Source organism: Dreissena polymorpha, chromosome 2, assembly GCF_020536995.1.
Source record: "Dreissena polymorpha isolate Duluth1 chromosome 2, UMN_Dpol_1.0, whole genome shotgun sequence".
Lineage (NCBI taxonomy): Eukaryota > Metazoa > Mollusca > Bivalvia > Myida > Dreissenidae > Dreissena > Dreissena polymorpha.
Window position 1 is genome coordinate 63,945,273 of NC_068356.1, and position 72,089 is coordinate 64,017,361.

At 33.8% G+C, this 72,089-nt stretch overlaps 5 protein-coding genes and 2 long non-coding RNA genes across 17 annotated transcripts in view; 5 read left to right on the top strand and 2 right to left on the bottom strand.

Moving 5' to 3' along the window:
* Window positions 1-2,560, top strand: part of LOC127867332 (uncharacterized) — a 38,548-nt gene extending 35,988 nt beyond the window's left edge. For all 5 annotated transcript variants that reach the window (XM_052408414.1, XM_052408413.1, XM_052408416.1 and 2 more), the window contains 2 exons: window positions 206-394; window positions 576-2,560. In XM_052408414.1, coding sequence (XP_052264374.1) covers window positions 206-394; window positions 576-620 — 234 coding nt within the window. In that variant the 3' untranslated portion in view covers window positions 621-2,560. The remainder of the gene's footprint in view (window positions 1-205; window positions 395-575) is intronic.
* Window positions 2,561-11,867: 9,307 nt separating this feature from the next.
* On the top strand, window positions 11,868-29,246 carry LOC127867343 (uncharacterized). 6 transcript variants are annotated; one of them, XR_008043446.1, is made up of 9 exons: window positions 11,872-12,015; window positions 15,689-15,825; window positions 17,603-17,688; window positions 17,961-18,012; window positions 18,379-18,579; window positions 19,697-19,855; window positions 20,485-20,613; window positions 20,786-20,849; window positions 21,779-21,998. XR_008043446.1 is itself a non-coding variant. In XM_052408437.1 (8 exons), the coding sequence occupies exons 3-7, from the start codon at window positions 17,964-17,966 to the stop codon at window positions 20,830-20,832; spliced, it is 585 nt and encodes a 194-aa protein (XP_052264397.1). In that variant the 5' UTR covers window positions 11,872-12,015; window positions 15,689-15,825; window positions 17,961-17,963; the 3' UTR covers window positions 20,833-20,849; window positions 28,981-29,246. The 6 variants fall into 6 exon arrangements, 4 of the variants coding, with proteins under 4 accessions (XP_052264396.1, XP_052264397.1, XP_052264394.1 ...); XR_008043447.1 differs by lacking the exon at window positions 17,603-17,688 and having other exon boundaries at window positions 19,763-19,855; XM_052408437.1 differs by lacking the exons at window positions 17,603-17,688; window positions 21,779-21,998 and adding an exon at window positions 28,981-29,246.
* A 609-nt stretch (window positions 29,247-29,855) lies between these two features.
* On the bottom strand, window positions 29,856-31,967 carry LOC127869769 (uncharacterized). The gene is made up of 2 exons (XM_052412430.1): window positions 31,790-31,967; window positions 29,856-31,594 (listed from the first exon to the last, which is right to left on the bottom strand). Exons 1-2 carry the CDS (start codon window positions 31,965-31,967, stop codon window positions 29,856-29,858), a joined length of 1,917 nt encoding a protein of 638 aa, XP_052268390.1.
* A 2,415-nt stretch (window positions 31,968-34,382) lies between these two features.
* On the top strand, window positions 34,383-37,224 carry LOC127867361 (uncharacterized). Its single transcript, XR_008043461.1, has 3 exons — window positions 34,383-34,515; window positions 36,381-36,746; window positions 37,113-37,224. It is a non-coding gene; the product is annotated as an uncharacterized LOC127867361 (long non-coding RNA).
* A 656-nt stretch (window positions 37,225-37,880) lies between these two features.
* On the top strand, window positions 37,881-38,815 carry LOC127867360 (uncharacterized). Its single transcript, XR_008043460.1, has 3 exons — window positions 37,881-37,944; window positions 38,189-38,488; window positions 38,695-38,815. It is a non-coding gene; the product is annotated as an uncharacterized LOC127867360 (long non-coding RNA).
* Window positions 38,816-38,949: 134 nt separating this feature from the next.
* Window positions 38,950-43,030, top strand: LOC127869770 (uncharacterized). Its single transcript, XM_052412431.1, has 5 exons — window positions 38,950-38,964; window positions 39,757-39,919; window positions 40,128-40,268; window positions 40,457-40,484; window positions 40,815-43,030. Exons 1-5 carry the CDS (start codon window positions 38,950-38,952, stop codon window positions 40,894-40,896), a joined length of 429 nt encoding a protein of 142 aa, XP_052268391.1. The 3' UTR covers window positions 40,897-43,030.
* A 2,302-nt stretch (window positions 43,031-45,332) lies between these two features.
* LOC127867339 (uncharacterized) lies at window positions 45,333-58,740 on the bottom strand. Of its 2 annotated transcripts, none has more exons than XM_052408426.1 (9): window positions 58,604-58,740; window positions 51,490-51,548; window positions 50,771-51,103; window positions 50,332-50,478; window positions 49,305-49,573; window positions 48,800-48,872; window positions 47,260-47,372; window positions 46,842-46,902; window positions 45,333-45,686 (listed from the first exon to the last, which is right to left on the bottom strand). In XM_052408426.1, the coding sequence occupies exons 2-9, from the start codon at window positions 51,527-51,529 to the stop codon at window positions 45,631-45,633; spliced, it is 1,092 nt and encodes a 363-aa protein (XP_052264386.1). In that variant the 5' UTR covers window positions 51,530-51,548; window positions 58,604-58,740; the 3' UTR covers window positions 45,333-45,630. The 2 variants fall into 2 exon arrangements, with proteins under 2 accessions (XP_052264386.1, XP_052264385.1); XM_052408425.1 differs by having other exon boundaries at window positions 50,771-51,106.
* Window positions 58,741-72,089: the final 13,349 nt, after the last annotated feature.

Here is a 72,089-nt window from a genome sequence, read left to right on the forward strand (position 1 = left end):
AAACAATTTACGAATGTTTCACGTATGTTAATTGTCACGTATTATGTATGATTGAAATAGAATTAACCATGATAATCACGGTTTAAATAAACCTCTCAATCTATGACCCTTTAAAAAATGCATTTATAGAAACCACATATTAATAAGTATATATCATAATAATTAGATACATTCAATCATATAAATGTATCATTTTCAATTTTAGTGTAACACAACAAGCCTGTTTCCTTCTTGCTCATTTGGGACCACAAGTTATCGGCCGTTATGGTGGGATCTTCCTTCACCAATACATCTAATACAGCTGTTTGAAATACCCGGAGTTTTTCGTTGGTTTTGCATTATCGCTCTGGTTATTGGGATTGTTTTTATGTTACGATTCGTACAAAAGAAACGGGTATGATCAATTACTGTATCCAACTAGTTCAAAGCGAAAATGACATAAGTTTTTTAAAACAATAATAAAACTCAATAAAAATACTACTAATAATAATGATAATAGTAAAAGTGGTTTGTATATTTGCAGTTTATTTATATTCCTTCAGCACGTGTGTTCTAACAACAAAACATTTTTTAAGGCGCGGCCTCCCGAAAGAAGATTGCTCTTTAAATCTCCAAAGTAGGAGTACAACATCTGAAAAGGATTTGATGATCCATCACTGTGGTTCGTGTCGAAAATATTAAGAGTTTGATATCTTAACTTGTTACATTAATGTTGAGGAAAGAAACTTTTTACCATATTTAACTTAAAAGTCATAACATTTGTATCGATAAACAACTTTTTTAACAGTATCCTTTAACATTATCACATATAATCAAAGTATATATAATGTGTACATATACGAATTTATTTTGTTATCGATGTCATTGAGAATAATAAATGATGTTGTATTTTATTCTACAGACATTTAAATTGTTCTAGTACTAGCATCTCATAAATAGTTATATCATGTTTTGTCAACACAATAGACATATTAACATGGTTGAACACTCATAATTATAATCATATTAACCCTTTTATAAACCTAACTTTCTGCTGTTTACACGGATCATAAGGATCAGGCTTAAAGGTTTCTAAAAATCTCATTTGCAATTATCTTTGAAAATGGCGCCCTCAGATGTATTCACTTAAGTTAAAATATATGTGCCCGTATGATGTGTAACACTCTTAGGCAATGGATTTACTAAAAAAACATATCTTTTTTAAGAACCATGTGCCATGTTATGATTTATTTTATTCAGATCTCAGCTGAGATTTTACTGTTGTATATTTTTTATTGTTTCATGGCGGTTGTATTTTGTATTTATTGAATACGTTTACTGGAAGTTATGTCGATTCATCGTAGAGTTTGAATCGATGAATTGTATTCACATCCTTTTCAGTATGCACGATTTTTATATGCGTTAAGTTGTAATATATTTATAAAAATATGTTACAATAACACAAAATAGGCAAGAACAATTATACATTGAAGACGCATTTCATAAAATGCAGCAATTAGAAAGACAAATTAGCGCCCCGAGCCGATTGTGACTAAGATAGTTCCTACATATTTACCTACAATAACCGAAGCTTTCTTTTTATTATGAGGATCGGAGGTAGTGTTCGTGTGTCGTACGAATAGATATCGTTGCACGAAATCAAAATGATCCGTCAAACTAAATTAAGATTCACATCGTACATGCATGATAAACATGCTGGCGAATTCGACTGTACAGACATTTTCGATTTCAGAATAAATTATCCGGCTTATTTCGCATTTTTCGACACATGTTCTTCTTACTTTTTATTTTAATTTATATTGAAAAATATGAATTATAAGTTGTGTACACATGTTATATAAATTCATAAAGATTTGAAAAAATCGAGCATACTCTCTTAAAGGTAACTTAATATTAGATCTATCTTGCAATTGCATATCGGGCTAAGTAGGGAAAGGTCCATGACACTGTTTCTTAAAATAGTAACTTTACTTCCAATTAATTAAGTGACGATTAAGTTATTGCTATGACCATATTTGTGTCAGTTGATGACATGTATATAAGCTTAGAATTGATTGCATAAAAATCAGTTTGTGCTCAATAATAGATATGATGTTGAGATCGTGTTTGCAGGTTACGTTAAGGCATAAACAGTTTTGGGTTCCGTTTGGAAGAATTTTGGTCAAGGTCACAGTTACATAATATAACAACATTTAGTTGTCTCATCGGCTTAATATTATTGGGCGGGTATTGCTTAAATAAATTAACTTGGTCACGCACATGCTTAAATTGAAGTTTAGGATTGTAGTTGTGGGTTAGTGGGATCAATAGTCAATTAAAAAAAAAAGAAAATCAAGAGTTTCTGCAAAAAAAACTTGAGTTTGAATTTGCGCTGCGTTACTATTTTGTTTTGGTAGCTTACCTGCAAACCTAATTTCAGATTGCATAATTATTTAAACGAAATGAAATAATATATAAAACGTTGAAGAACTGGTTTCAAAGCATGGTAATGTTTCTCTAGTATCTATTTTTCCTGTACCATTACTCGTCAATCAAATTTATAAGTCCTTCACATGTTAATGTTGTCGTTTTTGTATCAATTTTAAAGCATATATTGTATATATATATATATATATATATATATATATATATATATATATATATATATATATATATATATATATATATATATATATATTGTAATGTGATATATTTTTTATTCAAACATATGCAATGTATCCTTACTGAGGACTATCTAATTTAATATATGAATGTTATGTTTAAGGCAATGTATACAACTATTAACGTGAGTTATTAATTTCCTGTATTTCATTTTGAAGATAAAATATTTGGTAATATAATTATAACATGAACAGCATTATAACCGTCTTATTGTAATGCACTTATTCACAAGTATAATTAAAGAATGATAGTTCAACGTTTAGTAGGTGTTGTTCAAGAAAGGATGTCAACTGTTTCCATATAGGTTGGATGATTTTGCATTCCCAAAATATATGTTACATTGTTTAGATATTTTCAGCACAGAAGTCACATAATTATGTTAAAGTTATATAATTTTCGTTTAACAATATATTTATTGTCCGCAATCAATCTATGTATTATTTGTATTGGACGTTCCTTAGTGTGACGTCGATTTATGTTTTGTTAGACATAGTTAATATGTCTTTCCAATTTAGTTTATGTTTTTGGAATACATTTTGTCATTTAATTTGGGAGTTGAATGCTATTGCTTATTTGTATTTTGTTTACTAGCCTGTTTGTATTATTTGTGAGTTTTTGCAGAAATTGTGTGCGTATGGTTTGCGTGCTATTTGTGTTTATAATGTATTTAATATGTGATGGTATACTTTTTATTATTAACACATGAGAATATTTATTGTAGGTTTTAATACAATTAGCATATGTTATCGATGGAATAAACGTCGTTTATTCGGTTATCGAACAGTTGATCTACATACTTAATGTTTTGCTCATACCACTTTTTATAAAAAGGTAATTTATTTGTGGTTATGGTTTTATTATTATTGTTTTTGTTGTTTTACTATTATTATTTTATTCTAACCTGTTTGTGATTTGACTCCAATCGGAGTGAATATTTTATATAAACATATATCGGTTTATGTGTGTCTGTATCAAATAGAAGAGAACCACTAATGTTTCATTCACAGATTTAAGAGCCGCCATGTGTGCTTACTTGTTATGACAAAACAATTTCCAAATAACTTATTTGTAGCGCATAATAAACGTTGACCGCACAGGATTTGATTGAATTAATTAACGAATACATGTCAGTCAGTTGGGTATACCAAAGTTCATCAGGTTGTATTAATTGTTTTCGTTTTATTTTGTCTGGTTTGCCAACCCATAAGAACACAACATAGCAATTTTTATGGAATCAATCGTTCATTATCTGGCTTTGGAAGAACGGGTAGTGCTTATATCAATGTTTGCAATGTTAATGATTTTGATACATTTGGTTTTCCAACAAAGGTCAATTTTCTGTGTTGCCATGTTTTTAGACAGATTTTAATTTCCTGTTGTTCGGGTAATTTGTTGTTCAAAGTTGTTTCATTTTCATTGTTCTTGAATGTTAAGCCTTATGTTGATGCTTAATGTGATGTCCACTAGAAGTTCATTTTTTAGATGAATATGTGTATGCATATAATTACCTTCTTTTAGAACAGTACATTTAGATATGTGATTAATTTTCAAACAGAATAAGTTATTATGTCGAGTTGTTTAAGGAGCAAGGAGTATTACTACAGAAATTGGTTGCGTGATCCGACAAGTTTGATTGTTTGATTTCGACGCCTTGTTTAATAACTATATCATTTATATTTGGATTAGACTATAAGAAGGTAACACTTCTAGACATATTATAATAACGACGATTAGAGTGTATATCTTTATATTACACCACTTTCGATATTTAAACTATAAGAAAATAACCCATTGTTTATAGTTAGACCACTTATGTCAGTAAACAAAAGTGTCACCCATTTTATCAAATTTTCTGCAAAGTTCATTTTATTTTAACACGAGAACATGAAGGAATGATCTAGTGAGTCGAATGCATTTTCAAATCAGCGAATATCATAAAACGCAATTCGTATGTGTTATTAAAATAATTAATGCAATCTTGTTTCAATCGCACATTTTCGCCGGTAAAGCGCCCTTTGATTAAATTGAATTGTAACTTGAAATAATGTAAAATAACATTTGTTTAATTCTATTAACGATACTTTTTGTTTCAATTTTGTAGGCTTTGTTTAATGAGCTGATAGTGCACCTTAAGGATAAAGTTTATAGGTTTTACCGGATATAAGTGATAAAATACCTTGTTTAACAGGACAGTTAGATTTTCATTAATGATATAGTGATTCAGAGAATTAATTAAACATGTTTTAGTTTAAACCTATTAATTTTAGTTCAATTGGATCGAAAGTCTCAGGCTTGAAGAAACGCTCTCGAGTCCGTTTCATGGGCCTATAACAAGTACTTGGTGTCTTTGGGGTAAGATCTAGAGAACGCTCCGCGTGTGGTGATCGAACCCGTGACCTCCCAATCGCCAGGCGAATCCTTATCCATTACGCCACGGCGAACTTATAATCATGCTTAAACATCAATCTTAAATATGTTGTTGAATTTAATTGTGATACAATCTGACCTTATTTTGTGCATTTCTTTAAGTGCGTTCCCATATTCGTATTCTAAACGGAGTCCTTCATTATCATTTAAAGTAGAATGAGGAGTAATGAAATTCGAGTTGATTGCAAATCGCTTCCGTTTTAAGAAGTGCTCATAACATAAAAGTTGCTCTTCTGGAATGCATGTTCTGTTTGTTACTTTAATACTTTTTAGGACTAGTTTGTGAATGTTTATTTGTTCATTTTTCACCTTTTTTTATTCTATTAAAATGATATTGGTTAATATTAATTCCCACGTCTGTAGATGATTTCACAATCAGTAGTGGTATTATTAATGGTATTTCAGTTATATAATTGTCTTGCTAAAGTGTCTATATCATTCAGATTTTTTCTTTAAGTTTGCGTGTTTGCTTTTTTGTTTAAATGAGGTGTATCTTATTGTTGTATTGCGTACGTTACCTTTTATAATATCCAATAAAGTATTTATATTTGCATCTGTGTTGTTGTTTTTTACTGCATTTCCTGTTTTATTTAGGCTTGATATTGCGCCTCAAATGATATACTATTATTTTATTTGAAATAACCCGTCCCTTGCTTATATTGAATGTTGTAAGGTTTAAGTGCAACATGTGAATATTCGGTCATGAAAACTGGGTTGATGCTACAGTTGTCAATAAAATTGCACAATGATTCTGATATAATGAAGTTAGTTAGTTTGGTGTTTGGATCCCATATTATTTTGTACTCTGATGGTTTAAATGCATGTTCACATATCTGACAGGCAGGTTATAGTTTTCAATTAAATTATTCCATAATGTCCTATTTTCATGGCCATGTTTGTCGTAAATTTGATTTATCACGGCCGTGATGACTCCGCCAATTATTATATCTTACGTTCATAGATTTGTTTGAATTATATCGATAATATTAAACATATTAAGGTATTAGTACTAATGGGACATATTGATTTTCTCTTCTTTCTTCGCATATTTGTTGGTGTTGTGGTATTCTGCATTGATCATTAAAATTTAAATACAATTCACCGTACAATTTTTTTTTTGACATTTACAGTTTTGAACCCCTCAATTTTTATTCCCCATTTTTTCTGAACCATGTATTTACAAAATTCACTCTCATTAATCCAAATATTGAACGAACAACACTTTTTTAGTGTGTATTAATAGATAAATGCATAATATATACAAATATGATAGTTTTTAACATGTGAGAAAAGGAAAAAAAAATATATACAAACAAGTGATGTCATCATCCTTCGGAAAACGAGAAAAATTGCAATCTCTAGTCACGAGTCTTTTTTTAAATAAATTGTCAAACAAAATGGCAAAAGGAAATTACAATCTTCGAACATAGGAATCATCTACAATGTATGCTTAAATGAAAAATAAAGAAAAAATGTGGTCACCAGTGAAAACGAAAAGTTCCTGCTTTACAATCATAGGTACCCCCCTTTTCCAGAAACGCCATACATGTACTGAATTTTAGATTTTTATATGTGAGCATAAAGATGAGCTTAATGTTCAAAAATTATTATAAATAGATAAAAAAATGAGGAAAGGCCTATAATAAACTCATAAACATATTAACATACATACTCATCTCATATATCATTTGTGACATGAAACCTACTCAGTGCAGTAAGATTTGCTAACCTAGTTTGAAATTGCACGTGAAATGCGTTCTTCTATAAATAAGACTTGAAAATGTAACAGGGAAATAAGAACATTAATAATTACGTAACAGGGCACATTTAATCATTCAATCATACACGTTTAAAGGAAAATAGATTTATCAATGTATTAATGAGTAATGACACTAGTGATAACATTAAACTTATTATGACAAACAAAACAAATACATATACATGAGTGTCATGGTAGTTTTTTGAAGAACTTCGACAGGTTGGAATAAGTGTCTCCAAAAGACGCTTGACATTGGTGACCCTGGACTGACCGCCAGAGTTATTCATTATGAAAATGTTCTTGAGACCATCACGTTCAAAGATCATTTTATGATGCATAAGGTTGTGTCCAGAGCCAGCTATAATATTTATGTTGTTGCAGCATTGAACACATGACCGTAAACAAGAACACTTAGTGACTGCAAGTTCCTAGCTTGTTTCTTGGTTGAATATGAGTCCATAATCTGTCTGGTTTCATTTTCCTCCTGCACAGGTAATCAGCATATCACCGAAAAGATAACACAATTGTTCCTTTGATGTGGATATTTGCCTAGTAGTTATATTCAGGCAGGTTCATAAGAACTTTAGTAAGGTTCAGTCGAAGAAAATTATGCATAATTGCAAATTGTGTAAATAGTATGAATAATTTTTAAAAATATTTGGTCTTTTCTTTTTTATTTGGCTTCAATACGCCTTATCAAAGTTGTTTCTATTAATTGACAACAATTTTTTCATGTTAGTTAACAAAACAATCATATACAGACTTCAAATACACAAGCACTTGTATAGGAGTAAGAACTGACATAAGTGTTTCATGGGAAGTGTAACATAATCTATTATGATATGCGTCATCGTATTTATTTATTCAGACATTCACGACATTGCAATATTTTCATTACTAGTATTGTATATGATAAGTTCATTTATAAACATTCTTCATTCAACTGTTAATACCAAATACATGTATTATCCCTACTGGATATGAAACTGACTATTAACGTTACATTTTATTTATTACTTAAAACATTGTTTCTACATTAACAATCACATAAATCAGTGAAATACCTACTTCATTTCCATCATATTAAAAGGAGATAGTTGGCACTTCATGAATGGTCCTATCCGCATGTATTTCCATTTTCTGTAAGTTCAACTGATCATTGGAACATTCAGTGTTGACAAAAAGTAATTAACCCTTCCTGGACCACCATTGTTGTTGATCATTGCTGAAAAGATAATAAATATGCAGCATTTTAATATGGATAACCATAATACATAATTTAGGAGATCACACAAGTAGCAGTCATTGGCATATCATTTTCAGAATAGTAATTTTAGTATTTGGGACATAATATAATTGTGTTGTTTGTTTAAGGAAAACATCATTACTTGGTCATAAAATTCAAATATGCTGTCCTTGATTTTCATGCATTTACAACATCAATTTTTCCTTACATGGTATATTTTCTTTTACAAAATGAAAACAAATATTCCTGCCTAATTATGTGGTAAAATCACTGACAGGGTCTACTTTCCCTTCAAGATCACTTTACTCCAATTATGACTAATTTAACTGTTATACTTATAAAAAAAAAATTGCGTATCCATGTACCTTACTGTTCCAAGCTTTGTGTTGATAGCAAAACAAGGCATTCCTTTCTTGAAACGTTGAAGACTCTTCTTTACGTGATGGGTTTTGTCGTACGAAGGATACACCGTTCACATGGCTACAGTCAACATACTGGCATCGCACAAGCATAAATTCACTTTATCCCCCTTAAATGCTCAGCAACAATATTAATTTTGTAATTGACACTAGTTCTAACCGTTATTCTTGATAGTAGTCGAAATTGTCAAGCGTTTGACATTCGCATTTCAAAGGAATCGTTTTCTTCATAATTATCAACACTACCATGCAATAGTTGACGTTATTGATTAACTCCAGTCACATTAATATGAACAGCAATAACACTTTTATGAATCTTTCTCTTTCGATATAGCAAATTGCTTTTTCTTTAAACGACCCAATCTGTCACGTACAATGTCGGCCATATTTGTTGTCATTTTATTTAGCTTGCGGATCCTACATTTAGTATTTCATAGCGTATGTATATAATATTCGAATATTTCCGCACATACCCGGATAACGTTCGGATATGTAAGAAATAAGGCGATATTGCACGAAGTTCATTAGAGTGCTAATACCTTAATACAAATACAATATCACGATATACATAATTTTACATCCATCTTTTTAGATACAGTAAAAATTGACCTAACGGTCACTTGATAATAACGGTCAATTGCCGACAACGGTCAGTCTGGATTCCCTCCGACGAAAATCACTATATATTACACTTCAGAATAACGGTCGATTATCCATAAAGGCCAACGGCCAGTATAGTTCACTTCATAAGTCATATTTGAACTGAAAACAACGGTCACGCGTAAGTCGTTTTAAGTCACGAAATTAAGAACATAAACGAAACAGGTGCACGTAACAATAAGAATGTGTATTTGAATCATTTATTGGTTGCATTGATGACTAAGCATGAGCGCGTGACAAAGTCAAAAGATCTGTATAGCTGATAAGTCGTTTAAAACAACATTAAGCTGGCGATTGTTGTTATAAAAAGGCGATACAATGATAAGTGATCGTCTGTCAGGAAACTTATACATTGCAATTCATTTTTTATAACAAACAAACTAAATATTTTGACAAGATTTTGGCATTATTTTCTTTGAATTAGAACGATACAGTTAACGTATTTGCGATTTACGACAGCGAATCCGCTTTTATTTTTGTTCTTACGTGACGTCAATGACACGTGACAATCTTTACTTAAAATACATCCCAATAAATGTAAAACGAACTCTCGGCTTTACTGAATAAACGAGATGCATGAGTAAACAGCAATTCTAATCTTGATAAAGTCATAAATTCGGTTTAAAAATAGTTATGAAATAAAATCAATTTATAAGACATTATTCGGTATTATTTTACAAACAAATAGGTATGCTATTATCATTAGGCCTACTTATCGGCCATGAGCCTTTGTTTTATGCTGTGGTCGAATGACTGGGTGGATTAACGAAGTGGCAATATTACCAACTGACAAACAATCTAAAACATGTTGATCCGAGATTAGCGGTCACTCGTCGTCTGTAAGCCAATAGTCCGAAAACCGACTCGTATCCCCTAAATTGACTTGCAAATCATTTTAAATACAGCGTGTGTTATCAGTTTTAACATAAGGATCCACATATCATACTTTTTTACAGAGCATTCTAAGTTGAATACATTTAACAAATACAAAAGTGTTATAATATTTTAAATGAAACTCGCTCGTATAAAAGTTCTCTGTTGTTGTTTTTTTCAACGAATTTGTCCGGCTACTTATTAGTTGTTTCTCGCAAGTTTTCCGCTGTGGTATCCAACCTGAAAACATAAGTACAATTTATTATGTGAACAACATACGCGGTCCGCGCGGTCCATTTAAAAAGAATAATAACATTACAACAGTCATGGACTGAAAACGTGTCTTATCTCAATCATTTAGGTTAGTGCAACACACATTAGCAACGATTTAGAACCAAGCAAGATTCTTATGGTAATACTGGTTTCACAAAACATTTCCCAAATACTTCATGGTATAAATGGGTGCTTGTAACAGTCTTGACACAGTTTAAGAAGCTTTTGAGTCTCTCGAAAAAAAGCAAACAAATGTTGGGTGACATGTTTCAACATTAGTTTACGACCATTCCGAACGGAGGAAATTCTGGAATTCAGTATGGACGTATGTTTTTCTGTCTGTCAGTCGATCTGTTCGTCTGTAAGTCCGTCCGTCTGTCTATGGAAACAAATTTGTCTATATGAGGTTTTCAGCACTTTTCTATGTACAATATTCGAACAAACAGGCATGACTCCATATGGTATAAAGTTGTGCATGTGCGATTGGTATCCTTCAATTAACATTCCAAAAGCTAGGCTCTTTTTCCACTTTCGACATTATATATACGATATACACTTGAATCAACATGTACACACGGTCAACCGGTGTTATACCTGATAAGAAATACTTGCAACAGCATGGAGACACAACGCTTACACATACTAGGCTCAGAGATTACATATGTATTGTTCTATTCAACATTAATTCGAATCATGCATCTTAAGTCAAAACTGATCATACCCCTATATCAAAATACTATGTTTGGGAACACAGAAAAATCAAAGTTTGGAATGATGTACGGGCCAAAAACTGGATTTAGAAAGAATGACAACTCTTCGAGAGTATAAACATGATCTAATACATGTGCGTATTGTTTCTTAGTTAATTAGATTGAAGTTAATTAAAGCCATTTTAAACCAAATTAATTGTTAATGTTAGTGTTAGGTGTAATTATATATATAACATGTAAGTAGCAAATTCCATATTATATGACATAATATAATATGAAAATTCGAACACGGATATACATGCCGCATGGATCGTGCTTAAACACATCATGAATACAGATGCAATATAAATAAATGCGACAGCCATATGGGTAATTTATGTTCAAACAAACCCACAATACACGTATGTACGCATTGCTCTACAATTTTGCATTGATGCATTTGCGTATCCATCGATTGAAATGAAACATATAATAATGCAATCAAATAGAGTCGACCAACAGATTCCTCTTGGAAATACTGAAGTTCGTCAGTAATATTGACTGCGTTTTAATTATTCTAGTTCATGTCGCTGTATAAATAAAAACAAATACCTTCACACTTATTTCCGCATTACCTTAAATACTGCATACTAAGTTCAGAATGTAATATGTGCCAATCTTAGCATTTCGATAAACATTTAACGATCACTATTAATCAATTGAACCTTTCTGTATTATTCCGTCAAGGTGCGTGCAGAACATATCATTCTCATAAGTTCACCTTGAAATTACACATTGATTTCAGCGATAAATCACATCTTGTAGGTTTATTTATGCTATATTTAGTGATTGCATCAAGTGATTGATACATTGCTGGAATCCCATTTAGAAATAAGCAGTTTCTCTTTCGTTGAATTTTAAGAGTATCGCCGGTCTTGATTTTTCAACTTTCAGTAAGATCATTCTGAGTTTTGCCATTGGAGATACATTGTTTTATATCACAGAAAGGTTTGTAATTGTTTGTTTTTTTAGGAAGACATGTTCTAGCAATTTTAGTTTAATTGTTTTGCATAAATGAACGCGCCGAATACGGTGTCCACAACCGTTTTACCTAGGACGAATAACTTGTTTGTATATTGTTATTCGTTTTACCTACGATGAATAACTTGTTTGTACTTCGACGTACAAATATGTATTTCGAAGTGTATTTCATATTTGTACTCCGACGTACAAGTTTGTACTTCGACGTACATATTGTAAGTCGAAGTACATTTCTCTTTTTTCTTAGCGGATTTTGTAGACTTTCGACACAAATGGTACGCCATATAATTGTAGCTATTTTAGTAAATTGGGAAACCATGAAAATCATGTAGTAAAGTTTAGTTTACGTTTATGTGAGCTATGATAAAGATGTTGTATAGGATGTTATAGATGTGTGAAATATTGTGTGTTAGATACAAATAGGTATAGTGTGTATCCTGCTTTACCATATAAATGCTAAAAATAAAGGTATAATTACAAACAAACAAAAACTTGTTTGTATAATTTTAGTCGATTGTCTAAGTTTTCTCTGTCATTCAATCTATACGCACTTAAGCTCTCGATTTAATGTTAACTGTGGCCACAAGCGGTTAGGATGTTTGTATGTCTCTTCCGTTTAGCATGGTTATCGTTTATGTTATTTATCTGTTCGGTGTTAAGGTTTGTTTATTTCTAGATCATTTTCAATGAAAGAATGTTCGCTTCGTTGCACGTTCTTGCTACTTGAACAAAAATTGACTTGTTCACAGATTGTGTGTGTTTAAAAGTCTGTCATTACATGCTTTAAATTTATAAATATTAACACTAAAGAGCTCCAGTATGAAACAAAAATTAAATAAAACAAAGAAAAAAGTATCCTCGCATGGACTCGAACCACTGAACCTTGGAGTAAAAGTCTAGCGATTAAACCACACGGCCATCCGTGCTGTTGTTGTGCATGATTGTTATTTTTTATAACCTATATAAGCAATCCTCGCAATGTCACAAAATATATTCAAGGTTAACAACGGAACTTTCCAAATTATACAATCGTTTCGAGTTTGGAACGCTTTATTACTGTAAGATTAAAAAAAAATGTATATTATGGATATGTTAGAGCACGGATAATGGTTAATGTTGAAGATCACATTTTCCATGCCAAAAAAATATAACTAAAACGAAAATTTGCAAATTTAAAACATGTTTGTCAATTTATCAAAACGTGAACAAGTTCCTGTAAAAAAGTTCGTCATAAAACTAGAATATTGCATACATGTATAATATCATCTTGGAATCCCAGTTATTCGAGTTTAATGTAAAACAATGGCGAAAATCTGATCATAGATAAATAACGACACATCTGTTTAATTCAAACAGATAATGTAAACTTGTAGACACGACTATATCTCGTTAAGATGTAAAATAAGAAAAATGTATGACCGAGGAAATTTGAGTAGTTCATTTAACGATAACATACCTTTGATGCTGCACATACATCAAGAGGAAACCCCAAGGTAAAAAATAAAGTTTAGGGATAACCCATCGTGCATTTGTCCGTAACAGTTCTAAATATAGTACTCATAAAACTCCATGGATGTTATTAAACAAAGTAAGTAGTGTTACAAACACCAAGTCAGCAAAACAAGTGATAACATTTGGCTTTGTTTCCTTGACTTGGCCTACTCGAAGTTATTTTATACAAACAACTTTTCGTTTTCATTTCCCAATTTGAGCTAAGATCGGCAGTGTCTAAATTTAGACTTATGAAAAGAAATAAGACCAAGGTTTTTTGTGTTTTTTTTCCGATGTAAAACACCTATATATAAGTAAAGGTTACAAATAGTGTATACATTATTGTGAGCATTTGGAGCATTTAACGGTATTAGTTTGCTAACACCGTTGACAACTGGTATGTAAATACGTCACATTATTGAATGGCTAATAATTACCTGTTAATATACAACATTCGTTAGGTGTTTTAAACAGTACAAAAAGAACACGCACCCTCGACGATCCTTTACACGATACAAATAATACTCTTAATTGCGGTGCCATTTTTCCTAAGCGAATGAAAATCCTGCTATATGTAACAGGTTGCAATTGTATACCACACATACAATTAAAATATAAAGCTAACGCGTAAATTTTTTATTTGTTTTCGTGATCTTGAAAAATCCAAATGAATGACGGCGTTTATATTGCATATACTAAATAATCATCATTTTACCAATATATCAGGACATGATTTGTGAACACTATTTTGAAAACATATAAAGTTATGTAGACACTTTGGGTAAGCAGAAACAAATATACAGAAACAGGTATCATTCGTTCATTCAATTTGTATGCGATACCTTTAAGTTATTTATTTGTTTATGGATACCGGTGCGAAATTACCCGTCATTATTCCATTATGTTACACTGTTTATCCACTAAGCATATGCATTACTTATTAACTTTTAAAGCATTATTTGATCACAATATTGACATATATTCACATTTATATTAACGTACGTTATGGACATAAGATTAAGATTAGTAGCTTTGGAACAATTGACAGCAACACACTTAATCAGTCATCGAATTTAAACCGATTACTATATTGTTGTTACCCGTTGTTGCTTTGCATTTTGCGTTATAAAATGCACATTAAAATTTTACGAAAGTTTCGTTCTTTCAGTATGTTAATAACTTAAAATATTGAAAAGAGCAAGCATATTAACGTGTACGAATACACCCACAAAGAAGTTCATCTTACCATTGATATCTACTTGCAAACGCAAATGAGTCTGGGATGCATAATTTCCTTAAAGGGATCTTTTCACGCTTTGGTAAATTGACAAAATTAAAAAAAGTTGTTTCAGATTCGTAAGTTTTCGTTTTAGTTATGATATTTGTGAGGAAACAGTAATACTGAACATTAACCATGCTCTAATATAGCCATTATATGCATCTTTTGACGATTTTAAAACCTAAAAATTATAAAGCGTTGCAACGCGAAACGATTGAATAATTTGGAGAGTTCTGTTTTTGTCGTTAAATTTTGTGAAACTACGAAGATTGCTTATATAAGGTATAAAATACGTCAAGATTGTGTACTCGGCGGAATAGCTCAGTAGGCTAAAGCGTTTTTACTTCAGAACTCTGGCAGGACTCCAGGGGTCACTGGTTCGAAACCTGCTCCGGGCAATGTTCTTTTCCTTTTTTAATTTTTTTTCTTGATTTTTTACTGGAGCTTTTATGATCCAATGTTTACATTTATCAATATAAAGCATTTAATGAATAAGTTAAAAAAATGCCAAAATCTGTGAAAAGGCCCCTTTAAATATTGGACCATTTAGTTTAAGTATGATATTATTAAGCGTTATATCATGTTTATAAGCGAAAATGCATACAACAAGCGCATGCTTTGTTGATGCGTATTCAAGCTTTCAAATATAAAGCCCTGAACATGTTTTTAAGGTCCCAAAAGTCCATATTACGGTGTCAAACTCTACTAATAGTTTTCTTTCCTTTGCTTCTTTAGTAACTCTTGTTTTTTCACCATGAGTGTGCACAACTATACCATGTTTTGTCTATACATTTATTAACGAAAATCAGGTAATATGTTATACAATAATTCATACAATATGTTTTAACAAGTCATAAAGTATGTTTTTAGCCTTTCGTGCAGGGAAAACAATATTTTCCATATTCAGAACACGCTTTTGTTTACCACATGTACGACCCCCTCCAACTGACCCATAACAGTGTCAAATTAATAAAAAAAGATTTACAACTGGAAACTGTAAAGCATGTGTAAGTTATTATTTGAATTTCGATAATGCTTTGTCTATTATAAACATTAAATTATAGGTGTTTATAGGTTTTATTTCAGAATACATTAGGCTTTAAGCCCATGAGTACACAAACATATAATACACAATGTAGTAAACCGTGGTCAATGACATACAGGTATATATATATATATATACTATTTTAGGCAATATAAGTTAACAATTTGTAACGAAAGAATTGGCAACTCTAAAGACATTCATATTCAAAATAAACAAATATTTTGAACATTTATATATTAAGGTAATTATATAATATGCATATTGTAAAGTCTTATCGTATTCAAAATAAACTTGAATGTTCTAACAATGTGAAAACATATATTTTTTATTGATTGACAACACATAGACAGTAATATGTGGAGAGATGCTATTGATAATATAATTCAGTTCTCAATTTAGCTGCGTTAAAATAAATGTTGCAAGATTTTTAATTGTTTTAGCGTTGTCAGTTTGTAAAAGTTCAATAAATTGTATCATATTTGTGCGATTCCAATAATATCTACGTATATATTGTTTTCTAAGACTATTAAAAACTGGACATTCGAGTAAGAAATGGAACTCATCTTCAAGAACGTTACAGTGTTTACATTTTCTGTTTTCATACAGTGTCTTTTCAGGCTTGTGCCATCGCCCTGCTTCGACTTCAAGTCTGTGAGCAGATACTCGTAAACGCGTAAATTCGAATCTTAATTTTGAAATATTTACAACATTGAGATAAGGCTGAAATCTAAAAATTCCGTAAATGCAATAATTTTTACCCCTTGTCGTTTGTTGTAACTCGGTTGTCCAATTCTGAACGTATATATCAGATGTGCGTTGTTTAACAATGGATATAAAACAATTAACGTCTCCAACTCCCTGAAAAAAACATGCATCATTAATATGGTTGCATTACCTCATAATATTGAGTCTGTTTTCTTTATATTGTATTGACAACATTGAAAGTGTCTCAATACATTAGTATCCAACTTTAGTTGTTATATATTGATGTTGAATTATCTGTGTATTACTTATACACAAACACAATACAAAGTAATTATAAAATTTTAAGCAGCAATAATGTATTGCTAAGCGAATATTGATTAACATACAATTTAATAAAAAAAAGTATTCATGTATTATTTAATGTTTCACTTTAATAAGCGTTATTTACAATCACATTATTGGATGACATAGACGCGATATATTTATAGAACAATCCATTCGAGATGTTGCATTTGTATACTTATATATAAATACGAATGCGAATACTTTGTTAAACGAAACTCAGAACAATGTATTATACTGGCATGCACTCCTGGAATAAATATTACATTTTTTACTTAATTATACAATGCATTGACAAATACATGCAAGTCATACAAACGCTAATATTGAAACAAATGTTTACATACAATGAAATCTGTCGCTTTGGTTATTAATTTTTAATTTATTTTTTTCTTTTCAAACATGCATTGCTAATACTACATTATAAACGTATTTATAGGTTATTAGTATACTAAACGCACGTTTTGGACATTCAATTGTTCATTTACGAACTCAAATTAAACACCGCAAACTTGACTGATATTATTTTCAACGGAAAACTTGTTATTTTAACTTCCTTATTTACATGTTATCACTATATAATAAACATATGTTGAGAATTGTGTAATATACAAATACTGGATTTCAAAGTACTAAACACAAAATAGTGGCTTTCAAAGCGCTTTGTGGTAAATATCAGAGGGTCGTTTCAGGTTATCCAGTACAGGTATACTGAAAACGAGTACACCAGAAGTTACTGGCATGCATTGAACATGATTTCAGATGAGAATTTTCTCCTGTGAGTCCCTGCAAAATACATTTTACTACTTTAAGATTTATTACACATTTGGATCAAGGGAATCAGACATTTTCATATTTGCATAATTTGTAGATAGCACACTCACCAATTACAAAATTCGGAAATTCTTACATCGGTATTGAATGGTCAAGAATCAGAAACTATGGCAAGTCTTTAAATTTTCCAAGCAAACAAGCACAAGCACTGTGTTAAAATGTTTAAGGGGTAATCATACGAAAAACATTTATCGTAAACGACTATATTTGTTACAGAAAATGCAGTCGTTATCGAAAAGAGTTGACATTGCAGTTGTTATGCTATCCAGTAAGTATGTTCTTGTAAATCACATTTACCTTACTTCAGATTGATCTACCGTTTTCATCAAATTCAATTGTTTAAGAGCTCGTGCACTTAGGATTGCTGACATGTTCGGTTGATTAAAACTAATTTTTGTTTCTATACATAAACACACCATGCATTTTTTTATTATGATAAGATAATATCATTACACAATATGCTAACTGGAATCATACAAATGTTGCTAAAATGTATTTTATTCCTTCTTTCTACCTCTAAACAATAATTAACCATTCGCTGAGTTTTAATTGCTAGCTGACCAATCTCCGCGCTCTATAAATCATGCTTAAAGGCTTCGCTTTCTTGAAAGGATTACTGTTTTGTGTGTTACAGTGAACGTCATTTGTCATGGATCTTTTCATCTAATCTGTTCACGACTTATCGACAAGAGTGAATCGATTAATATTCTAATCGAAACAGAGGGGGAGGATTTTACTTGCAAATATCGAGATGGCGCGTCCAATACAACATACGGAATAGGGGAGTGTATATATTCGGTTTCAACGTGTTTCCCTCCTAATGAACCAGTGTCAGGTGTGTTTATTTATCGTGGTACTGAATGAAGTGAAATATATAGAATAACATGTTAATGCCTGATTTTTTTGTAGTATATCAGGCAAGGCTAAGAATAATATAACGGCGAGGCTTGCCGAGCCGTTATTGTATTCGTGCCAAGCCTGATATATTACACAAATATCAGACAGTAACATGTTTTTTCTGTTTATCATACCTCTACGACCCCGATTCTTACGAAATAATGAAAAAATCGTCAAAAAGCTGCAGTTTTAGCGGGAAAGAATATGACTTGTGTCGTTTGACGTGTTAATAATGACGTCATGATCACACGCGCTTAATATTTGTAAAAAATGTTGTTTGCTGTTTGTGTTGCGTTTTGTATTTAAAATATATTACGTCTTGGTATCAAATTGTTTGTTTTGTTTATTCTGATTCGATTTTACTAAAATTGATTACTTTATAGTCGATTCCGAGTAATATGACCATCCTCCACACATGACTGATTTAAGAACTTCCTGTTGACCATGATATATAAAAACTATATCAGGCAACGTTATATCGGGTAGATATAAATACGGTGGTATGATAAAATAATAAAGGTGATTTCAGATTTCTGAGAACATCGGCGTCTATTTCGTGCAAAATTATGCATTGTATTAGTTTGTGTGTCGAATACTCATAATTTCAGATTAAACATTGAGTCCTGGGTAATGGTTCATGTTTATGAGCAAGACATATATGTGTTGAAACTTGCTTTCATAATTGTCAATTTATTTATACGAACTGTTTGTTTTTATTTTGAAAACAAATACCAAACAACCACACTAAATGCATGGCGTATTAAGGTAACATCATTATAAGAATGCCGTTGCATTGGCGTTTCATATGTATCTAAGAAATAATTAAATAAAGCTAAGCTTATATTATTTGTTTTAATTCTTGAGAATGTGGTACACACATGTAATGTATGTAGCCGGATAGTTCTTTAATATAACAAAGGCATAGTAAATCGCTATGTCATAGTTGTATTAATGTTAAACGTTCAAATACCCACATGTAAGCATATTGATTGAAATGTTTCACTAGTTAACGCCTGTTTTAACACTATCCCAAACACTGACGTTTTGTATTTCAGGACTGACATTTGATTATAGCGCTACTCTGACTAGTGGAATTCTTACTGTCTTAAATGTTAATAAAGCTATACATGGAACAATTTGCTGCTACAAGACATACAACGTGCTGATAAATGCCTCATTAGAGTTTACAGACGATTGCACAATACCAAACAACGGTAAATAGTTTTAATTTTAGAAATTACAATTGTTTATTTTACGTTTATTTGTTTACGATCTCAAAATTAGAAGCATTTGCACAGAAAAAAGGTATTAAATGAACCTCATTTCAAAATCTCTTGCATGGGCACATAATATTTGTTTTCTTATCCGCGCCTGCAGTTACATGAGTCATTCAATATATAGACGCATCAAGACCAATTACTACGCCGTCAAGTGTTTATAGATACAAAATTTATAGATACAAAATGCCGTCTTATTTATTTATGCCATTTGTACTAAATGTTATGCTATCATTTTATGCAGCACACAAACATCCAACGGCGTTTATGAGTAGTGTAAACAAAGATTTACAATAAATCTTTTTATGTTGTTTCTTATTTAAAATGTGTGTGGTATTTTCTGAACTACACTCAAGCCATTTAGGACTCAACGATAAGTAAATAAAAATCAATCCGTGGTATTTTTACTGCAATTTTAGAAGTAACTTTTCGTACTACAATACTTTATACAGCTTATGCTTCAACTTTAATAGTGTCGTAACAGCTTTGTGTAGAGTTTTGTTAAATGTCCATACCAACTTATTTATAAGGAAAGTATTTTGCTATTATAGACGGCTATATTGCAGGCACTTCTTCTGTAGACAACACGTCAGAAAGCAAGCTGGCCATCATTCTCGGTCCTATTTTGGGGGGAGCAAGCGTATTGATACCGATTGTCATCGCGTGTATGTGCTGTAGAAGAAAATATGAAACTGGTACTTCCGATCTTAGTTTAAATCTTCATCGTAATGTACAGAATGCAAATTAAACGCATATAGGCTATTGACAAATTGAGTGTTCTTGGTTCTTACCTCCTGAACACTTCTGAACTAGTAAGCATCATTTACAATTATCTATGTATTTCTATTGAACTCATACTCATTTCAGATTATCAAGCGAATACAATGATCACAATGGAAGATTTAGACAGATAGTCCCCTCACAAAGCAAGGTAAATATTCAATGAATTATGTATACATTTTATCTGTGCCTTCATTGCTCTTTGATTTCAAATGTGAATATAAAAAATTACTTTGTAAACAAGAAGTGTTTTCAATTTTTCGGTTTAAGCGTTTGTTTGTCGTGATTAGCAATAAAAGTTTGACAGGATTCACATTTACAGAAGTAATTTTTAAACCAACGTTGCATGCGCTCAAATCAATTACAGGTAGTAAATATATACTTTCAAACATTGAGCTTTGACAGCTATTATGGTATTTCAATATAATTATTAATTGAATGTTACTTTAGTTTTACTAACACAATGTTAAAGATAATTAAACATACTTATTTTATGCTTTCCGGTGGTTTATAGAGAAATATCAGTGAATTAAAACTGATAATTTCACTCATTCAATTTGTTGGATTCGGTGGAATATCGATTTTAATTCACTCGTGATCATATAAAATATATATATTATAATCCACAGAATCCAACAAATATCCTCTATTTATTGCAAAATAAATATATTTAAACATACAATTGTTATATTGCGCCAAGTATTGCTAATTTAGTGAAAAAAATCTTTGTTCCCCACTTGATAGATTCTTTGAAGGTTGTATGTTGGCATATTTAAAACCATTTGTCGATGGTGAACAGTCTGTGATTGTTGCAGATTTAAAATTACTGCGAATGCGTAATTGAGCAATTATAAAGATATGTGCTTAACAAATCGAATTATATACAGAAAGAAACAGATTGAAAGGTTGGATACTCAACTGGAACTTAAATATTTAAAACGGAATTACAAGAAAGGCAAGTACTTACTTGAAGGGTCACAACAGCTGTTTATTTGCCACCAAACAACACATACACATATAACACAAATGTAGTTTGTTTTTGTATAAAGACGTTAATTACAATTATATACTTTTTTAAAGTGGTAGGCGACAATTGTTACCGCGGGCTACGTTTTTAAATGGCAAAACTGAAACACAGGATTTGTAACGCCTTCGGCTGAGGAATAGCAGTAATAATTCGTCAAATTATATGCAATATTGGGATATATAGACAACTGTTCTTGGATGATGGTTTATCTGACAACATGACGAGATTATATTATGCAAAATGAAAAACAATAAATGAATGGATTTCAACGTGTATTGTGCATTTGTGTTAATATGATTAATGTGTTTATACAATTTATGTGTTTTTGTGCAATAATTTATGTAACGTCACATAACGCAGATATGTATTGTATTAGTTGTATGAGCAATATACAAATACTTCTATTAATATCTCCGATTTAACTTCGCATATAGTGCTAATATAACTAGAATGAAGTGCAATTTTTTTAACCATAACAAACATTTTGTGGAAAAGAAATCTGACCATTGAGCTATTTAACTGATCCAATAAATCTAAGCATTCGATTCAGGATAGTGTTTGTAAACTAATGCTCATAAATTAAACACAATAATTAATAAAATAAAACCTTTGTTTTATTAACTTTTGCCATTCATACCAAATGTTTGCTCTGGCGGCAATGGGCTATTTTTTTTTTTGGGGGGGGGGGGGTCAACATGTTTTAAAATGACTCAGTCACAGTTGTTAACAAAGCCGAAAATTGGTTTCTAGAGTCAATTTTTAACTTGATTTGAGATTTTTGAATGTACGGTCAGATTTGTGCATGATTTTGTTTCGTTTATAACGTATTATTGAGACAAACTATTTGTAAAGTGATTATGGTTAGCTATTGTTATAACCGTTTGTTCGTCGTCATAAAGCGTGCAAATGTAAAGCCTGTTACCATTCTAGATATCACATTGTTCATCCAATCTTGATGAAACATGGTCGAACTGTTTATCTTCACACTATCGATGGCAAATTCAAATCAGTTTAACTTTAACATGCTTTTAAAAAGGTTACCAGGTTAAAGTTTAAACAAATGTCACAACTTTAGAGACAACCTTTATGATTTATCTTTGACAATATCTATATCGAGTTCGAATTAAGGTCGAGTAATTTAAATGTATTGCATGATAATTGTATAACACAATTCCATAGTTAATAATAGTAATTTCAAATTCATGGGCTTAGCAATTAATCTTTATGTTCTGATACAAGCTATCCTTCCAATCGAGCTGAACTGAACGTTGACAAAAACAGTCATCTTCTTATATTATTATGGTTGCTCATAGTTTTGTGCCTACAACGAACCTATGCCACTCTTGTGTATAAGAACCGCGTGACCAACAACAATTGCACGTGTCTCAATCGCTTAATTATGTAACCGTAATTATACTGTTATATCAAATTTTCATAGATACACATATATACCATATAATTTGAATGTCAATATTGGTTACAAATTGATTATTGATGCAATACCAATTGTGGTCCTAACACTCCATCAGAAGATTTAATAAAACTTATGCATAACAGATATTGCACTTTGTTACGAGGTCGGTCAATTTCATAATCAAAGTGTTTTGGTTGAACTCAGAATTAATTTTAACACTATCAATAGATTTCATTATCAAAGTTGATACACAAACAAACGTGACTTCGATCACTTTGCTAAATGTTTCTGATAGTATTTTCCCGTTACGTTACACTTTTTTTTTAATTCAATACTTGGTACACTCAAAGTACTTCCAAATAGTTAAAGCACATACATGTAGTACGTAGATCCTTTTTTCATAACGTACGCATTTGATTCGTATACACGTTACAGTATAATGTAACTGAACACACAGATTGTTGATCTCGCACGAAACATACTAAAATTAGGAAACAGGAATAATGCGTATTAAAACGGATCAACATTCTGTATTACGAGCAATCGATGAATACTCGTTAAAAAGGAAACTCATGATTTATAATGGAGATTTGTCAGTCGTGAAATTGTGCATGTTTATCATAGCATATTACATATGAAGTTGAATTCTATAGAAGACAAAACACTCAAATATATGTTCTTGTAAATGGCCATATATTGCGTATTAATTGATTGGAGTTGCAATTACGAATAGTTTTATGTAATTCACAAGTCCTTATTTTATTATATTCGAATAACCGACCTGTGTATATTGTGATATTTGTTAAGACAGTTAGAGGTTGTAACTGCTTTCACTTGAGTAAATAACTGTTGCACGTAATCTGTTAATTGAATCTGTATCAATAAAAATACGTTATGTTATTAATCAGATATTTGATGAAATTAATCAGTTGTTTAACTGTGTTGTTACATTATTTGAAATTCGATTATTGAAATTCCTGACAGCAAATTGTAATATTCGCTATTTCTACTTAAATCTTATTTTATAACAAGGTTTCATTCTTTCTAGTTTATCTTAATATCCTTTTCGTGTATTTTTAATTTATAAAAGGCAGGGAATCAAATTATTCGGTAATTTCCGTAAAACGGTTGGATTTGTCCGTAAAACCATCCCCTTTAGCAAGTGATACTTTAGAATCTAAAACGACACTCGCCTGAGTTTCTCTAGACATATAACAAAATCAAGTGTAACTTTTTTGAAAAGCAAAATTCTTTGACAATATTTCTGATTGTTTCCCTAAAAGTGTTCTGCATAATGCGCGTGTTTAAATGCGACGTATCAGAATAGTTTGCAAGTGCATTATTTCAAAAACATTTCTAAACATATACCTAGACATAACTGAACTTTTAAAGGGTGTTTTGAACATTGTATTTTCATTTTAACCAGTGTTTTTTTTTTGATAATTCTTGTTTATATATTGGGTTATGGCGGTCCATCGGGTATACGTTTGGGCCAGAGGTCGACATGCCTCCAGGTTAATGCCTTTAGTTTGCACAAACTTATCTTGATGATACTTTGGATATAGCAAGCCTTCGTTGATATCTATCTCACGAATGTTTCAATAACCATTGCAATATTACTAAATCTAAAGATATAATTTCCGCTACATAACAATTTTGCAAATTTCCGTGTAGTTAGTATATATGCAGACAAAGCTTGGGATAACATTTAGAGTCGTTTAAATAAGGTCAATGTCACTGTTACTAAAATAAGACACACACATATATATATATATATATATATATATATATATATATATATATATATATATATATATATATATATATATATATATGTGTGTGTGTGAGTGTTGATAGAGGTATTGTAATGAGAATTATTGAGTATGACGTTTCTATGCACACAGAGCTTTAGGTACATTTGGGACCGAAAGTGTCAAAATCACTATTATAAAAATATATATCAGGTGTCCACTTATTACTTCAATTGATACTAGGAAATGTTTGTATGAACATTTTTCTGTAATTTCAAGCAATTTTTTAGTATAATAACACGTTATTATTAAAGAATAAATTTAAGTCATTGTTATTTAAAAAGCTGTTTTATAGTTATGACTTCATAATATAAATAAATATTCATGGGCGCATTATTCTGGTATAGTTTGAGCTATCTTTTTTGCTGACAACTAAATGCACATTTTGTGTAGAAGAACCTTATTGAGTTATATGTTATTTGAGAAAATAGAAAAAAAATCAACCTTATTCGAATAAATATTGTCATGAGTGAATCTCACATAACTCCGACTTTAGTTAAATACTTGGTGAAAATCCGCTAGTTTTAGAGCTGTGTCAGTTGAAAACACACACACTTTTTTGATGTCGAGTATACAAGAGAAAAACCATTCTTTTAATGACCCTTAAACCCCTTTATTTATGGAATTTAGTGCATGTACAAATGTTTTCGTTCCTCACTTTGATTAAATGACGGTGTTATTAGCGAGAACGAATATGACAATTTCGGGAATTGTATACATTCCGACCTACTTCAAACTGGTAGTAACGTAGGTTTGTCCAGTGTTCATTCACCCGCAATAACGAACCGGCTAAATAGGGCTTATGATGCGAAATTTCGCGCAAATTTCTTCACAAAAATGGATGAAAATGGAAAATGAAAGTGATTATGAAGAAATTTATGTTGAACCGTACATATATGAGACGGAATTTAGTGCTTGTCAGTCAGACTTTTCTGAATCTGGGCAGCGAGGAATCTTTTGCCGATACTCAAGGAGACCATCGTGTTGGAAATACGGATTGGTAAAAATATAAATGTATTTTTTGTTTGTTAAATGCGCATTCCGGGAACAAATCAAAATTTTAATTTTGATATCGTGTATTGCAATTCTACAGTACGATCGCGTTGAATATGACTACGTTGTACGGTTCATTATTATCGACACAGGACGGATACTTGCAAGAATTCGGAATGAATTTATTCAAACTTCCGTTATAATAATGTGATAAAATCAAAACAAGGACATGTGTAGGTAAAAGTGGGCAAGGTAGGACCTTAGTGCGACAGGTTTCTGCACCACTGCGTTAGGACGTAGTCTGATAGCGATCAATGTTAATCATACCAGTTAATTTAATTGGGGGAGGTCTAATATCATAACTAATACATCACTGTGTCTTCCATAATCGAAATGAGATGTATCCGCTGATGAGACACATTTAAGCATTCACATAACAATAAGCGACATTACACCATCTGTAAGGAATAATACACAGCGCTCGGAACTTGTGTCAATTTAAGATCTTCCTTCGCTGGAATTTTGCGCAAGTTAAGAAAATAAGAAAGCAATCCTTTTCTTGTGACCGTAAATTTAATCCAGATAATTGTGATTACTGAGAAATGAAAATGTAAATGAAAGCAATACTAATAATTATGATTCATGCACAAAACTCTTAGCATGTTATATCTGATTGTGAATATTCACTATAACATACTAAATGATGTTAGCAAACAATATTAATGTTATTGATATTATAAATGCATTGTCTGTTACTAGTCTGTGAAGTAAACAGTAAGTAAATTATATGGGTGAAATATCAGTATAAGTATGTCTACATAGTTATTTTTTATTCTCTAATAATTTCTTCTCAGTTGAGGGAATATTATTAATAAGCGCATATAATATTTTTGACACATTCACTATTTTTTGGCGACCCAGACCATAACTTGAGTTATTTATAAGTTGAAATGCATTTGTCCTTTTTTAACTATTCTGCTGATTCACCTATTAGTTCTAAATAATAAGCGAAGGATTCAAATACATTTTTGTTGCTAAACCATTCACGCGTACATGCTTATAAAAAGTAGTGGCATTTTGAATAATCCGTAATCGTAATCTACAATAAGGCATACAAATAATGCGTTTCCGTGTTTCTAGTTATACTAATACAATAAGAATAGTGTTGCAAAATTTCAGAAAATATATAAAGCATTTTCAGTTATTAAACCCGGTATTTGTATTTCGAAGTTTTTTTCCGGACGCTCTTTGCACCCGTAGTCAACACACTTAACCATGTCGAATATCGTGTGTCATTCAAATGACTAATTGCAACACACGCTTTTAATAAAACTTAATGATAAAGTAACACAATAACTTATTGATTTTCAAAGTTGACGGTAAGCACGAAATGTTCTGATGTACGGAATACGGTTAGTGCCATCGTGGTTACACATCAAAATCCAGAGGGCGACAATGCGATAGTGCGATAGTACGTTGGCGACAATGCGATAATACGATGGCGACAATGCGACAGTACGATGGCGACAATGCGATAGTACGATGGCGACAACGCGATAGTACGATGACGAATTTTTCAATGGTGTGCAAACAGAAATATATAAACTATTGGTTTTTGCAAGCTTCAGCCCAATAATCTAGTTAGTATGCAAATGTTTAGCTAAAATAGAAACTCCGTTGTGTACGGCGAATAGCACCTAATGTGTACGGCGTATAGCAAAATAAAATTAAATTGTGTTGTACGGCGAATAGTTTTGAGTTTAGTAACCCACAACGCAGAAGAGAGGATCTCTGAACGGTATTGTTTTTATCTGTGACATTTTCCCCTATTTGAGATATGTTTGTATCCTAATTGGGTGCAATTCGTCTATTTTGGAACAAGTGGAAATGCAGAAACAAATGAAGCACATTAAAATGATCATGTTTATGGGGTTCCGTTTGACTGTCATGTGCACAAAGATGCAAAACACGTGTGTATACAAACATACTGACGTTAACAAAAACACCTCATTCAAAAACCGTTTAATTTTCACGCTCTTTTGGAGAAAAAATGACGTTCATTCATTCTAAAATCATCGATTGATAGCAGAAAGTTTGTCATTGCAATTTAATTTAATAAATAAATAAATTTAACTAAAAAACAAAGTTTAATTTCATCGTTCTTGGTATAATAATGGTTTATTTAATGCTTTCCGGTGGTTTATAGAGAAATATCAGTGAATTAAAACTGATAATTTCACTGTTTCAAACAGTGAAAATTATCAGTGAGAATTATCAATAATTTTCATTGTTTACTGTGAAATGACGTCATTTTTTGACGAAATGACGTCATTATCCCAGCAAAATTCGTTAGTTAAACTCTTGAACAATGTAAATAAACTGTGAAAAATGCATTAAATAAAAAGAAAATTTGTTGGATTCGGTGGATTATCGATTTTAATTCACTCTGCGCCACTCGTGAAAATATTATTTTCTATGATCACTCGTGAATTAAAATCGATAATCCACCGGATCCAACAAATATCCTCTATATCTTTATTCATTCTTAACTTTTTATATGAGAACAGACTGCTTGGCGTTGCAATATTATCAATGCGTCTTTGTTGCTTGCTAATTCACGTGCTCCCCAATGAATTGCACGCAAGTCGACTTAAACGTAACCCCTGCGTAAAAAAACGTGGTTTTCTTGGAGGATTTGATTTTCCAATTGATATATAAAATAAGAAATGCTCGAAACAAAAATGGACAGTTAACAATTTTATGTTCAAAAATTAAAATTTCGAATTATAGAAATTCCTTTGTTGTGCCTTCAAATTCACATATTTTCCGTGATTAAGTAATAATCAATTTAAAATTGACGTTACGTCAATTTCAACGTTTAAATTGCCAAATGTCAACGTTAAAAAGTATACTCTTACTCCCTTAATTATGCCCCCCTTCGAAGAAGAGGGGGATATTGTTTTGCTGGATGAAGGTCTGTCTGTCTGTGTCGGTCGGTCGGTCGGTGTTTATAGACACATTATTACATTTATTACAGGAAAAAGATATCCACATACATGTTCTATTACTGCCCCGAGAAGCAGTCATGCTTCAAGAATATGATACTGCATCTAATAAACTGTCATGAAGATGATGGAATACGTGTCAGAAAAGTTGATGGACATCAGATGCGGACAATTAACTTCAAAGCTATACCAGATCTGTGTCGGGAGCAGGGTAGAACTATAACAATTGATGACATCAAAGGCAATATTCATATTACAAGAGCTAATGCGATACCCAAAGATAGTCCATTTGAGAAACGTGTCAGGGTACAAGAGAGTAGCAGTGTTGATGACCAACATGACCCTCTCTCCAACGTTGCTTTAGGTCAGGAATTAATGGAAGATTCCAATGGAACACATGTATCCGGTTGCCGTGATAATACTGACAATGTCTATGAGGAATTGGTAACCTTATTACCAAAAGTGCTTGATACCATATCCAGAGACTCATCTATTTCTGAAATAGGAAGACAAACTAATAAGGAACGTTGTATGGAATGCCTTTATTGAAGTGCCTTTATCACTCAAAATTGTATACCCTTAATTCACGCTTTTCACTCTAACTCACGATTATGTCCATATGTTGTTTTCGTTTGCATTGCATCTTTCACGAAGGTATAATGGTGTACTTCGAGTTGATATGCAAAACACGACTGTTCAGGTTCGATCCTTTAATTCAACTACCCGTCAACAACAATACAAATCTATATGACGTCAAAATAATAATTATAATAACGTGCTCATTCGCGGCAACCGCCAATCAACGTTTCGTCTAAAATCTCATATAATATTCACGACATACTGGGGGCCGCAAAATGAAAAAACAGAGTTTTCACATAAGTATACGAATACGATAATCATATTATGCTTAAATATTTAAAAAACAGTCCATCACATCAATATCATGATTGTCCATCAGTTTCCATTGGCACTTATCACTTCGAGTGGATAAAGTTTTGCTATTGGCCTTTAGGGTATACAGTCCGTTACTGGTTCGCACTTTGGCCGCGCGAACATGCCCGTCCCTTCCGGTTACAACATCGACGACCACGGCAAGTTTCCTTCGACATCTAGGGCCATCATCATGGATCTGCACCACGTCCCCGGTGTTGATCGTCTGCGTGTTGGAACCAGACATTCGGTGGTGCTCGCGGAGTGACGTCAGGTACTCAGTCTTCCAGCGTCTGTAGAACTGTTGTATGAGCAGCTCACGTCGCCTTGCCATGCGGTTAAATGTAGCATGATCGGCTGCAGCGACAGTACTCCCGGCATCGAATGTGACGTCATCGTGTGGCAGCGTTGTAACTCGGCGACCGTATAACAGCTGCGACGGCGTGATATGCGCGGGGTCGTTTAGATCTGTTGATGCATACGTCAATGGCCGATCGTTAAGTACAGCCTCGATTTCTGTGACGATTGTAAGAATCGACGTAAGCTCGTTCAATGCCGGTGGCGTTGATTTCAGGCAGTCGTTCAAGCTTGGTGAATCACGTGACTGACGGCAGCTACAATCGTAGACGATGCGTATGGGTGTCGTTGATGATTCTTTTTCCACTGGGTGATGAGGAATGTAGTGCACTTGTTCAGCTGACTCTTGACCAAGTGGTACCCGCTCGATGAAGCCACGTCTTTCCTGCTCTGCTATGCTGTCACCATGTGCCCGAGGCACTTCCGGTTCATTGCACAACCTCTGAATAGCCCCAACAGTTCTCTTCAAGGCTATGTTGTGGTTTGTTGGTAGAGCAGGGTGGTCTTGCTTCCATGGTAGTTTGGCATGGTACCTTCCGTTGTCGTACTCAATAGCTGTCGCTTGGTATTGCTGTAGGTACTCGACAGACTTCCGGTCAGGTTCACAAGGTGAGATACCCATGTTCTCAAGACTCCAGAAACGTTCTAATATGCTGTGTTCTGGGGCGCGCGATGCAAGTACGTTCAAGATGTGCTTATCAGCTGACGCATGAGACGTGGAGGGCATCGGACCGGACAGTAAATAACCAATCTTAGACTTGACGGCGGTCGGCCCGTTCCCTCGAACAACATGATCTTCGACAATATCCCAATAGTGGTCAGCTCCAACGAGTAATGAAATGTCAAATAACGTGTCACCTGTAACGGAATGAGCCAACTTCAATCCCCGCAGGTACGGAAGTTCCGCAGTCGATCTAAGATATCCGCATCTGATGGGAGCCGCAATAGTGGGGACGATGAGTACACTAACAGGTATCTTTTTTCTCTTCGAAACTATGTACACTGTCGTGCGTTCTAGTTGCTGTAAGCTTCTGTTATTACTTCCTCCGAATCCCGTCAGGCTAAGTGTTTCTATTCCATCACTCTCTAGTTGAAGATCGTCAGCAAGCTTTCTGGTGATAAAGGATCGCTGTGCGCCTTCGTCGACTAATATGGCGGCATCCGTTGTATTGTGAGACGACGAAACAGGGGCAATGGCGGTTTTTAATATAACGTCTGCGTTCGACCTCTTTGTAGACGAGAAGAATACGGCGGCTTCCGGTTGCGGCGATTCAACTTCCGGTTTTCTTTGTAGCTCCTTACAGATAGAAGTGTGATGCTTCCGGTGGCAGTTTTGACAGCGTCTGTTTAACTTGCATTCTGTGATTCGGTGTTACCCCAAGCAGTTAAAACAAAGCTGTTTCTGTTTCACAACATTCATTCGGGCAGCAGTGTCAGGAAAGTTTTTACATTCACAACTTAAATGTTCTTGATCACAAAATGCACATGTTCTAGAATAATGTTGCGTATTCCTTTTGCCAAACTTGTTGCTAGGAGTGTATGAAGTCTTCTTACCATTCGCACTTGCATGAAACAATGCTGTTGAGTTGTAGTCGCTAACTTCCGGCAACGCATAGGAACTTCCGGTGCCGATCTCGAGAATGTTGATTTCCTTGTTAATCGCTCGTCGCAGATCTTGCAAAAACCAGTCATTATTCTCGTTTACGCGGGCGAGATTTTTACGTATATCCATCGGCAATTTTTCCAATACAACTGGCCCAATAGGCTACCGTACATATCTTGATGTTGTCCTAGCGACTCAAGACCCCGGATATACGTTTCCATGCGGTCGTAAAACCCTCTCAAACTCGCGACTGTGGAAGTTGGTGATGGCAATTTCAATAACGCTTGCATGGTTGCATGAACAATTTTGCAATTTTGACCATACCTTTCACGTAACAATGCGACTGCGCGCGTGTAATTTGCATTCGTGAGTGCAAATCCTTCAATAGTCATGGCGGCTGTACCCTCCAACTGTGCTTTCAAATAATTGAATTTCTGCACATCAGTCAAGTTGACATTGCTATGGATTGACGATTCGAATGAATCCCAGAACGATTGCCATTGTAATATATCACCGTCAAATCGTGGAAGTGTTAATTTCGGCAATTTATGAGTACTAGATGCACTTATCTCGGGCGCTTACTGGCCGCTGTCGTTTGACGAATTGGTGTTCACCCTGCGTTGGTTGCTTGGTGGTAGTGGACCGGATGCCTGCTGACTACCGGAACCGGATGCATGCGATAATAAATCGGCGGCGTCTGTGATGCCAATGTTAGGCCGCTGTAGACGCTGCTTGTATCTTCGTAGTTTGACCTCTACGTCGAAGGTATACTCTTCTGCCTCGACCATATCCTCTGGCGCAGCGTCGGCGTCGGTGAGCGAGAGAATTTTATCATTGTGGACTAGCAGACATGCCACTTTTTCTTCTAATTTCTCGATAAGCGCTTGAAACTGAATGTCATCGTCTTCATCGCTCGCTTCTTCTATTTTACTGACGAAACGGTCAATAATATTTTTCAAACCTAGCCGCTGGCCTAGTAACTTCTCTTTTGTCGTCGGCATTTTACTGTTTGTTCACGGCACCAATTTCACGAAGGTATAATGGTGTACTTCGAGTTGATATGCAAAACACGACTGTTCAGGTTCGATCCTTTAATTCAACTGCCCGTCAACAACAATACAAATCTATATGACGTCAAAATAATAATTATAATAACGTGCTCATTCGCGGCAACCGCCAATCAACGTTACGTCTAAAATCTCATATAATATTCACGACAGCATCTCTATCTTTATCTCACCCCAAATACCACAACAAGCATATACTTATAATACGGTCATCGACTCAATAATTCAAACAGATGTAATTTGGATCACTGGGTTTAGGGTAAGACCGTATTCAAACGTCGGTTTGCAGTGGCATATACTTCATTCTGGTTTCTATTTTTAGCATAACTCAATATTGTGGATAGATTCTGTTATAAAAAGCGAAACAAGTGTAACGTGTTCCCGCAGTGTATGTTTGGATCATAAATCAGAACGAGTTTCCGCCTGAAAATGGTATTTGCAACCACTAAAAATAGCAGTTTACTGCATAGGCGTGGTAAAATGGGTTAAACATAAAATGAATTAACATTCAAGGGAATGTTTTCACTTAACTTTTTATTTGGTTATAATCAGTTACCAGACTAGTGTTAAAATGCCAATACGCTGCAACTATTCGCCGTACACGACTTTCACGATTCGCCGTACACGACTTTTGCCATAAACAACTATTCGCCGTACACTACATTTATTTTATTTTAATAGATTTCCACGAACAATAATCAAACCGAGACCATAAATAGCGTTCAGATGGTATATATAGCCTAAAAGAATTGGAAATCAACTCCATACACTATGACAAACCATGTAATCATAAAAGAAAAGCTGTTTCTTCGAGAAGTACCAATTTCAAATCGGTACCAAGCAGTCATACATTTGAGTAAATAAAGCTTCATCAATACGAATTGCAATATAGATTCACATTTTTAAACATATTAATCTGTCTGTAAGATGCTTAACACGCACTGGTTATCCAGGAGCGAGTAATTATTAGATTTTTTAGGTAAGTACTCACTGCTCTCCATGGTTGTTTAGTTTATTATCGCTTCGATGGTCATCTATTTCCGGTGGTGATGATAGACAGTGAAATTAGTCTAAGCGCCAAGTCTCCTAAACAATCAAACATGTTAAAATTCGGACCAAACACTCATTGAAAAAAGAATATATATATTGATTACAACTGAAGCTGTATATATTATCAATAATTGATCTAGTAAATGACCAATCAAACACAATACATGACATTCTTGCCTAAATGAAAGTTGTATTCCCATGTCTATTTCCTTAATATACATGTTTTATTCTGATCTTGTTTCCCTTTGTTTACCATTCAGGGTCCTTTTACAAGACTTCACTGTTTTTAGAATGAAGGTCATGTGCAATTGTTTCGAAACAGACGCAGTCATTGTACTAGAAAGCGATACAAGGAAATATTATTGTGCGATTGAATTCAGTTTTAAACTATATAATTATGAAAAATACGGACATGAATTGAAGAGTACGCAGCATTATAGCGGTTATATTAAGTTCGCAAACAACTAACGTATACAGCAGCATGATGCGTGGAATGTTGATCCGTTTGGCTTTGTATTTAGGAACCGAAACTTGGATCATCCTGCGCATATTATCATTTGGTAAGTATTTCTTGCTCTTCATTAAGAGATTCTGGTATTCTCCTTATATTATAAGATGGGAGGAAAGAAAACAATTGTAAATACAATCTGGAAAGTGTTATTTTTGGTAATATATTACTCATAATATTATTGTACTACCATTTACAAAGCTTTTTGACAAAAGTTGATAAGAATCCCTTGCTAGACCAATTTGCGAACATTTAAGGGCATGAAATTATGAAAATAAAAAGAATTAAATAGTCAATTAACTTAATAAGCTCATAAGTGTGATGTGAACAAAAACATTGAGACGAATTCAGAAATATATTTCATATGTTGCATAATCTGCTGAATAATAATACAAATTATATTTATTGAGAAATGGTCTTTTCATAAGTCAGGTGAGAAAAGTGCAAGATATAAATCTGCGAGATAAAGACTGCATTTTTGAACGTGTCACATGTCAAAAAAATGATTGTGTGTGTATGTGCGAGACAATATAGTAAATATGCATACCCAAATGAGTTGTCTTCGGAAATGCTATTGGTTTTTTGCCCGAATTTCAGAACAAAATGACTTCAATTTCGTGCTGCATTAACTGTAAATTCATATTTAGTGGTCGATCGGTAAAAATAATTAAATATGAAAGTGCATGATGCGAACACTTCACGTAACATTATGTACACGTATTCGAAAAAAAACAACCTTGTCCCGATTGGACGTCAAATAAAACTATAACCAACAATTCATTTTTTTCGGTCAATCACGAGTTTCAACTGCGTGTTTAATTCCGCAAAATCGTCAATTAAAAAAAATTAACGCAATTATTGGAAAGCATTGTTTATGAAAAATATAAGTCTTTTGTGTTTATTTGTGTATGGTTCATTAATGCAGTGAAGTTATATTAGTATATTTTTAGCTCGGTTGTTTTCGGAGAAAACCCGAGGTATTGTCATAGCCAGCTCGTCGTGTCCGCCGTCCGTGTCAAGGTTTGTAAAGGTTTTTAACATTGGCTCTAAAATCAAAGTCCTTCCACCTACAACTTTGAAACTTTATATGTAGATGTTCTTTGATGAGTTCTACACTGCCACACCCATTTTGGGGTCACTAGGTCAAAGGTCAAGGTCACTGTGACCTCTAAAATAAATCTGACAAGCTTTCGCAGCCTGGCGTGGCACCCGTTATGCGGTGCTCTTGTTTTGTTCGTTATAACACGAGATCAAATGTTCAGCAATCGTAATTACATGTCTCCATCTTGATCTAAAGGAAAATGACACGTCAGAATTAAATCGCTTAATAATGCGAGACTTGAATGAAAAACGATGTTTGAAAGAAAACAATCCCGACTTATTATTGAGATTTAACGGATACAGCAAAAAATGGGAAACATGTCTTTTTGACGGGAAAAACAATTTCATTGCACTTATGTTCTGGTACAAAGACGGCAGTTTGAAAAGCCATATTTTATTTTTATTAACTTTTTTTGTTCCTAAATATCCAGAAATTTGTTTGGAAAAAAACAACACATGTCTTATTGTTGTCATTGCTGTGTTTGTTGCGATTGTGGTTCATTATGACTGTATTTATTAACTAGCGTAACCACGGTTTTATCGAGTTTTTCTTACTTCTTTGAGATTTTGAAAAGCTTTACATTAAGTAATGTTGTTTCATTTAAAAGTGCGTGTGTTCTACGTATGATAAAATGGTTCGCCATTTCGCATTTTTTTAAATTATTATTATACGATATTTATATACACGTGCGTGATTTACCTTCGGTGTGCTCATTGAGTACATGTAATTATAAATATTAAATATGTCTAACTTCGCGTTTACATTATTGAATGATTTTTGCCTTATTATACAATCTGATTATCTATCTATTCCAGCGTCATGTGATATCCAAATAACCAGCAGCAACGTTTCCCCACAAAGTTTTAATTTGACATGCCAATGGACGGATAAACACGCCCGTGCTGTTTTATTTTTCAAAAGGTCTATTATTCAGTCGACAATTACGGGTGTTGTTGCTGACAATACATTTTACAGTGCTTTGCAAATACCTGATTTTGATAAGAATTGCGATATAAAATGCGTCCCACCCCTAACAGCTGGTTGTAAATGCTTAAACAAATATTGCGTACAGTGCACGTTGAATGTCCGACTTGATAAACAGCAAGTTGACCAATGGAAGTGTGTCGTTCAGTATGAAGGAAACATGACTTCCAGCAACGCTATCAACGTCACGTATGGTGGTATGTTTATTGTATATTATTTATAAAATGAATTCAGTTACAAAATAACGATATTTAAGGAACAGAAACAGCTGCATAAAAACAAAATGACACTTATTTTAAGATCACTAAATTAAAATCCAATTTTATGATTAACGCTTTATTGAAACATAACGGTACAGACACATTCAGTGTATTAGCAAACAAGAACTTAGTTCAGATAAGGGAATATCCCCCATTGATCGATATTTAGTATTAAGACGATTGTGTCTTAAATTAAACATGGAGGTATTTTATTAAATTATACCTTTTACATGTATTCAGTTAGTATGTATTCATTCGCAATTTATATTTATCGATACATTGAAGCGTCACTGCTTGTTTCAGAACTTTTACAAATAACGCGGTTTGAAGTTGAAATATTTGACACCGTGTCCAATGTTTCACTTATTGAAAATACAACCGCGGAAATACGTTGCGTTGCTGAAGGCTGGCCGGTGCCTCGTATGAGTCTGAATCAAAGGCAATCACCCAGTCACAGATCAATATGAATATGAAGCAGAGAGAGAAAACACTATTTATATTCATTACCAGATTAAACCAGCTCGTCGCTATCATTCCGGCAAATATATATGTGTGGTATCAAATGTACATCAGGAGCTTTCAAAGGAGTTAAATTTGAACATTTTGTGTACGTATATTGCTTATATATGAAACCGATTACAAATCTCGCTCTTAAAACAAAGAAGCGAATTATTACAAAAGTTAATCTTATAAACAAAATCTTAGTTTTTAACAATATTGTATGGTCCTTATATAGTTACAAAGATTATATTGTTCATTATGATAGCATTATATATCCATCTTAATCGGATATAAATTAATTATCCGATAATGGTCCTCCTATATGCACTGCATGGTTATGTTTGTGAATAAAACGAAATATCTGTTTATCAGATCCTCCAACTGTTTTGAGCATCGACAATGTATACCTTAAAGAAGGAGACACTTTTACCAAATCGTGTAATATCAACTTGGAAATCCCCCCAGAAACGGCGATTCGATGGACCAAAGGCGATGGTGCATTTTCAAACGAGAATCTGTTGATAAAATCAGTTGCAAGAACTGACGCTGGAATCTACACTTGCACAGCGAACCAACTCAGATGGAAGGAATTATACTGGAACCGACTCTAAGCAGTTTTCCCTACATGTGCAGTGTATTTATTCTACGCCATGCGTTATAGTTGTATTTTATATTTAATATTTTCATTTTGACTGGTTTAAATGATTTAGATTAGTGTCTTTGTAACTATATTTTTGTGTTATTTAACTAGCTTTTAATAGAGTAATTTTGTCACTAACCAGCGTATGGATAACGAACAATTGTTTCAGTGAGTAAGAGACAAACCTAACTATTGTCCGTTCTAGCAATGATCTATGCACTTGTAATCACTATTTCAGACCTTCCCGTTGTGCAAAAATTTCAAATAGATACATTTGACGGCATTTCCAACGTAACCGTACAGGAAAACGACACCGTCATATTTGACTGTGTCGGAAAAGGTTTTCCCCCGCCAGATCTTAAACTCATGAATAATAATTTACAACTTAACGAAATCGTTGGTGAAAGCGCACAAAACACGACCACTGGTATTCAGCATGTAATAACGCGTGCTAGATGCAGTCGATTAGAAAAATACACCTGTACGGCGTCTAATGCCATTGGATTTGGTGGAAGGGATCTTTACCTGAGTGTCTTGTGTATGTATTTATCAGATAATGGAACGTATTCGGCATGTGTGTGAAATTTTATATAAATTACGCCTGAGCAAATATACATTTAACATTTGATGAATTGTAAAATAATTTTAAAATTCATATATTTGAAAATAACGCCCATATCCAAGATTTTGTATTATTCGTGTGGCTATTAATTGCTTAACTTTATCCCGTGAATGTCTTTTCAGGTCCGGTTCGAAAAGATCTTAAAAGAACAGCAGCTGATATAAACAATATAGCTTTACGTAATTTGGGCGAAGAAGTGACGTTTGCCTTTTTCGGATTCGCTAATCCACTACCAAACATTTCCTGATTATATCTGGAGAAAATGCACGGACATCAGTCCATCATGTTCTGACATCGCACTCAGTCCTAGAGTTACTGACACGAACTTAGTAAGTAGCAATCTTACGTTGGAAAATATCACAGAATCAGATTACGGGATGTACATGTTGCAAGTGGGCAATGGTATTGGAAAGACGCATACCGAGTTGTACTTCCTGAAGCGTCCTGGTACATGTGCGTATTTCTTATTGATATTAAAGGGATCTTTTCACGCTTTGGTAAATTGACAAAATTGAAAAAAGTTGTTTCAGATTCGCAAATTTTCGTTTTAGTTATGATATTTGTGAGGAAACAGTAATACTGGACATTTACCATGGTCTAATATAGCCATTATATGCATCTTTTGACGATTTTAAAACCTAAAAATTATAAAGCGTTGCAACGCGAAACGATTGAATAATTTGGAGAGTTCTGTTTTTGTCGTTAAATTTTGTGAAACTACGAAGATTGCTTATATAAGGTATAAAATACGTCAAGTATGTGTACTTGGCGGAATAGCTCAGTAGGTTAAAGCGTTTTTTACTTCAGGACTCTGGCAGGACTCCAGGGGTCACTGGTTCGTAACCTGGTCCGGGCAATGTTCTTTTCCTTTTTTTAATTTTATTCTTGATTTTTTACTGGAGCTTTTACGATCCAATGTTTACATTTATCGATATAAAGTATTAATGAATAAGTTATAAAATGCCAAAATCTGTGAAAAGGCCCCTTTAATCAAATTCATTAATCAAGTGCTTGCTTATCTCTGATGAATGCAAATGTACTTTTCAGAAATCTAATAAAATTATGTATTATCGGTGAATGCATTAGGCCTAAAATATTTTTTTTTATTAGGCTATTAATAAAATGAACAATATTATTGAGCAGTTAGTCAATTTAATTTCTTAAAGTGGTTTTATTTCGTTTAGCCATGGTTGAAGACTCAAGTGTCCACAAAAGCCCCAAAAGAACATGTTAATGTTACAAATAACATATTAGCAGGAGCAAGCGCGTTGGTTGTACTTGTGATAACCGTTGCTGTTGCATGTGTGTGCCGGTTTTACAGACGGAGTCTTGGGAGTCATGTAACAGGTATAAACAAAATATAATTTCTATATACAATAACGTAACGCATATCCGTAAATAAAAAAAACGCATGCACATTCTGCAAATGCATAACATTCACATTGAGTCCTTAACAAACCCAATCTTTTCGCTTGACTTTGTATGTGGATTTATCTTGATATTTACTAACTGTACGGAAAGATATATGTACATTTTGTTTAATATTATTTAAAAGAAAACGTCGTTCCTGTGAACAACCCCGCAATAGAAAGGCGCTTAAAACGAAATGTCCGACCGCCTTTCAACGGAGTGATGAGTAGGATTTATGATGAGATTGATCCTGGGATATTTGTTTCCGAGAGTCCGCTAGCAAATGGTATGTGAAGCCTCTAAACAGTTGTGGTCGTCCTTTAAACGGATGCACTTGTAATATAAAATAAATAATAGTTAGTGCTAAAAATAATGTTTATTTTCAGAGCATGCGGTTATGTCATAGCTTTTAAAATGATGCACTTGTGATATAAAATAAATGACAAGAGTTTCTGACAATAATTTTATTTTCAGAGGATGCGCGTATGCCCTTGCAAGGATTGTAAGTATCGCTAATGCAAATTGTGGCATGTTTTATTATATCGCAAACTGTAAATGAAACAATACTAGCGCGATTAATAGCAGTTAGTGGCAATAAAATGGCAATTCTGGCGTGTATAATGTTTACAAACACGTTACATACAAAAACGGTCATATATAAAAATAATTTGCTTACTGTTTTTTAACGCTTAGCCTTTGATACAGCCTATACTAAGGTGAGCGAATGCCTGCAACCGCTGCAATCAGTGTCGTTAAACTATGCGATGACATGTAAGCGTATTTGACGTCTGGTAAATGATGATTCTGCTGATGTAAAATGATTGAATTTCAGAACAAAGGTAGAACGCTATGAGACGCTAGATCGCTCGGGGTTGAGAGATGAATCTAAATACAATACGATTGTTTCTTGTTGATAGCAGTAAGCGGAGAAAGTACTTTTAATTCGTTTGTTGCTGTTTAAATATGAAGCAAATCAGAAACTATACGATTTGGGTAAGAAAACTTTTCTTGTACAAGTCCGTACTACATTTAGTACATACGAAGTAAATCAGAAGATTAATGTCATCAAGAAGTAGTGAAGTGTGTATTTAACTCAGTGAAGTGTTGACAATTGGTACGGCCACTTGTTAATGTGTCGACGATCAGGAAATGAAATACAACGGCTGCGAGATTTATCATATTATGTTTTTTAACAGGCCTTTTACTTCGTTGTGATTTGAAAGTATGTTGTTTTAAATTCTATAATATGCTGCACCTGTAAATATTTACATTTTTATCATCTTTTACACGCATTACTTATATCATTGTCTTAAAAGTATTGTAGATATCATTTGTTTGCATTCTCATGTTTATTCTTTAACTTTCTAGTTGCAAATATACATCGTCTATATCTCGCCATTAAACACTTTGTAGAATTAACCAGTATGCTTCCATAATAGAAGTGTGTGTCAATGTCAAATACCCTAATTCGGATAAATCGCCTACTATATTTATTTAGTGAATTTAGCATCGTAACAACTCGTGTCAGAACCGGTGCATCAAAATAACGGACACGTTTAATTAACGAGACAAAGTTTAAAAGAGTTTCGCCTTAACATGATGCTTTGCAATAAAAAATGTGTATGTCACTGCATGATTTCCAAATTATCGAAGAATCTTTATGTTCTCATTATTCCTTTAAAACGTTCGAACATGTGCATTTCTCGGCATTTATATTTATGAATTTGAGTTATCCATGCGTTTTAATCAACATGTCTGACGGATATATATACTCATAGCATTAAGCGATAACAACATTCTCCAATAAACAATGACACAATGGCAGAATCTACTTTCAGTGAAAATAATTTAACGCTTTATGACACAATGCTTAAGTATCTGTCTCTGGTTTTACAGTACTGTGCATGGAAACCCACTGATTTGGTGATAGGTTGACGCATTTATCAAATCCGGGTCTGATTATGGTCACGTAAGCTGCACGCGGTTACTTGCCTTGTCTTTACAAACATACCCAGCTCTTCAACAACGTTTCATTATATTTGAGCCTCATTCTGGGAAAACGGGGCTTAATGAATGTGCAGATGAGCCTGTGAAGTCCGTATAGTCTAATCAAGGACATAATTTGTCGTTTAATGGTAGTCTCTTCTTAGCCAAAAACCAATGTGGAAGGAAAGAAACGATTGCACAGGCTAACTTGGGACGACAGTTTACTCAATGCAGTAAACCCGATTTTCCAATAGCGAGGCTCATTTGTATCTGATGGCAGAAAAAACGATCGAATTTCGAGATTTTGTATATTATTAAAAAAAAGAACAACAATTAGAGGACTTCTTTTTCCACGTGCAACGAAAACTAGATCCGCACGAGACTCCACGCTCACGATAGATTTAGAAGTGTCAGAAAGTCATGGCTGAGTGGTTTCAATCCAACAACCCGTCTTATTTTAAGTTGATCTTAACCGTGTTCGAGGAATCATAACTATCATATTAAAAGAAATAGCATTACAAGCGATAGAATTGAGAATGAGTGTACAATTGCTTTCTATGGACTCCGATGTATACCCTTAGTCGGTAATGTTCATTTTTAAACTCTGATAAATGGTGCATCAGATCTGATCTTATCAGCATGGATTTTTGAATTCTATATTTGATCTAAGTTGTTTCCGGAGATGCTGTATAAGGCAAAAGCTAATGGCATTCAAGCGTGATACGCTTTAACTCCTTGAAAAGCCTTATGTCTGGTACTTAACCATGGCGAAAATGTATACAATGTATACACACTGCGATATATTGAACACATCTCTCATAGTTAAACATTATCACATGCATACCATGCAGACGCTTTAATTTGCAACGGTGTATTAAAGATATGTGCAATATTTCATAAATCGTTAAATTATTTGTTATTAAACGTCAAGCGGCCTTTTGTCCGGCTTTGTCCGCTATAAACATATCAGTACCGTTTTGGACGCACTCACTTCAGCATCGTAGAAAACTTGTTTAAGACGTGCTTACATTTTACAAATACGATTGAATGAAAAGGAAGAAAATACCTCGTTTCTATCATCAAAATAAATTTCATGTAAAGTTGTGTTTTATAACTTAGTTGTTAGTAATAGTAATATTCATTACAATTGAATAAAATAAGTTCTAGTGAATTGCTTTTAAATGTGTTTTGCGGTCTAATATGATACATTACATATCATTTAAAATCGTGTGTTTCATCATTATTTCTGGGCTAAACATTTTGTTCAGCAACCTTTTTAACCGGTTTAAAACTTTTTTCATTAACCGTTCTAAGGCTGAGACCCGGGCGGTAATCATTCATGTTTCGTTTCCAGTTATTGTGTTTATCTTGTAATGTATAAGCAACTCAGCATTAGCCTTAAATATAAGACAACCATACCGAATGTATATCATACTGTTTCTCGATTGCAATATTCATATAAACTTTGCATTTAAACCTAACCTCCATAAAACACATACAGCTTCAGAAGCGAGAAATACGTTGATGATGTTGTACGTTACTTTTACATACTACCTAATGTTTTATGTTAAATGCACCAATATAAGACGCACATGCAAATTACCCTAAACGTCACAAGGATAAAAGGAAACAGTCACTTCATTTAATTGAAGTTACATAATGCCAACAAAACATAATATCATGACCATACTGACTTTACAATAACTGAGACCAAGGAAAAACATGTTTAGAAAGTCCATTTAAGGCAATTGACTGGGGACGAACGGGAGATTAAACCGGTCAATAGGCACTTTGCGTCGGTTTCCTAACATGCCTGTCAACGCTAGTTTTATTGGTTACTGTAATCAAACAATAGCGAACCACTTAATTGCACTTTCACATTAGACGTTTACAAGCTGCATTAGTAATGAGTGTGCGCTACGCATACATAAATCAATTATGAAATCAATTATGCGAACTAATCACATCAAAATGACAGAAAATAAAAACATATTTTATCTACATATAATACAGATATTATAAAAAGCAATTGTAACTCGATAAAGAGTTATTAAATTATAAGAGCTTTGGACTAGTAATTTGGCAAGCACATTTTGTCTTGTAATTCAGGACGTCGATTTTACCCTCCATGGCAAGAAATACTTGGATTATAATGTTCAGTACCCTTACATTAAGATACCGATAATGATTTTATCATTTTCCATAAGATAAACAAATGTCATCATGCATAAAACAGCAACGAATAAAATACCTACATATTGCATGGATCAACAGGTACCTTGATAACAAAACCAATCGGTGAAATGATAAAAATTTAACAAATAAATTATCTTCTACATTGGTAACATACATTACCTGCTGTATAGTTCAATGTAATTCATAACGACCAAGTTTGCGAACAAACTGATACGTTTACTCGTATTTACTTGCATTTGTAAAGAACCGCACCTGAGCAAACTATTTCGGCAACGCGTTTTGCTAAACACTAGGTATATTTCTAGACTTACACAAATCAGTAATTTAAATCTGAATTGTTATCATAAATCATGTTAATACAATTAAATGATTTTTAACGATTAACAAGTAATAAGCTGAAGTCAATTAACTTTCATTTTAAGAATGCTCTTTGTTAGAGCAAGACAGTTTCGCAAGATAACCCAAACGAATCCGAGTATCATAAAGTAAGTGACCAGTTCCATGAATAATACCATTCCACATTGAAGTTGTACATATTTGAACAACGTTTTCTACACGATAGAACTTGCAGAGACATAGAAGTAAACTTGCGTTATTACCAAATATGTAAAAATATACGTATATATCTTCTTTATTCAAATTAAGGGAGATTTCGTAAAGATGTTAAAAAATGAGCATATGTGCTGATGGTTCACTATTTTGGCGTTAAAGCATTTTTCTACGGTTTCAGGATGCATTTTAAATCAAGACTTTTATTCCATTGTCCGGATTGAGATTCCATGATCCAATATTAAGAAGACCAGCCCTAAACTAATTCACTACACAAATATGAGAGGTGAATACTTCGTTTTTAATGTTCGAATGATGGAAACATCACGTTGTTTAAACGAGTTTTTAATAATTTAATTAAATATAGTTTTTAATTAATCCAATTCGAACTCTGGAACTTGCTTTCTTTGAGGAATGTAATGTTGTGATGCTTGATTGTTTTATCTTAAGTTAAGCGATCAAGGTTGAAAAACACGTGTAACTGTATTTGTTTAAGTCTTAAAATCATTAAAATGTATCTCAATCCTTTATTTGAAATAAACAATTGAGGTTGGTTATTTCTGTTTCCATCGTCTAATATAACATTATGAATAAAAAAGTAAATGACAGTATACCCTAAACTTAATGATATATATTGTGAAATAAGAAAAATAAAATTTGATCATTTTCTTTAATTGGTAGTCAAGTTATTGAATACCAATTTTAGAAACAAAGATATAGAAACGAAAATAAAAATACAAGTAGAACACTTTTTAGTATATAGAAGGGCACTCATAGTTCATTTTAAGCATATTAAAAGACACCCATATCAAAACACATATCCACAATCTTGTCATTGTAATCATATGTTTTTTTTTGTTAAAGTCTTAAATGTCGGCAAAGTTGCACACACAGATTGATATCATTGCTTGTCAAGCTCACTTTTTCTTCAGGGTTTTCTCAATATTTGATATGAGCTCCTGGTTGGTATTACCTGTATAAATAAAACCGATAAACGTCATTAAAATATAAAACGCATTAGCATACTGACAGATGTTAGTTCTTAGGTTAATACTATTTAAAAACAGGAACATAACACTTAACACAAGTACATTACATATATACATTCATATTACGGTAAAGTTCTCAAACAACTGGGCCTGGTTTTACAAAGTTGAACAATCTCACGGAAGTATGTTTTTCTTAACAAAGGTGTTCTGGCTTTAAATGTAAAACTTTGCAAAAAGTTAAAATGGAAAAAAAACAGTTTTCAAACAATTGTTATTTAGGATCTTTTAAATACTTCAGTTCTTCCTATGACATATGCAAAATTTCTTGAATTGAGACCTATTTTATTATAAGAATCATTATTTAGGTGATTATATGTTCTGTTTTCAAAAGATAACGAATTTGTTTAAGTAAGCCCTGCACAATGTACAATGCACTTAATACACACAGAAACCCATCTAAGCTTTGCGCACCATGCGGCGACTTGTCTACGCTACACAAAGCCCATTTAGAACTTGGTAGGTAAGTGCGAATATAAATAGACACTGCACATCGATTTGTTCTGATCGGCATTTGGACCAACGTATGCGATTTGCAATTCGATTTAAAGTAGAATAAAGCTTTGTAAAGATATCAGTTCGACGGCATTGGGATTATTAGCGATCGATACACAATATCTAACGGCACATACATCAAGGTTTATAAAGACTTTATTGTTACCTCAAATCCGACCTCATTAGACTATGGAAAACCAAAATTTGTCCGAAGAATACGGCCCCTCCCCCGAAAAGCAGTTAATAACTAAATTATAAATACTATGGCATGTTCAACACTACAACATCAAACACAGACGTTCATGAAAGCGTCACAAAGATTATTTACATCTTCACATTTAAGACACATTGTAAACGGTGCAAGTGAAGTTAGTTAAAGTTTTTTAGATATTAATTATGAGCTTAACGACCGTTAAACTGAAGTTATAAGCATTTCGTTTGATTAAGATAACGATTTTACAGCTTATCCCATTTTTATTAAAGGCGTTGTACATATCATGACAATTTATTACTATACATTTATTTATATTGACCTATATACGTAATAATAACCAGATGTAAACGCATAAAAATATAATGACACATACTGACTAGTCTTGACTGCCCAACTTCATGAATTCTCTTACGTTCTTCAGAGTTGTCCGATCGCTATAAATATAAAGCTACGTATGTCATAATGAAGATTCAAATTAAATGAATATAACATTGAACATGATAAATAAGTTTCAGTTTCATAGTGTTTAAACTATTAATATATATATATATATATATATATATATATATATATATTTATTTATTTATTTTTTTTTTATTTATTTATTTATTTATATGTAACTATATATCAAAACTATAAGAGTATTTAAGCATACGACTCATGCTGTTAACACAATCAACGTACTTTACAACGTGTTTAATATGTACATTGTAAATAAGTATAACAAATCAGTACAATTAACATGTTTGGTTTTGTAAAAGCTTTATAGAATAAAAGTTATTTGTATTTACACTTGTATTGTGTTTGGCTTCACCGCTTTCAAAAAACGCAACCGTTTGGTGGAAGTTTGTTTTAGGCGTCGTCTGTTCATCCCGTTCTTCAACCGGACTTTCTTTTTCCGGATCTGAATTTAATAGGCATTGATTACAGTCTTTATTAAATATCGGGTTGCAGATAGGCTGCAGACTCAGAACATGTCAAGGGTTCCGCTTCCTAGTTATCCCCAGGTTTCAAATCCATTTTCATCTAGCGCTCCAAAAACAATGCTAAAGAGGATTAGAGAGATAGAAAATATATTTTTTTCTATGATCATAAGTGAATTAAAATCGATATTCCACCAAATCCAACAAACTGTCTATTTGTTTTATTATTACTAATGATTATTTTGGATTTTTTGCCATTCCAGTAAATATAATTAACCATTTGGTGCCCAAAAATGTAATTACATGTATGTTCAAGGTTGGCTTCTCCGTATGTTTTTATTCACATTCAATGCAGAGTAGTTTCACTTGGTAACATTGGGGATCACGATGGGGAAACCAAAGATATGTAAAAAATAGCTCCTGTCAAATAATGAAAATTATCGATAATGTTCACTGTTATTTTTCACTGTTTGAAACAGTGAAATACCAGTTTAATGCACTGATTTCTCTATAAACCATCGGAAAGCATAAAATAAATTAAATTTAGGTATGTGCTGTTTATATGTGTAGTATTATTGAACAATCTTAGTTGCCTTTTTACAAGTGTACAAAGTAAAACGAATTTGAAATTGTTTAAGATTAAGTGATTTGCATGTATCTAGCAAGTAGTTGCAGACAATGTACCAGGTACACCCCACTTGCAAATAAAATAACCTTAGACTCAACTCATTTGCTTAAAATTAAAATATCGCTTTTTAAACCACAAGTTCATAAAAACAAATCAAATTCAATTTTATTGAGAGTGTGTCTAAACGCAAATGTTGATGTGTGTGTGTACTGTTTAGCATCCTATGGATGTTATACATTTAACTTTGACAAAATAACAACATCTCTCTTTTTTACATTATGAAATTCCATAAACAAATATTTGGATTCATTTTTAGATTTCCTTCCGAATAGCTCTTGAATACACTACGGTAACTCTTACATAATACAAGCTCTTCTTGGGCAAGAACAAAGAAAAAATCCACATTACCGTTTGATACTCTTTAAACATCATTCAAGAATTATCGATTAGGTTAGGCAACGGACATCCGATAGTGAATTACAGTCTCAACATCCACCTGGGCGATATTTGTGATCAGCAGTAGTATTTTTTTCTGATCTACTCATAGCCTCAGATTATGAAAGACCTGTGCTGCGTGAAAACACCACGTGTCTATGACATAACACATACTCTTCCACGAGTCATCATGTTTTAAGTACCTAAGAAATCGGGATTTCATAGTGTGGCATTAATCTTATCCCATATATGAAATGGGTCATAAATCGCTATACATATGTTTATAATTAACTATGTATGTAACGAACGCAAGAAGAGAACGATTGCTAATTTAATGACACATACCATCGACTTGTAAACGCTCATGTCGATGCTCATCGTTACGTACTTCAAGTATTTTGGGGGTGTTCTCGGGTTGCTAAAAATATGAAGCTCAATATTTAATAATTTTCTTCAAATTTACCATATATATATATATATATATATATATATATATATATATATATATATATACAGATCTTTAAAATATGGGTCATTGTATTATCCCATAATCAAACAGACTTTAACACGTTTTAAGTACTTTAGAACATGGATCATGGCTATAACCAACAAACAATCACACTTACAAACTTGTTTAATACGTACATGTCCACATTAAATAAGAATCACATAATGATTGAAATCTGAATATACATGTATAGTTTTGAAAACGCTTTATATGAACACAGTTATTTGAAATTGCATATGTGCCAAATGTGGCGGCATTCCTATTCAAGTACTCAACCTTGTGGTGAACGATTTCCATGGGTATAGCTAATTCTTCCTGTTCTGGCTTCTGTTCTTGACTTACTTGTTCTATATTATTTTGAATGCTTTGACTTGTAAAGGACATCTGTCCATCATCTTGTGTTATGTCACCAGTCAGTGTATCCTTGGGTGTCATGTTTAAATTATGGCTGTAAGCCAATAAATCATCAACTGAGGCATTGTGTGTATCTGTAGCTGAATATGTAATGGGTGTACTAGATTCTTCATCAAGCATGGTGTTACCGGCTCTAGTCTGAGGAACTGTCAAGGGTGCCGCTTCCGAGAAATCCCCAAGCTCCTGACGATTTTCATCTAGGAAAGTAACAAGTGTTTTTACTTAGTTTTTTTATATAGGTATTATTATTTAATTATGAATTACCACTTTATACGTGAACAAAGTAAAACGAATTAAATGTTAAGTGATGTAATTGTATCAACCTATGTTATTATTTTACAATGTGCAAGTTTTAACTTAACTATAAAAACCTTATATTATGAAACATCATAGAAACAAACAATAAGTCTAGCACTTAGTTTGTTGTAACGCTTTTACAAGGGATTGTTCTTAACTTGGATATTATGTGATTTCCTTGTTACCCGCTTGGCCGTTTTATTAATTATTATTTTCACCTTGACTAAACATGAAAATTGTTTGGAACTCATATTATCAATCAGTTCCATGCTCATTTGCATTTAAATACATGTGTTGCGTTATTTTAAACTGCATTGATTAATATCGCTTCTAAAGTTTGATATAAAATCATTACACTTATGCAATGCTCAATTAAGTATATATATTGGAAAGTGACGCATAGCTTTGCTTAGCTACACATTTATATACATTAAATGATTAATAACACAATGTTCGTCTTAAAATTAGACCAATGGTTTAGAATTTAATATGTGTACATCATCTAAACAGTAATTCAGTTAGCTATCAATAAACCATGCTTTAACGTTTATATTAAATCGCGTAAAAGATATAAAAGCGCGTTGCAATATAATTGGGTTTTTATCCATAGATTGCATTTTGAACACGTTATCTTGCAGATTTTTTATCTGTAACTTACTACTCGTGTGTTGGTTATTCTTCCGTCTAAAGTGAAAGTGAACAATGAAGGCGGTGCTGCTACCAGCTAGAACAACACATCCCACAGACAGAACAACTATTATGGATATCCAGTGACCCTCTGTAGTTTCAGTGGATTTCGGAACGCCTAATACAAAAACTGATTGCTATGAAGAACAATGTGAAAACTATAAAATGACACGATTTACTAAAAAATTAATAACAAAGGGTGCTTTAAAAATGCACCTTTATCGTAAAAACCAAAGTTATATCCATCAATAGAATTAATGAATTATTATTATGTAAGTCTAACCGTCAAAACAACAAAATAAGCTTTGTAGAAACCAGCGATAGAATAATCTTATAAATTAGCCTATGCAAAGCACCGATAATTGCAGCTGCATTCAGCATATGAAGCAAGGTTCACTGGTTTAACTGACCTTCGCAGTTCCAGCCGATCTGTTTTTCAACAGTTTCTGATTCATTGTACATTTCTGCACACGTGTATATTCCACACTGGTCTACCGTTAGATACAGTATCGTCAGTACACACGTGTAATTAACGTATGTCACGTCATAGGTTCCTTTGAATGTTTCATCCATCAATTGAGAATGGCCACCTGGTCCGAACTGGCATTCAGCTAGCCTGATATAGTCGGATGACTTTTGTTCTTGGAACTTGAAAACGACTCCGTACCGTTCAGATTTACATTCTATAGACACATTTCTCACTGAAGTGATACTGGAACCAGTTGCCCCAAGGATATTTATACCTGCTAAAGTGAAGTCATGATCTTGAAATATTGTCAGTTATAAACGTAGTCTGTCTTACAATTTATTGATTATGATTTAAAGAGGTAGTTTTTTTTAATTAAATTTAATAAAATTTATTATTAAAAAAGGATCAAATTGTCTTAAGTATTGAGAAAGAATTTGAACAATTTTAAACATGCATGTACATGTAACCAGAAGGATTCATGTAATAATTTAGAAGCGAAAAAGAAGGCATAAAAAAGGTAGACGACTTTTGAAGATACACGTGAAATAGTTCAATACAGTATTAAAGCACACATGGTCGATCCATTGTGTTTGAATAGCGTTAACACGACAAACGATCTAATGTAACCTTAATCCGACAATCCATACGCTTGGTACTTACGGAACAAAAGTAGAAGGCGGACTGCAATAAATGTACACATGCTGCTTTGATCGTCTAAGCTGTAAGGCAAAATAATCACTGACCATGTCATTGCAAAGCCGATAATTATAAATAAAATTAATCTGAATTTTTATTCAATTGCTAATTTGCCAGCAATCATATTTCGTGAGTTCTATACTTACTGAATATTAACTCCCATTTTTAAATGCTTTTAAATGATATTCAAATTAGAACAATAATAATTACAATAATTATAATAATAATACCTCGATAATACTTTAAAAAAAACAATAATAACAATAATAATGATAATAATAATAATAATCAAACAAGAAAAAAAAGAATAGTAGTAGTAGTAGAAGAAGTAATAGTAGTAGTAGTAGTAGTAGTAGTAGTAGTAGTAGTAGTAGTAGTAGTAGTTGTAGTAGTAGAAGTAGTAGTAGTAGTAGTAGTAGTAGTAGTAGTAGTAGTAGTAGTAGTAGTAGTAGTAGTAGTAGTAGTAGTAGTAGTAGCAGTAATAGTATTGTAGTAGTAGTAGAAGCAGTAGTAGTAGTAGTAGTAGTAGTAGTAGTAGTAGTAGTAGTAGTAGTAGTAGTAGTAGTAGTAGTAGTAGTAGTAGTAGTAGTAGTAGTAGAAGTATAATTATTAGGGATGGGAACGAATACTGAAAATAATATTCGAATATTCGTTGGTCATTATTCGAATATATTCGAATATTCGATTTTTTAACTTTATATTATATGTCCGTAGTATTTTATATTGCCACTTATAAATCGCATCATATGCGCAGCTTTGAAGAGCTTGAAAGAGTAATAATTTAAGATTTTTTTTGCTATTAAATATTATGTTCTTAAATATTGTTTAAATAAATAATGTTTATTCTCATAAGATATTTCCGAAAAACACATTACCGTAATTCTAATTTATTTTAATACTCCTAATTGATTCTGATTAATTCCCATCGATAATATTTATTATTTTGTTATAGCTATTTTTTCTGGAATTAAGAACCACGACGATTAAATTGGTTAAAATCTGAGTCACTTAATTCTGATTAAATGTGTTGAATACAGTCTGTGCTGCACGAAACCACTGAATCATCAGCTGGGAGCCGCCCATCAACAAGTGTTTCATCCTTTAATCCGAGGACACTCTCCGGGCGGTGGAACCGCAGTGCTGATCAGACACTACGGGTCAGTGGTTAGCTGCCAGCTCTTTTCCTCTCTCTTAATCCATAGCCAACTGGACGCTCTCTCTGCTGCTTGACCTGGTCTCCCAACAGCTCTCATCCCCTGATTCCTAGGGCTCTTAGCATCCTCCACAGTGATTGTGCGGGAAAGCCTCTGGCGCCAATTTCGATCGGGAACAGCCATGTTTTCCAATCGCGGGAACTGCACTGGTCTAAGAGATCAGTGTATTTGGCTTTCTTCCGCTCAAATGCCGTGTCGAACCTTGATTCCCATGGGACGGTGAGTTCAATGGTCACCAGCTTCTTGTGTTTGGTGGACCATATCACTATGTCAGGCCTCAGTGTAGTTTGGACGATCTCGGGAAAGACCAGCTTCTTCCCGAAGTCGACTTTCATCTCCCATTGGTCTGATTCATCTAAGATCGACGTGTTTATAGGAGGTTGCTTTGTGGTTGTTTCCCCTGCCTTGACAAAGTTGATCTTTGTAGATGCTGTTTTCTTTGCTGTTCTTTTCTTCCTTCTCTCGCGCTCAAGTACATCTGCTAGCTCCCTAAGGACAGCATCGTGTCTCCATCTGTAGCGGCCCTGTGTCAGCTAAGTCTGACATGATGACAGGATGTGTTCCATGGTGCCTGGCTTGTTACAAAGACTTTAACTTCGGTCTTCCACAGACCCCATCTGTGGAGGTTGGTTGGGGATGGCAGCAGGTCGTAAACTGACCTTAACAGGAATTTGAGTCTTAGTGGCTTATACTGCCAGATGTCTGCCCAAGTCAACTTCCTCTCTGTTGTTGTCCATTTGTTCCAGGCACATTGTCCACCCATTTCAACTGAACGGGCTCTTCTGCTCTCCTCTTCGCTCGCCCTGATTTCCTTCTGCACCATCTGACTCCTCTCCCTTGTATCTGCCGTGCTCCATCGCTGTGGTTTTATCATACCAAGCCCTTGTCTGCCCTCCGTAGTAGTTCCGACGATGTCTTTGTGTCTGCGTATACTTTCAGCTTGGGACACCGCCTGGCTTGCCGACCACTTCCTTCCGGTTCTAGTCTCTATGCCTGCCATCCAGATCAGGTCATCAGAAGATTATTTCAGTGTCACCACCATCCTGGCCTTAGCAACTTTGTACTCCTCAACAACTGATGATATTGGGAGTTGGAGCTGGTTGGTCCTCCCATACAGTCCGATGCTGGTGAAGTTTGGTGGGACCCCTAGCCATCTACGGAGGTATCTGTTGATGGTTCTTTCAAAGCCTTCCACAGTAGAAACTGCTATCTCATACAGCATTAGAGGCCACATGAGTCTTGGTAACAATCCATGTTGGTATAACCATGCCTTGAATTTCCCAGGAAGTGATGTCTGGTCTATCAGCTTCAGACCTTCTTGGAGTTGGTTCTTGGTGCGGTTTATGCTGCTTGTGTCGTTAAGGCTGGCATCGTACCATGTTCCTAAGCATTTGATAGGATTGTGTACTATGGATGGTATGTCTTCGCTCTGTACCTAGAGGGTGAACCTTTGAGTAACCTTTCCCTTCTTGATTACCATGCTCCTCGATTTCTTTGGTTTGAACTTCATTCTTGCCCAAGTCACTGTCTCATCCAATGCTCCAAGAACCCAACGAGCTTGCACATGTGTCGTTGTAGTTACGGTGAGGTCATCCATAAAACCTCTATTGGATGGAAGGTATATCCCGGAGGTTGTCTTTGGTCCTCTGGTTTCCCTCTTTGCGGCATTGATAATTAATTTCATTCCCATCACGAATAACACGACTGAAATAGTGCAGCCTGTTACTATTCCTTTCTCGAGCCTTATTCAAGGTGTTGCCTGTTCTCCTACAGCAAACCGAAGTTGTATGTTACTGAAGTATCCATTGATAATCTGTTGCACATGGTCTGGGATGTGGTAGTGCTTCAGTGCGGTCTCAATTAGCTTGTGTGGTATGGAGCCATAAGCATTGGCAAGGTCAAGCCAGACAACAGTGAGGTCTTTTTGGTTAACCTTTGCTTCTCTGATGATCTGACTGAGGGCGCTTGTATGTTCCACATATCCAGAGAACCCTGGGACGACTCCCTTTTGCACTGAGGTATCAATTTATTGGTTTTATGTCAGATACTTCGTCATTCTATTGGCCAGCACAGCAAAGAAGATTTTCCCCTCAACGTTCAGTAAGGAAATGGTTCTGAATTGGGTGACGGTCTTCGAATCCTTTTCCTTTGGTGTAAATATTCCTTCTGCCTGTTGCCAACAATCTGGAACTTTACCTTTCCTCCAAACCACTTTCAGAAGATTCAATAAGCCTCGAAAAAGTTTAGGGCACATCTTATACACCTTGTAAGGGATACCATTTGGTCCTCGGGCCGACCCTGCTCTTGCCATTTGAACTACTTCTGAAACCTCTTTCAGTGTAGGTTCCATTAGTGTCTAGAGGTGTTGTGGGTTCTGGTACTGGTTCTATTCTCTGGCAGTTGCCTAACGGTACGTCTCGGATATCATCAGAGTGCGTTTCAGTTAGGAACTGTGTAATTTCTTCCATGCTGCTCTCTAGCTTGCCCGATTTCTCTTTGTCTAGCAGGTTATTAGAGAACTTGAATGGATTTGCAATGAACTTAGCACGACGTTTGGCCTTTTTCCTTCTTTTCTCACGAAGTTGTTCTGCCTTGCATAGGTTTAAAAGTTGTTCCCACTGGCTGTCTCTTAACTGCTTCAGCCCTGGCTTTTCTTCTTCCCTGGCATGCCTATATCTCCTTCGCAAAACCTTCAGTTCACTCCTGATGCCCATTATCTGTCGCTGCCTTCTATTCATCTGTACAGGTTTCTTGGTGGTTTTCTGGATAGATAGTCAGACCGAATCTTTCTTTCCCAACTGTGTAGACAAGGTTGGTTAAAGCAACCAGCTTTCTTTCAACTGCTCCTTGGAGTGCTGTCTCCAGTATTGCATGGAGGTCATCGTCCAGGTCTTTCCATGCTTTCTTGTTTGACGTTTTCGGCCAGGATATTCTTGGCTTCCTCGGAGATTCATCACCCTTGTGAGCTGTTGTGGAGTGTGGTAAGTCGGTGTTTGCCTCTGGGTCACTCTGTGTTCTCAGTAACGCCAGTATTGGGTCTTCATCATCGAAGACTTCTTGAGCATCCGTTTCCGATCGCAATGTGTTTGTATCCAGCATGTCAGCCGCTAAGAGGTCCCCAGTACTGTGGGTTTGTTCCTGACTAGGATCCTCCATCGTCTCACCAGACATTACATCTGTGCGCTGCTGCTGTCGTGCTGTCTGCCCACACATCATTCTCGCTTGATGAATGCGCAAGCCCCTGAGATTCTTGCAGACTTTTCCACACCTACACTTTGTTTCTGCCTTCTTTCCAGTCAAAGTCGATTGAACTAGCCGTGTCGTTACCGTTGAATCTGTCCGTGTAAGTCTTTCATCCTCCCCCCTCTCGGAAGACTTTGGGGGTACTCTTCTGTAATGGAGTCTGTAGCTGAATAATGGTTGTCCTCTTACGAAGACTGCATTTTGGGATGCTACCCCATCCTGCACCTGGCCAGTTTGTTCCTGGTTGTCATCTGTCTTTCCAGTTTCACCAATCTATTCTCGGTCGCCATCTAGTCTTTCCTAGAAGTCACTGGTTCCCCAGATAAGAAATGTGTTGAATACAGTCTGTGCTGCACGAAACCACTGACTCATCAGCTGGGAGCCGCCCATCAACAAGTGTTTCATCATTTAATCCCAGGACACTCTCCGGGCGTTGGAACCGCAGTGCTGATCAGGCATTACGGGTCAGTGGTTAGCTGCCAGCTCTTCTCCTCTCTCTTAATCCATAGCCAACTGGACGCTCTCTCTGCTGCTTGACCTAGTCTCCCAACAGCTCTCTTTCTCTCTCCTCCCCTGATTCCTATGGCACTTAGCATCCTCCACAGTGATTGTGCGGGAAAGCCTCTGGCGCCAATTTCGATCGGGAACAGCCATGTTTTCCAATCGCGGGAACTGCACTGGTCTAAGAGATCAGTGTATTTGGCTTTCTTCCGCTCAAATGCCATGTCGAACCTTGATTCCCATGGGACGGTGAGTTCAATGGTCACCAGCTTCTTGTGTTTGGTGGACCATATCACTATGTCAGGCCTCAGTGTAGTTTGGACGATCTCGGGAAAGACCAGTTTCTTCCCTTTCAGAAACCCGCGTTATGAGGACTTTCATCTCCCATTGGTCTGATTCATCTAAGATCGACGTGTTTCTAGGAGCTTGCTTTGTGGTTGTTTCCCCTGCCTTGACAAAGTTGATCTTTGTAGATGCTGTTTTCTTTGCTGTTCTTTTCTTCCTTTTCTCGCGCTCAAGTACATCGGCTAGCTCCCTAAGGACAGCATCGTGTCTCCATCTGTAGCGGCCCTGTGTCAGCTAAGTCTGACATGATGACAGGATGTGTTCCATGGTGCCTGGCTTGTTACAAAGACTGCAACTTGGGTCTTCCACAAGACCCCATCTGTGGAGGTTGGTTGGGGATGGCAGCAGGTCGTAAACTGACCTTAACAGGAATTTGAGTCTTAGCGCCATACTTAGTCATACTGCCAGATGTCTGCCCAAGTCAACTTCCTCTCTGTTGTTGTCTATTTGTTCCAGGCACATTGTCCACCCATTTCAACTGAACGGGCTCTTCTGCTCTCCTCTTCGCTTGCCCTGATTTCCTTCTGCACCATCTGACTCCTCTCCCTTTTATCTGCCGTGCTCCATCGCTGTGGTTTTATCAAATAAACATTGATTTAATATATAGACAAAGCATTCATAACAAACGTGGCATTCGTTCTGATCTCGATGGGATGGTCCCGCTTTCGGGGTTTTTTGCCCGGCGTCCTGGTATGAGACAATTTGTCCCGACATTCGTAAAACACGACGTACGTTCTATAAATTAACAATAAATTTCACTATTCAATGTCTGTCTTGCTTAAACTTACTTTCACTAATACCTCGAGTGCACCAGTTTAGCTTTTGATATCTTATCATCGATTTATCGGCAAATTATTGATTTTATCAGGCATTAAAACAATGGTGTTCTATGATATGGGTCACTAATTGCTATTGATAGATGTGTCGCATTGAAATAAAAGCCAACTGCTGTCAGATCAAGTCAAAAGATACTGTATTATATACCACCTGAGGTTAAAAGACCTATCAAAACACATATTTTGTATATCAAACAAATTGAATGATTATCGATACACATTGATGTGTTTCACATAAATTAATTTTCATTTTCGACTGATTTTCAGAAAATAGTATGCACATATTACATCAATATAAGTTTCAAGTAAATTGGTGATTGGTCCCTCACCTTAGTTTAGTTTAAACCTATTTATTTTAGCTCGATTGCATCGACTTAGGCTTATATAAACGCTCTCGAGTCCGTTTCCTGGGCCTAGAACCAGTACTTGGTGTCTTTGGGGGAGATCTAAAGAACGCTCCCACGGTGGGGATCGAACCCGTAACCTCCTTGTCGCTAGGCGGACACCATATCCATTATGTCCCTCACCTTACACCCTCCCGTTTGTCAATTAACATCTCGTTCATTTATGGCAGCTGTTATCAAAACAATATTCAGGAAAGTCGTCTGCACTAAACCCGAACTGCGACTTTGTACATGTACTTATACCTTTTTAAAAAGTATCTGTGCATAAAATGGAATATTCGAATATGACTTTTGGAGCGAATATTCGGCCAATTTTCGAATATTCGGATATTCGGTCCCATCACTAATTATTATTATTATTATTTTTATAATAAGGTGTAGTATAAGTAGTAGTAGTATATTATATATATTTCATTAATAGCAATAATAATACAATTATAATAAGTACAAGTATGAATGTCATAATGATAAAAATATAAAGAAGAATTTGACAAAAAGAAGAAGAAGAAGAAGAAAAAGAAGAAAAACTATATACCGGTAACAATTCCGATAGTTATGTTCGTAAACTATTTAAGTGAAACTTCATTTTACTGCTTCTGACACTACATAAATACAAACATCGTCTTGTTTAAACATAAAATCAGGTTTTAACAAGTCACCGGTACGCAATCAATATAATACTCAAGGTAGAAATAGATCTCAACGGTTATGTCACACTATGTATTGAGAAAACGGCCTGATACGAATCTTTTTAAACTGTATACCTGTTAAATAAAAGGCTATATTTAAACCCAACGCAGACGAAGATAGAGTCGGTTTATTAAGTGTATGTTAAGCTAAATTCCTCATAACGCGGGTTTCTGAACTACTTAGATCCGACGGACCGAAATATGTACAAAGGTAATTGTATATGAAACTCTCTAAAACTCACGCGAAGCTGTATGATGGAGGAGCGTTTTTAACACGATGATGAAGCATTAATTGTCGTCTTCTATATTAATTACGAAATGTCAAATTAATTATATTTAAAATGTTGCCAGGAAAACTCGATTTAAAAAACAATCAGCACAAATTCTGATCGAAAATTATCTGAATGATTTCATAAAGTGTTTATCAAGATAACCAACTCAAATACCTTATGGAATAGAGGGTCTACAAGTTCGTCGTAGATTCCATCATAATGTACGCATCTCATTCCCCGTCTCAACGCGAAAACAAGCTTAAATTCGACCATTCATTGTTATCTTACGACAACAAATATTAACTCTTATATACAACACCAAAACGAATTCAATGGTCATTCGATTTAGAGACATCATATTGTTTTTTCGATGTGTCATTATTGCCGTAAGTGTTAATAACAGTACGAAGCTCTTCAGCCTCATTATACAACAACAACAAAAATTTACACAATTTTTTAAGCTACTCATTAACCTAGACACTGCTGTCTTTATTTTGTCTGGGCTTGATTTGCTTCACTTTCGTCCACTATGAGCACGGTCTTTTTATAATGATTGGTTAATTTGTATTTATTATCTGTTTTAATTTAAATGTTATATTGCAATAGTTTTTAAACGCACTTCCACGGTTCTTATACTTTCTGACATGGCAAGAGTGCTATTGATGTTAGAAAATCAATAAGTGTTATCCCTTAAGAAAATTAAGTTTTTCATCAAACCAAGTTAGTTGTAACTACCCTCACTTTTTATGTTGTCTCAGTTTTTCAATTTACCGCCACTTACTTGTCATATTTTTTGAGAGTGCGACCGTTATCATTATAAAGCGCATGGATAAGATCTGCAAGCATTTTTCATGGATTTGATTTAAATGAACAATATATTCACTTTGCAAGGAACAGTCGATATTTTTAACATTATTGGATTCATAAGACATAATTCTAACAACTACCTGTTACCTCAAAACGAATACTATTAACTGCGGACTTTTGGAAAAAAACTTATCTTAATTATAGCATTTAAAATAATCGTCTGTCTATTCACTCTTACTTGATGCTGCTATATTAGATATTCCTCAACGAAAAAATGTAAACATTCATAATGACAGAAGTATGGTGCAATTGTTGTAAAAAATGTAATGGTATGGATCTTTTGTATGGATGGAACACATGGGATCTTTCTATGCAAACTTAACCTGCATCGAAAGAAGATTTTCGTGATAAACTAAACATTCACATACTTGAACATACTTCACATACATAGGTGAACATGTAATAAATTGAGGGGAATTATCCAACGCTGTTTACACGCGTTTGAACCAAACGACATTTTAGATCTTGAAACAGATATTGATATATTTTACGAGCTGGATAAATAGCATATAAACGAGTTCTAACCATGATATTGATAGTACCAATCGCTACTTTTGTATCCATCAAATTCTTTCCTTAGATAATTATAAATTTTAAATTATTAAACAGTGTCTTTTCATACCCACTGAGCATGTTCGTTAATAACAACGTATAAAACGCGTAGCATACAGCATAGGAAAACATTTCGTCACACGTAGTTTGACCGGAGCTCTTAATTCCAATATTCTTCGCGATATAACGGCTACCATACGCTAAGACGATATATTGCTTTGACAGAGGTCCTGTCGAATCAAATCTACATGCGTTTGTCAATTTGATTACTGAACCACTGGGTCGATTAACATAACACTGCACCCAATTATGTTCTTCAACCTGTGTTTTGGTTTACGCTATAATACATTTTATATGGATAATAGAAGTAAAACATGAACTGTTTCAAACTACGGTAAATTACATTTAGTTCAGCGCTGATTAAAGTTTTGTTTCCGTGCCTAATTTTATCGTTATTTGCGGAAACGTCATATTGATACCGAGTAAGAAATATCTTAATTAGAAAGGCGATTTGCGCCTTACGAAATTATTTAAATGTCTGTGAAAATGTGTTGGTTGGGTTAATTAATGTACTGTACATATTTTATTTACCAGAAAATTGCGTTTTCACGGGTAAGAACACTGTACACATATAATTTCCTAGCATATTTATTGTTTTGTAATTCGCTCGTTGTTGATTATATGGATATACATCCCGTTTTGTAATAAAACTCCGAATTGTAATAATTATTACAAAGTGGGATGCGATGCATTATTACATTTCGTTTTGACACTAACAACCCGTTTTGTAATAAAAACCCGAAATGTAATAAATTGTATCATGTCCATTAAATCAGAGATACAGACATTTTTAGAAGTTATTTTCATGTTTAAATAAGTTTTAGATTAGGTATTGACTGTTCCCCCGACCTTTGTTCTTATAGACTCTATCAACAAATCATGAATGTAATAATTTATTACAAAGTGGGTTGCGATGCATTATTGCATTTCGGGTTGACAGTAATAACCCGTTTTGTAATAAAAACCCGAATTTATATTAATTATTACAAAATGGGTTGCGATGCATTATAAAAATTGTTGATCATGTCCATCAAATCAGAGATAAAGACGTTTTTAGAAATTATTTTCATGTTTAAATTAGTTTTAGTGTAGGTATTGACTGCTCCCCCGACCTTTGTTCTTATAGACTCCATCAATAAATCATGAATGTAATAATTTATTACAAAGTGGGTTGCGATGCATTATTATATTTTGAGTTGACAGTAACAACCCGTTTTGTAATAAAAACCCGAATTGTAATAATTATTACAAAGTGGGTTGCGATGCATTATTACATTTCGTTTTGACAGTAACAACCCGTTTTGTAATAAAAACCCGAATGTAATAGTAATTTTTTTATCATGTCCATCAAATCAGAGACACAGACTTTTTAGAAGTTATTTTCATGTTCAATTAGTTTTAGAGTAGGTATTGACTGTTCCCCCGATCTTTGTTCTTTTAGATTCCATCAACAAATCATGAATGTAATAATTTATTACAAAGTGGGTTGCGATGCATAATTACATTTCGGGTTGACAGTAATAACCTGTTTTGTAATAAAAATCCGAATTGTAATAATTATTACCAAGTGGGTTGCGATGCATTATTACTTTTTGTTTTGACAGTAACAACCCGTTTTGTAATAAAAACCCGAAATGTAATAAATTTTATCATGTCCATTAAATCAGAGATACAGACTTTTTTAGAAGTTATTTGTTATGTTTAAATTAGTATTAGAGTAGGTATTGACTGTTCCCCCGACCATTGTTCTTTGTTTTCACCCATTGATTTTGAAAAAATAGGAGGCTTTCATTCTTGAAATAGGGTGAAATGAGTTATGAAAGTGCAGACCTTAAAGTCATTGCTGCTTAACTTCTGTTGAAGCTGCACACTTGTATTGATTCAATAAAATTGTAAACTATCATAATTAACTTAAATAAACTGATGTTTGATAACATCTTTAATCCTTGAAACTGTCCATTATATACATACACTTTAAATATAAAAAAACTGTTGTTAACTGATATCTTTGTAACTGTCAACTGATATTTTGGCGCAACAATCGAGGACGTCTTTCTACCTCTCTTAGACATTTTTATTTTTCGCATCGTAATAGAAACTGAAAGTACATACGCTTTACAAATATATGCACAATGAGCGACGAATTAAGTCAGATTGAAAACGCATGTATGTCGTCGTAAATAATTTGGTCAGTCGCTATATTTAAATATGAAATATGTTCGCAGATCGTTTGAATAACTTTTACTGTCATCCCGATATGTAATAATGCATCGCAACCCACCAAGTAATAATTTATTACATTTATGTTGTTTGGTGAAATGTATAAGAACGAAGGTCGAGTGAATAGTCAATTCCTACTTAAAATTATTTTAAACATGAAACAATATTCTAACAAATCTATATCTCGGACTTATCGGACATCGGACAATTTATAACATTTCGGGGTTTTATTACATAACGGGTCGTTACTGTCAACCTGGAATGTAATACGGGCGTCGCAACCCACTTATCAATACATTATTGCATTCATGATTTTGTTATGGAGTCTACAAGAACGAAGGTCGGGTGAATAGTCAATTCCTAATCAAAATTGTATTTAAACTTGAAAATAATTCAAAACATATCAACATCTCGGACTTCATACGACATGGGCAAATGTATAACATTTTGGGGTTTTATTACAAAACGGGTTGTTACTGTCAACCCGAAATGTAATAATGCATCGCAGCCCACTTTGTAATAAATTCGTACATTCATGATTTGTTTATGGAGTCTATAAGAACAAAGGTCGGAGTAATTGTCAATACCTTCTCTAAAACGTATGTTAATTTGAAAATAACTTAAAAAAATGACTGTATCTCGGACTTTGTCTGACTTAGTTACATTTATTAAAATTCGGGTTTTTATTACAAAACGGGTTATTACTGTCAACCCGAAATGTAATAATGCATCGCAACCCACATTGTAAAAAAAATATTACATTCATAATTTGTTGATGGAGTCTATAAGAACAAAGGTCGGGGGGGAACAGTCAATACCTACTCTAAAACTAATTTTAACGTGAAAATAATTTCTTAAAAAGTCTGTGTCTCTGATTTAAGCGACATGATAAAATTTATTACATTTCGGGTTTGTATTACAAAACGGGTTGTTACTGTCAAAACGAATGTAATAATGCATCGCAACCCACTTTGTAATAATTATTACAATTCGGGTTTTTATTACAAAGGGTGGTGCGGTGGTCGAGTGGTAACACTCTGGTCTACCATTCCAGAGGTCCCCGGTTCAAATCCCGGCCGGGGCACTGGAAATTTCAGAAATGCTTCAAGTGTTTCCCACCCAACTAGAGATGTACTGGTATGAAACCCAGGTATCGGTGCTATACACTGAGCACGTAAAAGAACCAAGGAATCTATTCGCAAAGAGCTAGGGTATCGCACCCGGATTCCTTGTATCCCAATACTGTCTCTTCTGCTTGCTGTCTCTTCAGCAAAACTAAAGGACTCCAGTGGAAATAAGTGCTTACACTTTCATGGGTTATCCTTGACCGCAAGGTCAAAATAAATACATACATACATACAAACCGGGTTGTTACTGTCAACCCGAAATGTAATAATACATCGCAACCCACTTTGTAATAAATTATTACATTCATGATTTGTTGATGGAAGTCTATAAGAACAAAGGTCGGGAGAATACCTACCCTAAATACCTACTCTAAATACCTACTCTAAATACCTACTCTAAACAGTGTCAATACCTACTCTAAAACTAATTTTAACTTGAAAATAATTTCTCAAAAAGTCTGTATCTCTGATTTAATGGACATGATAAAATTTATTACATTTTGGATTTTTATTACAAAACGGGTTGTTACTGTCAACAAGAAATGTAATAATGCATCGCAACCCACTTTGTAATAATGATTACAATTCGGGTTTTTATACAAAACGGGTTGTAACAGGCCTCTGACATGTCCGCCATTTAGGGGGGAGGTACCATCAGGAGCATCAATGTACGTAACCGTGTTTGAGCCTGTAAGTTTCACTCAGCTCGCGGCGTTAAATAACCATGCGGGTTAACGGTAAAACCTGCGAAATCTTCTTTTTCTAGTTTGTAAATTGTTCGTATAATATACAAACCCGTGTGCTTCCTACATTATAAACTTGTTATATATGGGTTTGTTTTGAAAAATGAAAAATAAAAATGAAGGCGTCAAGCCATTTTAAATAACATAACTGATCGACCGTCAGCAACAATCTCTTGCACGACGGTTACATTACATTCACCTCTGTGTTGGGCTCAGAAACGGACTACTGATATGAAAGCGTCTCATTCATGTCATGATCATTCCAAGCGTTCATCATTGAGGTTACAGTATACTAAACAATCTCTTGCACGACGGTTACATTGCATTCACTGCTAAAAAGAAAACCATCTCATACCATGATATCTTATATCAGTCTTAATTAATTATTATAAAATGATATGTTTTTTTTTATAATAAGAAACCAACATACATAAATACGTCGAAACAATGCCTAACGTCACTCAATAAAAAATAAGCACAATTGTTTACATTTGTGAAGTGCGTGGAATGATTCCATCTGTGTAAATGGGCAATAAAATAGTTCCAAAGAGTTGCATTAAAACTCACAAGTTTTTGCACGATTTATCGAAAATTTAAAAGTCATATTTCTTAATTTAATGCATGCGATCTTAAATATCCACTCAAATTTACATTGAATGCGTTTGTTCGGTTTTACCTATTTGGTAGACAAAATGGCATGCTGAGCCTTACGCAGAAGTGTATGTGAGAGCAAGGAACGACAACTCTGCGTGGAGATTGCGTCAGCAAGTGATGTGTAATGGCGACAGGGTTATAACAAAGTTTTGATATAAAACAATTGATAGAAGGTTTTCTGTTATTTACATACAGTGATCTCCCCTTCCACTGCTGTAATAAATGCAACCCGACTCATATGTGTACACGTGCGCTGCATTATCAAGCGATATATAACACCTATTTGGTACAAAATGCATTTCATCAAAACTTTATTAAATACATTTTAAATATATGTGTTCGTTTTTTAAACCGACAATGTGTATTGAGCTTTTTTTTAAATAAAAAAACAACATGTTTAAGCAGTCAATAGTATTTTGTATTTATTATAAAATAATTTGACTTCTTCAAATGATACTTAATCATCATATACAATGGGTTTATCACTAGCTTGTTCACCCGTAAACTGTGTTTCTATATAAACCTAATGACTGATCAACTTGCATTGTCTGGTTAGCTGACCCCATTGACCTTAATGGGAATGCAATTTAAGGTAATTTTTGAGTCGCCCGTAATTGTACACATGTTTTAGATTGTATTCATTGATATGAGGTTTTGAATTTCAAACACGCGCTTTGGATCAGATATCCAGTGATTGTTTACAATGAGTAACGATTTAACCTCATGATAGTATTCTTTGATCAGTTAGCATGTCAGCCAAAGCAGTTGCGATTGCAATTACAGTCTTACATAGTAGTATGACCAACACGACAACAGTTTCCGACTTATAACAATGATTACAAAACCTGACTTTAAAGTTTGAACCTCATGTATTTTTTAAGGACATTGAAGTTGTCTTATAAAATATAGATTTGTTAGTGCTCTGTTATGTAAGTATCTTTCATCTGGTTTTATACTAGTACGGTAGACGGTAGGAAATATGTTATAATGTAAACAAAAATCGAGAGGCATTAAGTAGACGCTCTTCAAAGCGTTTCTAAATCAGACATGTCTAGAAAAAGTTCTGTTTGTTTTAACTGTTCCCTTGGTCAAAATGACAACCAGAAAATGCCCATCCAAGTCTGAGTAACCAATCTCATACAAAATCAACAAAAAAGAGATATTTATTTTAAATGTTTGATTTTTGTCAAAGAATGTGTAAAACCAATTAAATGCGAGCAACAAAAATCTAGATATGACGACAACTGACGTTTAGTATGTCATCTATGGGACATTTTGTTTTGTTTCCAGATATATTGCATGATTAAGATCGCTTTATTTATGATCACGTAGAAATAAGTTCAATGCATTAATACATTTACTTTTCACGAGGAATATTATTTAAACAAGAGTTATATTTTTAAACCACAGATTTGTTTGAAACCGAGTTTTGTTTTCAAAATTCACAGACCATTTAGATCAAGATGTTTGCATTTTATTTCCTTTTATTATACAACGCTGTTCAGATCACCAATCCTTCGTATTTTGTCGAGTGTGTAGAACAATTATGACATGGCATTGTTTATTGTTAGATGTTTCACGTTTTTCTATGATTGGCTCCTCAGGCAAGAGGAAACAATTATCAAATGATAGTAGTGCATTATCTTACAATTAACAAACGTATTTGTTAATTGTATCTTGCTAAGAGGTCTTAAACTATCAGTATTGAAGTGAAATATACATTCGTGCCAGCTCAAGTGGCTATGGCCATATATGGTATTATAAATTGTTTCAAGCGGACACATTTACTGACTGCGATACAAACATTTCTTCATATAGTCAATTTACATTTGAGGCTTTGAAACATATCCTTAAAAGACAATAAATGCATAAAGCTAAACAAAATCCGACAACGAGACCTATAATACCACATTATTAATATGCGGGTAAATGATACAAGTAAAGTATTAAATAATTTATTTAATGGTATATACAGTCATACAAAAACATGCATGCATGCTGGAGCCACTCCTTGTACACATCTTAAAAACATCACAACATATGGTAAATAAAAACATGTTTTGAAAGACCAAAATAAAATTAAGCCATGATAAAATCATCTAAGTACACTTTTAAGTAAGATTTTTGTAAGTGCTTAGTTCAAAACACTTGAAACAATTCACACGCAGACAAATAACTTGTATTAAAATTGTAAAGAAGTCATATGCTAAATGCAGCTTTTGAAATGAACATACAGTAAAAACACTCGTGAACACCACTTTTAAGTTGACACGAACACGTACACATTCATAATATATAAAAGCAAACAAAATAAATACACTTTCAAAACAAATGAATACTCACAATAGTATCAAAAAAGGAATTTATAGGCTGCTAGTTGTTTTTATATAATTTTAGATTATGACATATACTTAGCAATAAGCAGACACTTCAGGCTCACTGCATACTTTTAACTTCATTAAATTATGTTATCTTTGCGCCATCAGAGTAGAAAATCAGTCTTTCAAGTAGTCACACATATGGTTCAAAGGCTTTTTCTTCTAACGTCCCTCCGTTGCACATGGTATTAATAGTATGCATTAACAGCACTTTCAAACGGCTGAATCTACAAACATAGGAACAATTCTATCAATATATGCCGTTAAGAAAAACTTCAAAAATATAGATTACGTGTCACAAAGAAATGAACACGAATATCACGCCATTTTAAGGCATATCGTTCTTTTACACTATTTATTTATATATATGTTGTATGTGAAACGACAATGACCCGCACAAATATTTCTATTAAAACATTAAGCAATCCCGTTTTCCTCCAAATGATTACCTTTTTTCATTCGGTTCCCTGGCCATGCTGTAAAGACCGCCATTTTTCTGTTCGATTATATCCGCATGTGAACTAAAATACGACACATTTAAACAGTTAATATAGCGTGTGACATTTTAGTTTCGGAACGATATAGCTATACCACACATTGCTTTTGTTTATGTATATCACATGTTGTTATTTTGAATTTGTCTCATATTGTTTGACTGATAACATGCCAATGACATGTCAATGCTTTTATAAATTTTCGTAACGCTCAGTACACTACACACTTAATATATCAACATAAGAACACGGTACCTTTACCTAGTGACTTTTAAGATATAAGTGGGGAGGAAAATATAACCAAAGTGAGAATCAGGTAACATCTTCAATGATAACATTTTTAGTATTTTACTATTTGTATTGGGATCAATATATATATTATATATACACATATTCTTTAAAATTTGATACCACGCTATTCTTGTACATATATTAATTATTTTTATTGAACTGTTTTTCACACGTATATAACAGAAACATGTAAATGCATAAAAATTATATATTATAAGCACCGCCCTTAACGTATATTGCTCAATTTAACCAGATGTGTTTGTGTCCAAATAATATAAAGTCTACACACTGATCCTACATTTTCTAACCGTTCAAATTCGCGGTTGCACTTATGAAAAAAAGTTATTATTTGTTTTAAAACTCATGATACCCTATAAAAATCCCAATGAATGAGCATAAAAATAGTAAACACATTTTTTTCTTAAGTATCCTCGGAAATTTAACCAGGGTCGCTTTTTTGTTGTTTTTACTTCCAAAAAGGTGTTAATAATCAGGTGTATTAGGCATCGTGATAAAGCAAGCTAATCATATGATATTTCGACAACACAAATGTCATTTGCTTTCGTTCAGGAAATTTGCTATAAAATAATGTTTCCATTTGTTCGTTTGTTTTTATGTTTGTTTAGTATGATTGTTGGATTTTATTTGAAAAGTATTTAAGTCATATCACGTCTTTTTTTAACCTCATCCTTTTTATGAATAAGCTGATTAAGCAGTCCTTAATTTATACTGACAACAAAACCTATTTGAAAACGAGTGTAAGAGAGAGTAGCCGTGTAAGGATTTCATATTGCAAGTATTGTTGCTTGGCCGGAGTTCGAACCCGTGGTTCCATGGTTGTAGTCCAGCGCTCTACTAACTATGCTAGTGGGCCAAAACGTTTGAACGTGTTTAACAACTGTGTATGAAATGGACCTGAGCAAATGACTTTAAGTTGTTCAACAAAATCAAACATTTCAAAAGGAACCGTCATTTTTTACTTACACTGAACACCAATATAGTGTTCGAAAGTATTTTTTATCTTCTACCTACCTAACGGAGTCTTTTGAAGCATGATCTGAAAAATGTTATTTATTTAAAATGAATAATAAAAATACTAATACTACTACTACTACTACTAATAATAATAATAATAATAATACAAATAATAACATTTTTTAACCAGTGCTTTTAATTATAAGAAGTAGCAGAAGTAGCAATATCATTTGTATAATTTCTTTCACGTGTTATTTGATGGTATGGTGGGGCCAGAACAAACATCAAGTTATAGATCTGGCCAATGAAACAAACACAATGTTTCTAATCGAAAGCTTTTTTGTTTGGATGAAACAGTGTACTATGTTACCTCTGTGCTTGCGTGTGTTTTTGTTGACCACACCGTACGTACAGTCTTCCAATTCTTTTTTAATTTGCCTTGTTTTATAACTGAAAAGAAAACTTCAAAACACAAATCTTGCTTTATACTATTTTTATTAAACAATAATAGTATAAGTAATAACATTGATATTAAGTATCAGCAGTAGTAGTTTCTGAGTTTGAGAGAATTAGAAGTCGTAGCTGTTGTTGGTGTTGTTGTTGTGTACACATTGTAAGCATATTTTTTATCATTTAGATGTATGGTAAATAAACAGTACATACCTCTGTTCCTTTCTGATGTAATCTGAAACAATATATTAATGTTGTTTAATGCAAAATGATTAAATATCATTATTGTTGCTTCAATTAAAACATAATGATTTATATAATATACATTAACAATCAGGACAAAAGGTTTGTCCTGGTACAAACAATTTCATATCACTGTATATAACCTTTCAAATTATTCAAAATACCTTTCTTCTTCGTATGGTCAGTTGTTGTTGAAGGTTTGCCCCAATAAGCATATAACTCGTTATAAAATCCTGGAATTTCTTGGACTGCAACGCCGGTTGGTTTTTCGTTTCCGAGCTTTTTATTATGATCGTTTATATCCTGAATTCAACTAGACTGTTCTCATGTGAATGGAAAAATAAACCCAGACACCGAAAGTAGTCATTTTTAGCAAGTGTTAAACATCAAATCTTTGACCTTTGATGTGGGAAGTTTATTCCTTATTAGAAGTTTTTTAATGCAGTTAAAAGAAACCCTTAGCACTTCGTTTAATGCACAAGTTTAAACTGTTTTGGCATTGTGGCTAAAGGAAAAAAAGTAAGATATGTTACATTCACCTGATAAAATTGCTGAAGTAATATAGTTTACTTTAGATCGATATCAATAGGCAGAGCCTGGTTTTTAGTTCTCGATAGAATTACTGTTCATATTATGATAATATTAGCTTGTGTTTAATTGATGTCGTGTTTTGGGTGATTTGTGTTTAAAACTGGAAGTAGTTGTTGCAAATATTAATATTGCTTGAAAGAAATTTCAAATGTATTGAAGTTAGTTGTGCATGTACGTTGTGTGCACTTAAAAGATCTTTCTATTAAAACACAAAATACTTTCAAATTTATGTTCAATGATTATTTACTTGCATTTCGCTTTAACAAAGCCTTGACTATGTGTGATTTCATTTTCATAATAAAGATACATACTGCGTGCAAAGATAAATGCTATATTATTTTATCTTGTTGTTGATGATGATTTTGCAAGCAAATACAGTGACTAGTGATTTAAGACTACTGAAAAAGGGCAATTGTTTTATTCTATGAACAAATGGTCAATGCATGATGATTTAATTCAGACTTGTGGTTAAAGTTAATTATTGGATAGGACAAGAAAACTCCACATAAATTATCAAATGAGAAAACCGCATTACCATCCGCTGCGCATTCCGTCTTCTCTATCGAACGATTAGAAACAGCGTACGTTTCATTACAAAATCCACTATTTTTGAGGACACTGTCAGTTGACATGGTACATTCCTGGCCTGTTTTATTTTGCGATCCTTCTTCCTCAATGCTTGTGTCTATGAACAATGCAAAATTTTAGTGCCGGATAAAAAACAAATCACATTGCCGAAAATGCTACACGCTACAGAAAGTAGATGTGCATTTGGTCATATAAGCACAAGACAAATCAAATAATATTATGTCCGTCTCGTTTATTCAAATCGTTTAAAATCATAATATGCATAAAGTATGTTTATATATATGGATATTCGATACTTTTTACATGTATTTATCAGCTCTAGCAAGGGTTATAATGCTAACTTTATCCACATGGCACGTTTTTAACATAAGATTTACCGTTATTTTGAAGAGAATTGTCTGTCTGGGTTACTGCTTCTGAAGTCGCTCTAAACAAAATGCATGGAAACTGTATATATATTATCCATGATTATATATTCAAATAATAGTGTTAATTCAAATATCATTGATGGAATTATGAACGTAATCTAAATATACGGAAGGTAGTTTTAAACCTATTTATTTTAGCTTGACTGCATAGAAAGCCTAAGGCTTATTTCAAACGCCATCGAGTCCATTCTTGGAACTAGAATCAGTACTTGGGTCTATGGGATAGATCTTAAAAACGCCCTCAATGTGGGTATCGACCCCGTGACCTCTCGGTCGCTAGGCGGACACCATATCCATTACGCCATGTCATGTAACTAAATCATAGCTGAGCATTTCAATATAAACGTGAAGTGCATTTGACAAAACATTAAGACATGTATCAAAAACTTAATACGATAC

Bases quoted from the DNA above. Each gene is read 5' to 3' on its own strand.
- LOC127867343 (XM_052408436.1), top strand. From the start codon at position 17,964: ATGCAGTCGTTATCGAAAAGAGTTGACATTGCAGTTGTTATGCTATCC. The intron at 18,013-18,378 runs GTAAGTATGTTC...TGTGTGTTACAG, and splicing joins TGCAGTTGTTATGCTATCCA to TGAACGTCATTTGTCATGGA. The intron at 19,856-20,484 runs GTAAATAGTTTT...GCTATATTGCAG, and splicing joins TTGCACAATACCAAACAACG to GCACTTCTTCTGTAGACAAC.
- LOC127869769 (XM_052412430.1), bottom strand. From the start codon at position 31,967: ATGGATATACGTAAAAATCTCGCCCGCGTAAACGAGAATAATGACTGG. The intron at 31,595-31,789 runs GTAAGAAGACTT...ACCGAATCACAG, and splicing joins GTTTCATGCAAGTGCGAATG to AATGCAAGTTAAACAGACGC.
- LOC127869770 (XM_052412431.1), top strand. The intron at 39,920-40,127 runs GTATAAACAAAA...ATTATTTAAAAG, and splicing joins TCTTGGGAGTCATGTAACAG to AAAACGTCGTTCCTGTGAAC. The intron at 40,485-40,814 runs GTAAGTATCGCT...ATTGAATTTCAG, and splicing joins CGTATGCCCTTGCAAGGATT to AACAAAGGTAGAACGCTATG.
- LOC127867339 (XM_052408425.1), bottom strand. From the start codon at position 51,529: ATGTGTACATTTATTGCAGTCCGCCTTCTACTTTTGTTCC. The intron at 48,873-49,304 runs GTAAGTCAAGAA...TCATATTTTTAG, and splicing joins TTCAAAATAATATAGAACAA to CAACCCGAGAACACCCCCAA. The intron at 47,373-48,799 runs GTATGTGTCATT...TATTAAATTCAG, and splicing joins TGAGCGTTTACAAGTCGATG to ATCCGGAAAAAGAAAGTCCG.